Below are 53479 nucleotides of genomic sequence, written 5' to 3'. Positions count from 1 at the left end.
TCAACAAACTATGGTATTGTTAAGAGTTTAGACTTGGAGGTCAGGTGCAGTGGCTCATGCCTGTAATCCCAGCACTTTGGGAAGCTGAGGTGGGTGCATCACTAGAGGCCAGGAGATGAAGGCCAGCCTAGCCAACATGGCAAAACTCCATCTCTAATAAAAATATAAAAATTAAGGCTGGGAATGGTGGCTCACCCCTGTAATCCCAGCACTTTGGGAGTCTGAGGCAGGCAGATCATCTGAGGTCAGGAATTTGAGACCAGCCTGGCCAACATGCTGAAACCCTGTTTCTACTAAAAATACAAAAAATTATCTGGGTGTGGTGGCAAGTGCCTGTCATCCCAGCTATTTGGGAGGCTAAGGCACAAGAATCATTTGAACCTGCGAGCTGGAGGCTGCAGTGAGTTGAGATTGCGTCACTGCACTCCAGACTGGCCAACAGAATGAGACAAAAAATTAGCTAGGTGTGGTGGCACATGCCTGTAATCCTAGCTACTTGGGAGACCAAGGCACAAGAATTGCTTGAACTTGGGAAGTAAAAGTTCCTCCCAAGTTCAGTGAGCAGAGATAGCGGCACTGCACTCCAGCCTGGGTGACGAAGCAAGACTCTGGCCCGAAAAATAAATTAACAAAGAGTTTAGACTGGAGCTAGACTTCCTGAGTTCAACTTCTAGTTCCATCACTTACTAGCTGTGTGACTTTGAGCAACTTATTCAACCTCTCTGAACCTCAATTTTCACAACTGTAATATAGGCATAATTACAGTACATAGCTCATAGAGTTGTCATAAAATTGTTAATTACTTAAAACATGGCTGGGCCTTTACAGCAGCCCCTGACATAAAGTGATCTTTTTTTTTTTGAGACCTTCTCTCTGTCGTCCAGGCTGGAGTGCAGTGGCGCAATCTCGGTTCACTGCAACCCCCACCTCTTGGGCTCAAGAGATACTCTCAACTCACCCTTCTAAGTAGCTGGAACTACAGGTATATGCCACCACGTCTGGCTAATTTTTGTGTATTTTTTTTTGGTAGAGATGGGGTTTTGCCATGTTGCCCAGGCTAGTATCGAACTCCTTGGCTCAAGCGATCTGCCTGCCTCAGTCTCCCAAAGTGGTGGGATAACTAACAGGAATGAGCCACTGTGCCTGGCCTAGTGAACGGTGTATAAATTTTAGTTGTTATTAGCCAGGCACGGTGGCTCATGCCTGTAATCCCAGCACTTAGGGAGGCCAAGGCAGGTGGATCACAAGGTCAGGGGTTCAAGACCAGCCTGGGCAAGATAGTTAACCCTGTCTCTACTAAAAACTATAAAAATTAGCTGGGTGCAGAGACAGGCACCTGTCTACTCGGGAGGCTGAGGCAGGAGAATTGGTTGAACCTAGGCGGCAGAGGTTGCAGTGAGCTGAGATTGTGCCGCTGCACTCAAGTCTGGGCAACAGAATGAGATTTCGTCTGAAAAAAAAATAGCTGTTATTAATCACTTCCTCTTCTATGTTTCCACAGACAGCACTGTGTATGGCCTGCTCACAGCATTTACCACACTGCTTTAGAGAAAGACACTCTAGGCTGGGCGTGATGGCTCACGCCTATAATCCTAGCACTTTGGGAGGCTGAGTTGGGGGGATCACCTGAGATGTGGAGTTCGAGACCAGCCTGGCCAACACAGTGAAACCCTGTCTCTAGTAACAGTACAAAAAATGAGCCCAGTGTGGTGGCGATGCCTATAATCCCAGCTACTTGAGAGGCTGAGGCAGAACAATCGCTTGAATCTGGGAAGCGGAGTTTTCAGTGAGCTGAGATCGCACCACTACACTCCAGCATGGGTGACAGAGTGAGACTCCGTCTCGGGAAAAAAAAAAAAAAGGAGAGAGAGAGAGAAAGATGCCCCAGTGAAGTGAAAAGAGCAAAGGCTTTAGATTCCCATCTGCTTAAAATCTCAGCTCTTCCACTTATCAGCTGAGATCTGAACCCCAGACGGGAATCCAAATTACACAACCTCTCTAAATATCTTAGTTCTATCATTCATAAAGTAGAGACAATACTTATTTATGTGGTTGGAATGGAAGAGTGAAAAAAGAAACTGTGTGAAAGTATCTAGCAGTGTGTATGTATGTAGTAAGTCTTACAAGATGACGTGGCCCATCTCTGTAAAGGGACTGGAATACAGAGTGGTGTGGTGAGATTTTTGTCAACTTGAGGGAGGGAGCTTTACCTTTCTGTCCGGGGATTCTCTTGCTCGCTTTGGACCTTGGTGGTTTCTTCCATTGACCACATCTCCTCTGACTTCAAAATCATGCTGAAGGAAACCAAACACAAACCATCAGGACCAGAGAAAGAGAAGCTTCCTTCAATACAAGTGGAGCAGACACGTCATGTTTAAGGCATTCAGGCCGGGCGCAGTGGCTCACGCCTGTAATACCAGCACTTTGGGAGGCCGAGGTGGTTGGATCATTTGAGGTCAGGTATTTGAGAGCAGCCTAGCCAACATGGTGAAACCCCGCTTTACTAAAAAACAAAAAACAAAAAAAAAACAAAAAAACCACAAGGTTGGGCGCAGCCGCTCACGCCTGTAATCCTAGCACTTTGGGAGGCTGAGGTGGGTGGATTACTTGAGGTCAGGAGTTCGAAACCAGTCTGACCAACATGGTGAAACCTCATATCTACTAAAAATACAAAAAAGTAGTTGGGTGTGGTGGCAGGCGCCTGTAATCCCAGCTACTTGGGAGGCTGAGGCAGGAGAATCTTTTGAACCCAGGAGGTGGAGGTTGCAGTGAGTTGAGATGGTGCCACTGCACTCCAGCCTGGGTGACAGAGCAAGACTCCATCTCAAAAAATTAAAAATATAAAATATAAAATAAAAATAAAAAAAAAAATTAAAAATAAAGTTAAAAAAATACAAAAATTAGCTGGGCGTGGTGGCGTGCGCCTGTAGTCCCAGTTACTTCCTAGCTACTTGGGAGGCTGAGGTGTGAGAATTGCTTGAAACCAGGAGGCGGAGGTTGCAGTGAGCCAAGATCATGCCAGTGCACTCCAGCTGGGGCGACAGAGTGAAACTCTGTCTCAAAAAAAAACAAAAAACAAAAAAAAAAAATTAAGGCATTCAGAATGGCCAGGCAGGCAGTACCTGGGCACCAATGGCTCACACCTATAACGCTAGCACTTTGGGAGGCTGAGGCAGGAGGACGGCTTGAGACCAGGAGCTTGAGACCCACCTGGGCAACACAGTGAGATCCCTTCTCTACAAAAAAGATATACAGAATTTCAGTCAGGCATAGTTGCATGTGCCTGTAGTCCCAATTTCTTGAAAAGCTGAAGCTGGAGGGTCACCTGAACCCGGGAGTTGGAGGCTGCAGTGAACTATGATCATACCACGACACTCCTACCTGGGTGACAAAGTGAGACCTGGCTAAAAACAAACAAACAAAAGAAAGAAAAAGAATTGCTGGGTAGAGATTTGACAAAAAAGAAAGTAAAATCATTCTTTTTGGTAGACCAGGTGAAATGATCAGTATCTCAGCTGTTGAAATCAATTCACTGAAGCAAATCTTTGTGTGCAGAAATTAACAGTCAGCTTTTCACCTCACTTGGGACTTAATGTATTTTGATTTTCAACATCTATCTCCTCCCAAAACATTCACTTAGCATTTAGATTAAACTGCTAATATTGTGCTGTTATAAAGGTAAATGAAAAATTCCCTATCTCCTAAATCAATTGCATAATATCATCTAAGGAAATAAAGGCTTTTCAGATTTCCACTGATTTACACAGTTAACACAACCAAAATGATAAAATATACATTCAATACACTAAAGAAAGCTAGAGGTTTTTCATAATCACTATTATGACTAGTCATGGACATGAGAATAAAGAATAATGAGACTGGGGAGAAATTTGAGGAAGAATGCTCAGAAACAAGTCTGACTGAAACTCACATTGTAGGGAAGGCCTTATGTGTTGCCAAGAGTATTGTGAAGAAAAATAAAGGCAAGAGTATAACCACCGGCTATTACTAGGGGAAGAATATCTGACATTTCCTAGTTACTTGAATGAGGAGTCTAGTGATAAATTTGTTAGAAGACTCCCATGTTTATAGTCCTCCTTGTACTCCTGAGCTTCATACAATGTGTCCAACTGCCTACTTAACTTCTCTATCCAGATGTCTAGTACACATCTCAAAATTCAGGCATCTGGCCAGGCACAGTGGCTCATACCTGTAATCCCAGCACTTTGGGAGGCCGAGGTGGGTGGATCACCTGAGGTCAGGAGTTCAAGACCAGCCTCAGCCTGGCCAACATGGTGAAACCCCATCTCTACTAAAAATACAAATATTAGCCAGGCGTTGTGGCAGGTGCCTGCAATCCCAACTACTCGGGAGGCTGAGGAAGGAAAATCACTTGAACCGGGAGGTGGAGGCTGCAGTGAGCTGAGATCGTGCCACTGCACTCCGTGTACTCTAGCCTGGGCAACAGAACGAGACTCTGTCTCAAAAACAACAACAACAACAACAACAACAAATTCTCGTATCTAAAACAGAGTTCCTGATTCCACTCCTGCTTCCTGCTCTTCCCACTCCCCCATATTCCCTACCATGCCTTCTTTATCTAATTTAATATTACTAACAAGATCTATTGTTCAAGCCAAAACCCAAGTGTCACTCCTTCAATTTCTCTTTACCTTATCCTCCAATTTTAATCCATTAGCAAGTCCTCTCTTCAAACACATCCCAAACCAACCTTGGTTTTAACCATCTCCACACCACCATTACCACAAGGATAAAATCTGAATTCCTTACCACCAAATATTATGTGATCTGGCCATTATCTATGATCTTCTCCCATTCCTTGTCTAATCTCTGCCTCCACACATAATTTGCCAATTACTCCAGCTACACTGGCCTATCTTTTATTATTATTATTATTTATTTTTTTTGAGATGGAGACTTGCTCTGTGGCCCAGGCTGGAGTGCAGTGGCGCAATCTTGGCTCACTGTAATCTCCGCCTCCTGGGTTCAAGCGATTCTCCTGCTTCAGCCTCCCAAGTAGCTGGGATTACAGGCACATGCCACCATGCCCAGCTAATTTTTTTCTTTTTTGAGACGGAGTTTCACTCTTGTTGCCCAGGCTGGAGTGCAATGGTGCGATCTCAGCTCACCACAACTTCCACCTCCCAGGTTCATATGATTCTCTTGTCTCAGCCTCCTGCGCTGGGATTACAGGCATGCGCCACGATGCCAGTCTAATTTTTGTATTTTTAGTAGAGACAGGGTTTCTCTATGTTGGTCAGGGTAGTCTTGAACTCCCGACCTCAGGTGATCTGTCCACCTTGGCCTCCCAAAGTGCTGGGATTACAGGCATGAGCCACCGCACCCAGCCATGCCCAGCTAATTTTTGCATTTTTTAGTAGAGATAGGGTTTTGCCATGTTGGCCAGGCTGGTCTCGAACTCCTGACCTCAGGCGATCCGCCTGCCTTAGCCTCCCAGAGTGCTGGGATTATAGGTGTGAGCTACTGCGTCCGACCCTTTTTATTATTATTTCTTGAGATGGGAGTCTCGCTGTCGTTCAGGCTGGAGTGCAGTGGTGCAATCTCGGCTCACTGTAACCCCCACCTTTCGGTTCAAGTGATTCTCTTGCCTCAGCCTCTGGAGTAGCTGGGCTTACAGGCGCTGGGATTACAGGCACATGCCACCACGCTGGGCTAGTTTTTCTTATTTTTAGTAGAGATGGGGTTTCACCATGTTGGCCAGGCTGGTCTCGAACTCCTGACCTCAAGTGATTTGCCTGTCTTGGCCTCCCAAAGTGCCAGGATTACAGGCGTGAGCCACCACACACAGTCAACATTGGTCTATTTAAAAAAAAATAAACCAAGCTCTGGCTGAGCATGGTGGTTCACACCTGTAATCCCAGCACTTTGGGAGGCTGAGGTGGGTGGATCACTTAAGTTCAGGTGTTTGAGACCAGCCTGGTCAACATGGTAAAACCCCATCTGTACTAAAAATAAAAACTAGTCAGGTGTGGTAGCACTTGCACCTGTAATCCCAGCTACTTGGGAGGCCAAGGCAAGAGAATCGCTTGAACCCAGGAGGCAGAGTTTGCAGTGAGCCAAGAATGTGCCACTGCACTCCAGCCTGGGGGACAGAGCAAGACACCATCTCAAAAAAAAACCAAAATACAGAAATCAAAAAGCCACGCTCATTATTACCTCAAGACCTTTATGTTTGCTATTCCTCTGCCTATAAGATGCATTCCCTCCATTTTTGAAGGACAATTCTTTTCTTGTTATTTAGGTCTCAGCTCAATTTTTTCAGAAAGGCTTTCCCTGGCCTCTTTAAACGAAAGTAATCAACAACCTTTATTGCCAGCTAATACTATTCCACTGTTCTGTATATTTCTCCATAGTATTTATTGTTATCTTAAATTCATTTTTATTGTGTATCTCCCCTCAACAGAACCTGAATCCTACCAGGGACTTGGTTAGTCTTGTTTACTGCTGTATTTCTAGTGCCCAACACACAGTAGGCTCCCAATAAATAGCCACTGAATAAAAGTTAAAACCAACACAAATATCATTTAATTAATTATGAATATATTGAATTGTGCACAATAGTTCATAAAATTACTTTTTTTTTTTTTTTTAAGACAGGGTCTCATTCTGTCACACAGGCTGGAGTGCAGTGGTGAGATCTCGGCTCATTGCAACCTCCGCCTCCCGGGTTCAAGTGATTCTCCTGCCTCAGCCTCCCCAGCAGCTAGGATTACAGGCACATGCCACTGTGCTTGGTTAATTTTTTGTATTTTCAGTAGAGACAAGGTTTTACCATGTTGACCAGGCTGGTCTCAAACTCCTGACCTCAAGTGATCCAACCACCTCAGCCACCCAAACTGCTGGGATTACAGGCATGAGCCACTGCGCCCGGCCTATAAAATTACTTTCACATTTTATTTTGCCTGATCTGTTGTCACAGAAGTTCTCAGATGGCTGCTTTAAAATTATTCCTCCTCCTACACTCTATCTTATTTACTTCTCACTGTTCTCAGTATCATAAAGTGCAACATCTTTTTGAAGCAATTTGAATTATAAAGATACATTTGCATATATATATGCATATGCACACACACTTTTTTTTAAGAGATAGGGTCTTGCTCTGTGCAAGTGTTAAGAGTGCAGTGGTATGATCATAGCTCACTGCAGCCTTGAACTCCTGGGCTCAAGTGATTCTTCTGGCTTAGCTTCCTCAGTAGCTAAGACTACAGGTGCACATCGCCATGCCTGGCTAATTAAAAAAAAAATTTTGTGGAGACAGAGTCTCACTATGTTCCCCGGCTGGTTTGAAACTCCTGGCCTCAAGTAATCTTCCTATCTCAGCCTCCCAAAGTGCTGAGATTGTAAGCGTGAGCCACTGGACTGCATATTAATATGAAGAGCTTATCTTCAACACTGAACGGTTTTCTACAAAGGTATATGCAAGTGGGCACACTTCTTGTCTTATGAATGTTTTCTTTCCCTTTATAAACTCCTTTTCCTTTCTCTTTTCCCCAAAGAAAGGACTTTCTTTTGAAATCTAGAACAAATGAGAACAGAGGATATCCTGGTTTGCTCTGCAAATTTTTTTTTTAAGATGGAGTCTTGCTCTGTCTCCAGGCTGGAGTGCAGTGGCATGATTTTGGCTTATTGCAACCTCCGCCTCCTGGGTTCAAGCGATTCTCCTGCCTCAGCCTCCTGAGTAGCTGGGACTACAGGCACGTGCTACCACGCCCAGGTAATTTTTTGTATTTTAGTAGAGACAGGGTTTCACCATGTTACCCAGGCTGATCTTGAACTCCTGAGCTCAGGCAATCTACCTGCCTTGGCCTCCCAAAGTGTTAGGATTACAGGCATGAGCCACCACACCTGGCTTTTTTTTTTTTTTTTTGATGGAGTTTTGCTCTTGTTGCCCGGGTTGGAGTGCAATGGCGCTATCTCAGCTCACTGCAACCCCCACCTCCCCGGTTCAAGTGATTCTCCTGCCTCAGCCTCCTGAGTAGCTGGGATTACAGGCATGCGCCACCATGCCCGGCTAATTTTGTATTTTAGTAGAAACGGGGTTTCTCCATGTTGGTCAGGCTGGTCTTGAACTCCCGACCTCAGGTGATCCGAACACCTCAGCCTCCCAAAGTGCTGGGATTATAGGTGTGAGTCATCGTGCCTGGCCTGCATAACTCTTGATTATCCCCATTATCATGGAATATTTGTGCATTGTCAAGGAAAGTGGTGCATTGATGGAAGGAAGCAAACACATTTTTAACTATATGACTGAATGACACCATGTCTCTGATTAGTTTGTAACATCAAGTACTTACCTCATTCAGCATTTTTCTTTCTTTAATAGACTGGGTCACCCCTAAGGAGATCATAGAAAAGACAGGTTACACACAGCAGAAGAACGTGCTATTTTCTTTTTTTTTTTTTTTTTGAGACAGAGTCTCGCTCTGTCGCCCAGGCTGGAGTGCAGTGGCCGGATCTCAGCTCACTGCAAGCTCTGCCTCCCGGGTTCACGCCATTCTCCTGTCTCAGCCTCCCGAGTAGCTGGGACTACAGGCGCCCGCCACCTCGCCCGGCTAGTTTTTGTATTTTTTTAGTAGAGACGGGGTTTCACCGTGTTAGCCAGGATGGTCTCGATCTCCTGACCTCGTGATCCGCCCGTCTCGGCCTCCCAAAGTGCTGGGATTACAGGCTTGAGCCACCGCGCCCAGCCTTAGAACGTGCTATTTTCATGGAGATGGAGAGGTCAGCGATTCACCAAAGAGCACAGGAAGAATGACAGAGGAGAGGTCCCTTCCCTCTAAAGCCACAGCCCTTTAATAAGGCTTGTTGCAGCAGTTTCTTTCTGGAGACACAGTTGATGTTTAATTTAAACATTATAAGTTTGCCTGATGCACATGGATTCCTGCCAACCATTAAATAAATCCCTAGTTCATATGCTAACATTGCTAGGAGCAGATTAGGTCCTATTAGTTAGAAAAGAGACCCATTTTCCCAGCATCACCAGTTTATCTGAACAAAGTGATATGCATTAAAGATAAAGGTAGTTTACTGTTACAATTAAAGACCTTTCGGTAACTCAGACTGAGCACCAGCAAAAACCTTAGGTGTTAAATGTTAGGTGTAAAAACGCAATTCTGAGGTGTTAAAGGGAGGAGGGGAGAAATCATATTATACTTACAGAAATAGCTAACTACCCATTTTCCTCCCGCAATTCCCAGAAAATATTTCAGCGTCCGTTCACACACAAACTCAGCATCTGCAGAATGAAAAACATTCAAAGGATTAGAAGTTGAAAACTAAATCAGGAATTGCTGTCTTAAGAAGCTAAAGAGCCTCAGTTTCTTACACTCCCAAGATCAATCTAGATTTATGATTCCAAAACCCCTGGTGACAGAATCAGAGGCTGAAAACACCATTAATTATAACCAGCAGGTGTGGATCTTTGGAAGTCTAGGAGAGGCTGATATAAAGTTAAGACCAGAGGAATGTCTCTCCACTCCCTCTCCCCAACACCCATCTTCTAGATGCCAAGGCTAGCTATAGATCTCCATTATAGTGTTCAAGGAATTAGGAATTATCCATGTCAATAGTTTTGATTAATGTGGATGGAGAACATCTATATTACTAGATGGCAATATGTGAAAGGATAAGAAAACAGTATTGTTGAAAACCTAAATCTGAAATGTCAATGTAATGACAAATTTTCACCCCTAGAATGTCTACCTGGGGGCTGGGCGCAGTGGCTCACGCCTGTAATCCCAGCACTTTGGGAGGCTGAGACCGGCGGATCACGAGGTCAGGAGATCGAGACCATCCTGGCTAACATGGTGAAACCCCGTCTCTACTAAAAAACTAGTCGGGCAAGGTGGCGGGTGCCTGTAGTCCCAGCTACATGGGAGGCTGAGGCAGGAGAATGGCGTGAACCCGGGAGGCGGAGCCTGCAGTGAGTGGAGATCGCTCCACTGCACTCCAGCCTGGGCGACAGAGAGAGACTCAGTCTCAAAAAAAAAAAAAAAAAAAAAAAAAAGAATGTCTACCTGGGGAGTTCTAACCCTCTAATATTCCCCTGAGAGGGATAGGAGAATATAGTGCAGAGCTTCTATATAAGTATTTCAGAAAGCAGTAGCTAAAGAATCACTTGTTTATTTCCCAGTGTTTTAAAGGCCCTTCTGAAGAACTAAGCAAACTAAAGAAAGATCATTTAGTTTTAAACAGGAGAAATGTATTTAACTAAATCCTAAACACAACAGGCTATCTGCAAGCAGTAGCAGCAGCCATGCTCCTTCACAGAATTCCTTATAATTTTTGAAGTTTTTTGTTTAACTGCTACAAAAGCTGATTTAATAATATGTATTAAACTTAAACATTTTAGTTCAGTTTTAGCTCAAAAGTAGCACATGTATTAGGTTTGAGTTTAAAGACTGAATTACTTTAGATTTGATTTGCACTTTTTTTTTTTGAGACAGAGTCGCCGGGCGCGGTGGCTCAAGCCTGTAATCCCAGCACTTTGGGAGGCCGAGACGGGCGGATCACGAGGTCAGGAGATCGAGACCATCCTGGCTAACACAGTGAAACCCCGTCTCTACTAAAAATACAAAAACTAGCCGGGCGAGGTGGCGGGCGCCTGTAGTCCCAGCTATTCGGGAGGCTGAGGCAGGAGAATGGCGTAAACCCGGGAGGCGGAGCTTGCAGTGAGCTGAGATCCGGCCACTGCACTCCAGTCCGGGCGACAGAGCGAGACTCCGCCTCAAAAAAAAAAAAAAAAAGAGACAGAGTCTTGCTCTGTTGCCCAGGCTGGAGTGCAGTGGTGTCATCTCGCCTTACTGCAAGCTACGCCTCCCAGGTTCACGCCATTCTCCTGCCTCAACCTCCCAAGTAGCTGGGACTACAGGCACCTGCCACCACGCCTGGCTAATTTTTTGTATTTTTAGTAGAGATGGGGTTACAATGTGTTAGCCAGGATGGTCTCAATCTCCTGACCTCGTGATCTGCCGGCCTCGGCCTCCCAAAGTTCTGGGATTACAGGCGTGAGCCACTGTGCCTGGCCTTAATTTGCATTGTCAAATTTTCTTTTTACCTTTCATTAGCTTTGATGCAAACCTATAGCTTAAGGTATATTAAACTTTAATGACATTTTTCTCTAAAATAGTAGTTTGTAATAACTTGTTCTGGCACCTGGCTCCAATGAGCACTATCCTCTGACCCTGTGGTATAATTTTCATGAGTAAGTAGAAACCTAAGATCACAGAAGTTCTATGGTAATGTATCCAAGGGGTTTACATCCTCTCCTCAAGTGCCTGTATCTCTGTGAAAAGAACCATCATGGGCTGGGCACGATGGCTCACACCTGTAACTCCAGCACTTTGGGAGGTCGAGGCAAGTGGATCACCTGAGGTTGGGAGTTCAAGACCAGCCTGACCAACATGGAAAAACCCTGTCTCTACTAAAAATACAAAATTAGGTGTGGTGGTACATGCCTGTAATCCCAGCTACTCAGGAGGCTGAGACAGGAGATGCGCTTGAACCCAGGAGGGGGAGGTTGCAGCGAGCCAAGAAGGTGCCACTGCACTCTGGCAGACTTGGAAACAAGAGTGAAACTCCACTTCAAAAAAAAAAGAGAATCATCATCGAGTGGACTGGAACACATCCAGAGAACCAATTTTGTTAGAAACATTTTAGACTTAAGCCACACAGTCTACATCTTCTGCGTCCTCCATGCACTCGTCTGCTTTCTGGAGCCCCAAGAGTGAGTCTTACTCCTGTTCCAGATAACAGTTCTCTTCCGGATAACGGTTCTTCAGATACTTGAAGACAGTGTCTTATTTCCTTAAATCTTCTCATTTCTTCTTCAAAAGACATTATTTCAAGTTACTTTTCGGCATCTTTACGATTTAACTCTGAATAAACACTCCCGAGTTTGTCAGTGACCATGTTAAAAACCAAGCACGGTGCTTAAAACAGACATCAGCTTTCAGGCAGTCACTCCAATGGAGAATACGGTGGGGCTCTGGATCTGTACTTCACTTGCTCCAGACCCTATGCTTGTGTTAATATGGCCCAGTTTCAAATAAGCGTTTTTAGCAGCCCTGAAATGTTTACTCAGATTTAGTTTATAGTCAACTAAAAACCCCCAGAGGTCTCCTGTATCACACAAGTTATAATTAAAACCTTAAAAGAGACAGGTATAGAACAAATGATCTTTCCCCTTCCTTTTTTGCTTTTTCATATGTTAAAATTATCTCGGAGCTGTTATCAGACTTTTTTCCTGAAAAACTCTCAACATACTCAAACTAGGTGTTACATGAAACTGGGGTCTCCAGCTTTTGCTCCAGGTTTTGTTGTTGAGACGGAGTCTCACTCTGTCGCCAGGCTGGAGGGCAATGGCACGATCTCAGCTCACTGCAACCTCAGTCTCCAGGGTTAAAGCAATTCTTCTGCGTCAGCCTCCCAAGTAGCTAGGATTACAGGTGCATAACACCATGCCAGGCTAATTTTTGTATTTTTAGTAGAGACAGGGTTTCACCATGTTGGCCAGGCTGATCTCGAACTCCTGACCTCAGGTGATCCACCTGCCTTGGCCTCCCAAAGTGCTGGGATTACAGGTGTGAGCCACCATGGCCGGCCCACACTCCAAATCTTAAGCCAAAACAAAAGGGGGTAAGGAAGCAGCAAAACTATTATTCGTCTTTCATAAAGTAATTGATTGACTATTAGAAGACTATCATCCATGCTATGCTCAACAAATATTCTTACTTTTTCATGTTTTTTTTTTGTTGTTTGAGATGGAGTCTTGCTCTGTCGCCAGGCTGGAGCGCAGTGGCATGATCTTGGCTCACTGCAACCTCCGTCTCCCGGGTTCAAGCGTTACTCAGCCTCACGAGTAGCTGGGACTCCATGTGCATGCCACCATGCCCAGCTAATTTTTTTATTTTTTAGTAGAGACATTGTTTCACCATGCTGGCCAGGATGGTCTCGATCTCCTGACCTCGTGATCTGCCCACCTTGGCCTCCCAAAGTGTTGCGATTACAGGCGTGAGCCACCATGCCTGGCCTCATGTGATTTTATGCAGCAAATGCAAAGTATTCTGTAAAGGTTCTTGGTATACCTGTTTTCATAACAACATGAGTAGTCTCTTCAGTAATTAGATTAGTTAAAGCGATGTGGTATCTTCTGGCAAACTTGTACACGAGCATCTGAAATTAGATCAAATATTCCATTATCATGAGTTACCTCTAGTACACAGCTCAGAATACTAGTTATCCCACCATGGCATACGTTTACCTACGTAACAATCCTGCACATGTGTCCTGGAACTATTTAAGGTGAATTTTTTTTTTTTTGAAACACAGTCTTGCTCTGTTACCCAGGCTGGAGGTAAAATTAAAAAAAAAAAAAAAGAAAAAACAAATAATACCAGTTATCCTAGCTTTAAGTCTCTGTTTTTCTCAGAAAGGGTACATTTAAAAAAATTCTAAGATACCTGAAGTCTCAGCCGGGCGTGGTGGCTCACGCCTGTAATCCCAGCACTTTGGGAGGCTGAGGCGGGCAGATCATGAGGTCAGGAGATGGAGATCATCCTGGCTAACACGGTGAAACCCCGTCTCTATTGAAAATACAAAAAATTAGCCGGGCGTGGTAGTCCCAGCTACTTGGGAGGCTGAGGCAGGAGAATGGAGTGAACCTGGGAGGCGGAGCTTGCAGTGAGCCGAGAAGGCACCACTGCACTCCAGCCTGGGCAAGAGTGCAAGACTCTATCCCCCCCCAAAAAAAAACAAAAACAAAAACTTGAAGTCTCAAATAGTTTAATAAAAATTATGTACACATGAGCAGACATAGAATTACAACTAAGGATTCAAAATAATATTATACACCTACTATGTACCACAAACTTAAAACTTAAAAAAATATACATTGGGCCAGACATGGTGGCTCATGCCTATAACCCAGCACTTTGCAAAGCTAAGGTGGGACTCTTGAACCCAAGAGTCTGAGACCAAGACCAGCCTGGGCAATACTGTGAGATCTCATGTCTTTAAAAAAAAAAAAAAAAGTAAAAAGAAAAAATATATATTTTGCTTTAATAGCCGATATCATTTGATTCCCTAAGACAGTTTCTTTGCATAGTGACACTCTACTGTACTATAAATTTATCAGCCTACACTTTATAAGCTGAGAGATAACTACCCTACACAGAAAGTTATGCTACAGACATATATGGCTTAAAACCAAGACTCAACCCTCTGATAGTTACAAAACACTGAAATCAAGATGTTACTAAAAGTCAGTGCAAAAGCGATCAATTCTCTCGTAAGGAGAAGGCTTAGAAGGGGTTCATATTCTTCCCCAAAGAAATTTAGAGTCCTCTAGCTATTATCTATCAACCAAATAAAAATCAATTGGCAGCAAAAGAAATTAACCAGATCCATTATGGGCACAGTTGACCTAGTTGGTAGGTATTGTCTGATAAATAACTTTGTTTACCAAGGGCCATCATTTACTAGCCATAGCCACAGCCACCCACACCAGTATTTATGTGCTGTACAATACTGCCATGAAGGTCAGGCCATCTTTCTTTCATGTTGCCTTACTCCACACTGCCACAGGGCGCTGAAAAAATGCAGGCTAGAGAAGCTAATGACATCCTCCCCCTTTTGCCACCACTCTCTGCCAGGATCATTAGCAATTCTGAACTGATTAATTGCTGAAATCCCAGCCTTGAAACTGTTCTGTTAGAAGAGCAATGCTGAACTGATGAAAAGATCATCTTAATATGGGCTTCAGAATTAATCATGTGTAATACAGTCAGTAGCTTTCATCATAAATTTACCACACTTCACCAAGTCTTAATAGAGCTCAAAGTTTTCCTCTTTGCTTATTTAAACACAACACCTACCCAAGCCAGTTGTAGTCTAAACTGCAGCTCAGAATTGCCTTTGCCAAGAAAGATTAGACCATTTTAGCCATCTTTAAAAAGCTGAACTTGCAAAACAAAGGGATAAAGAATGCTAATTTTCAATGAATAAGTAAGGAATTCTGGATGTGCAGGCAAATGATCAAGAGCCATTGAAACAGACACAGGTAAGACCTTTCAGAGCAAACTGCTGGTCTGGGCATGGGATTATGAGATGAAAACATTTACAGCCAGCACTGTGCACTTACTCAGTGTATCTACCAGGGCAGCCACAGCTTACCTTGCCCTTTCAGTAGTGGGATACATCTGGCCAGAGATGTTATGCTAAGTCACTACCTATGGAGAAGTTAGGATGAAAAATCCTAGCAAGGATATATTAAGAAAGATATCTCAGAATGATTTGGTCATCTCTCAGTGTGCAATAAATGGCACACCCACTACTGAATCCATTTGATAATCTGGTATGTTATCTCATCATAGTTTTAAAGAAATATTCACGCAATTATTATTATTATTATTATATTATTATTATTATTATTTTGAGACAGAGTTTCGCTCTTGTTGCCCAGGCTGGAGTGCAATGGCGCAATCTCGGCTCAACGCAACCTCTACCTCCTGGGTTCAAGCGATTCTCCTGCCTCAGCCTCCCGAGTAGCTGGGATTACAGGCATGGGCCACCACGCCCAGCTAATTTTGTACTTTGAGTAAAGATGGGGTTTCTCTAAGGTTGGTCAGGCTGGTCTTGAACTCCCGACCTCAGGCGATCTGACGGCCTCAGCCTCCCAAAATGCTTGGATTACAGGCTTGAGCCACCGTGCCCGGCCACAAATTATTTTTATTATGAAGTGATGACAATGACAATTAATTACAGGGGTGGTAAACTTCTCAGGATGTCTGAAATCCACAAATAGCCCAAAAAGAAACAAGGTTTTACTGGTCTTAATATTTTAATGAGTATTTTTCCACAGTGTGAAGCAATTCCCATTCCTGGCATTAAGGACCCAAGGTGATGCCAAAATCCTAATAGCAAGGGATGTTGCAGGGCAGACGTGGCAGGGCAGACTATTGAGTAACTGTCTTACAAGCCAGGATAAAAACAAACAGTAGAGAAATGCTACTGTCTGGCAGTACGTTTGGAACCAGTCTGAATTTAGTTAAATATGCTGGTAAATTCACCCATGTGAGCCAAGGAGGAAAAAAGACACCTTCTGGGGAATAAAGCTATACCTACTTGCCTTTACAGATATAAAGGAAAATTCAAATTCAAAAGTCCTATATCATCCCAAAGTATAGCTTTTCTGCTAATATTTAATAATTATTTTCTCAAATAAATATATATAAAATAATCCACACTATAGCTTTATCTAGATCTAAATTTTCAGAAATTAGTAATGGAAATTAAATTACACAGAACTATGATTGTTTCCTAGATTTCTTCCTCTAGGTTATCAATTGACAGTACCTACATAAAACTGTTTCCAGAATGTTGTTAAGTCTTAGTCATTACGGAGATACCTATGGATACACTCACAAATTCTTCTGGGGTCAGGCCAGACACCACCAAGGACATTCTTTTGTTGACCCTTTCTGTTGAAGCTGTCAATTTTGGCTTCTCCCTGCTCACACTTTCTTCCATTGCATTATACTCAGCAGTATTAGTATTATGAGCAGCAGCTGGACTCTGGGCAGATTCTGCAACTTGCCACTGGGGTACTTTCAATGCAGAGGTTGAAGATGGTATGCTGCCAACATGAGCTGACTCTAGGGCTCTGTCTTCAGAAGGATCAGATTCAGGGTCATCAGAGAAGAGACTGATTCCAGATTCCAGGTAAGGTGTTCCCTCTGAAAGGAATGGGAGAAGTTTAATTTACACAACAATGAATGTTGAATTACAGAGTTTTGGTCTCTGTTAAGAATTAAAACGACCAATGAAGTTAGGTTAAGAGAAAAATGGGTACATGAATACAGTGTTAGTGGAAATCCAAAGTAGCCTAATTTCCTAAAAAGGAAATATGGCATTAGGTAGCAAACACCTTAACATGTGTTTACACTTTCAGTCAACAATGCTAGTTTTAGAAATATATCCACAGCCAGGCGCGGTGGCTCAAGCCTGTAATCCCAGCACTTTGGGAGATCCGCCGAGACGGGCGGATCACGAGGTCAGGAGATCGAGACCATCCTGGCTAATACGGTGAAACCCCGTCTCTACTAGAAAAAAAAAATACAAAAAACTAGCCGGGCGAGGTGGCGGGAGCCTGTAGTCCCAGGTACTCGGGAGGCTGAGGCAGGAGAATGGCGTGAACCTGGGAGGCGGAGCTTGCAGTGAGCTGAGATCCGGCCACTGCACTCCAGCCTGGGCAAGAGCAAGACTCTGTCTCAAAAAAAAAAAAAAAAAATATATATATGTGTGTGTGTATATATATATATATATATATGTGTGTATATATATATATATATGTGTGTATATATATATATATATATATGTGTGTATATATATATATATATATATCTCCTAGGCAGATAAAAGATGTATGCAAAGGTTTAGTCATAGGAATGTTCACTGTAACACTGCTTATAATAGTGTAATTTTGGCCGGGCACGGTGGCTCAAGCCTGTAATCCCAGCACTTTGGGAGGCCGAGACAGGCGGATCACGAGGTCAGGAGATCGAGACCATCCTGTAGTCCCAGCTACTCGGGAGGCTGAGGCAGGAGAATGGCGTAAACCCGGGAGGCGGAGCTCTCAGTGAGCTGAGATCCGGCCACCAGCCCGGGCGACAGAGCAAGACTCCGTCTCAAAAAAAAAAAAAAGGCAGGTGCGGTGGCTCAAGCCTGTAATCCCAGCACTTTGGGAGGCCGAGACGGGCGGATCACAAGGTCAGGAGATCGAGACCATCCTGGCTAATACGGTGAAACCCCGTCTCTAGTAAAGAATACAAAAAACTAGCCGGGCGACGAGGAGGGCGCCTGTAGTCCCAGCTACTTGGGAGGCGGAGGCAGGAGAATGGCATAAACCTGGGAGGCGGAGCTTGCAGTGAGCTGAGATCCAGCCACCGCACTCCAGCCTGGGCGACAGAGCCAGACTCCGTCTCAAAAAAAAAAAAAAAAAAAGACACTGGAAGACAACAGATATTAAGAAATAATAAACTAGGCCGGGCACCATGGCTCCCGAGTAGCTGGGATTACAGACATGTGCCACCACACCTGGCTAATTTTTTGTATTTTTAGTAGACATGCAGTTTCTCTGTGTTGATCAGGTTGGTCTGGAACTCCTGACCTCAGGTGATCCACCCGCCTCGGCCTCCCAAAGTGCTAGGATTACAGGCGTGAGCCACCGTGTCCGGCATAGAAGTTCTGGCCAGGTGCCATGGCTCACACCAGTAACCCCAGCACTTTAGGAGGCTGAGATGAGAAGATTGCCTGAGTTCAGGAGTTTGAGACCTACTTGGGCAACATAGGGAGACCTTGTCTCTACATAAAATTTTTTAAAAAATTACCTGGGTATGGTGGCGGATGCCTATAGTCCCAGCTACTTGGGAGGCTAAGGCAGGAGGATCTCTTGAGGAGTTCGAGAGGCTGCAGTGAGCTGTGACTATACCACTGCCCTCCAGCTTGGGCAACAGAGCAAGACCCTCTCTAAAAAGGTGAGGCTGAGGTGTGGGAGGACTGCTCAAAATCAGGAGTTCAAGACCAGCCTAGTTAACAGTGTGTCCCTGTCTCTACTTAAAAAAAAATTATTGGCCGGGCGCGGTGGCTCAAGCCTGTAATCCCAGCACTTTGGGAGGCCGAGACGGGCGGATCACGAGGTCAGGAGATCGAGACCATCCTGGCTAACACGGTGAAACTCCGTCTCTACTAAAAATACAAAAACTAGCCGGGTGAGGTGGCGGGCGCCTGTAGTCCCAGCTACTCGGGAGGCTGAGGCAGGAGAATGGCGTAAACCCAGGAGGTGGAGCTTGCAGTGAGCTGAGATCCGGCCACTACACTCCAGTCCGGGCGACAGAGCGAGACTCCGCCTCAAAAAAAAAAAAAAAAAAAAAATATTATTTATTTATTTATTTATTTATTTTTGAGACGGAGTCTCGCTCTCTCGCCTGGGCTGGAGTGCAGTGGCTGGATCTCAGCTCACTGCAAGCTCCGCCTCCCAGGTTTATGCCATTCTCCTGCCTCAGCCTCCCAAGTAGTTGGGACTACAGGCGCCTGCCACCTTGCCCGGCTAGTTTTTTGTATTTTTTTTTTTTTTTTTTGAGACAGAGTCTCGCTCTGTCACCCAGACTGGAGTGCAGTGGCCAGATCTCAGCTCACTGCAAGCTCCGCCTCTCGGGTTCACGCCATTCTCCTGCCTCAGCCTCCCAAGTAGCTGGGACTACAGGCACCCACCACCTCGCCCAACTAGTTTTTTGTATTTTTTAGTAGAGACGGGGTTTCACCGTGTTAGCCAGGATGGTCTTGATCTCCTGACCTCGTGATCCGCCTGTCTTGGCCTCCCAAAGTGCTGGGATTACAGGCTTGAGCCACCGCGCCCAGCCTTAGTTTTTTGTATTTTTTAGTAGAGACGGGGTTTCACCGTGTTAGCCAGGATGGTCTCGATCTCCTGACCTCGTGATCCGCCCGTCTCGGCCTCCCAAAGTGCTGGGATTAAGGCTTGAGCCACCGCGCCCGGCCGAAAAAAATTATTTTTAAAAAGTTCATTTGAGTTTCAGTTAGACTCAACCAGATTTAGGGAGGAAAAGGCTCAAAACTTATGCTGGTATTAAGCTGTGATATCCAAAATGATTCAGAAATGAAGCATTTCAGTTACAGATCTGCAGAAAAAAATAAACACACATATACACCAAAGAGGAGAGAGTAGATTTACACAGATATTCAAAGTCACACAATAATAACATTTTGTATCTTACACATTAGAATTGAAAGTCTAGTCTGTGTTTAGACTGAAGATGGTGAAAGCACCCCAAAGAAGAGTAGTATACTAGGGAAGGGACTCTGAACTCTCATTATCCGAGAGATGAACTAAATGAAGATAATTACAATGAAAGCATTTAAGGAAATACATTTTGAAGCACTGCCATAGCAACAGAGTTTCTAGCTAGCTTCTTTATCCAAGAGCTACTGTTTGTTCCTGAACACAAAAATACTGCAAGGCACAACTGGGGACCAAGGCCACTGTTCTGTATAAGTAACAGACTTGAGTTCCTAGAAAGACTCAAAGAAAGGCCTTAAAGTCCCCAGTTGGACTGTGGAACAGGGTGCTGAAGAAGGAACTTTAACACTCAGATAAGAATCACTGCCGGGCGCGGTGGCTCAAGCCTGTAATCCCAGCACTTTGGGAGGCCGAGACGGGCGGATCATGAGGTCAGGAGATCGAGACCATCCTGGCTAACACGGTGAAACCCCGTCTCTACTAAAAATACAAAAACTAGATGGGCGACGTGGCAGGTGCCTGTAGTCCCAGCTACTCGGGAGGCTGAGGCAGGAGAATGGCGTAAACCCGGGAGGCGGAGCTTGCAGTGAGCTGAGATCCGGCCAGTCCGGACGACAGAGCGAGACTCCGCCTCAAAAAAAAAAAAAAAAAAAAAAGAATCACTGAGATAGGAATGAAGTGTACTTTGAGAGCACTCACCACCCCTGCATGTTTCTAAGCAGCATCCTGGTGGGGACCCCATGCCCAGCCTCTCCTAAGTGTCTATGTGTTTGCCCCTGTTTAAAAACCTGCCTGATGTGTTGTCTTTCCAATTAAAAACTCAAATTTCCATCTCACTTTCCTTCATTTATGCCATTATTCCTCAGCTCAGTGCTCACTTCTTCTAGGAAGTTAGCTCTGATCAACTGCACTTGCCTGGTTACTCCAATGGCATCCTCTCAGAGGTCCATCTAGATTTTTTTTGGTAACTGTAACACTGCTATAAAGCACTTGACTCTGCTGCATAATTAGGCTTTCTGTGTTCTTTCCTTTTCCTTTTGAACTAACAGGAGCTCTACATCACTAGGCTTTCTGTGGATCAAAGTGCAGTTCCTGAAGTATAGGATGTCTCTTCCTATAAATCAGAAGCACATTAAATAGGTCTTTGTGATGTGACACCAGTGTAATAAGGAATATGTCTGAGAATTTTTTCATAGCTTTCTGAAATTATGGGGTTGCCTGTCACCAATTTCTCCTACTCCACTTAGCTTCCAATAGAGCAAGAGCTATATTGTATACCATCTATATTCCATGGGCTCCCCACAGCATCTACTTGTTATAGGTACTCAGATGACAACATGAATGACTGCCCTGGGTCCCTCTGATTGGTATATTAGTTGTGAGCAGGGACAAGAACCAAGGTTCCAAAATTACCCATGTGCTGAGCAAGGATCATAAAATGTTGGAGCTAGGTCCTTACTTTTCAGAAGGAGATAAAGGGGAAGGAAAGAATTTTGCTTAAGATATCAGTGTTTGGCCAACATCACACACCTTTTTCTGATGTGCTTTGTTCTGGATTTCGAAGGTCCTCAAGGGCAGAAGAGTCAGTTACGATGGAACGGTAGCTGTTAGAAGGCTGGCTTCCATGCTGTTCTAACACAGCTTCTAGTTCAGCCATTTCCTGCTGGAGCTTTATTAGGTTATCTTGCATGGTATCCCTCTGCTGCAAAAATGATAAATGGTACCAAGAAAATGAAATACTTTGAGAAGCTTTCCATTAAATGAAAATATGTCATACAAATTAGTTTTAGCACAGGAATTGAAATCACCTAGTATGGAACTATAAGTTCTGGCTGAACACCTTTTAATCTAACCACATTCATGCAATTAATGCCCATGAAATTATTTCCAAATGATGCTAGTGAGGGAAAAAATCCTCCAACTCCCCTTGATTTATTGTGATGTCCTTTTGAGGTTGGTTGTTTTCTTTTAAAGCTAGGGAATGAAAAAATAATTAAAGTATTTAAACATTATCGATATTTAAAATTAGCATGAATCTATTAATATTTTATTTATACAGGTACATTTCAAAGACTTGGTGTTGTGAGATTCATCAGACATTTAGGTTAGTTCATATAAAAATATGTGATTTTTAGACTAATGTAATGTCGAAAAAAGCCCCCTATCTATGGCATTTTATAAAAATGCAACAAATAGAAAAATACTATCAGTAATCCTGCCTAGATTACTGGCTTGTGAGGACTCTTCCTTTTCTGGGATGCTCTGAACCTTTAGTTTCTTTTCTTTTTTTCTTTTTTAAGTCTCCCTCTGTCACCCAGGCTGGCACCATCTCAGCTCACTGCAACCTCTTCCTCCAGGTTCAGGTGATTCTCCCACCTCAGTCTCTCCAGTAGCTGGGATTACAGTTGCTTGCCATGATGCCCGGCTAATTTTGGTAATTTTAGGAGAGACAGGGTTTTACCATGTTGGCCAGGCCGGTCTTGAACCCCTGACCTCAAGTGATGCGTCCACCTTGGCCTCCCAAAGTGCTGGGATTACAGACATGAGCCATTGTGCTCGACCTGAACCTTTAGTTTCTAACAGAAAAAGCAAAAAGATAATCTATGAGTCTATCTGTTTGCTCAGTTAATTAGACAACTATTTACTATCTATTAAGCACCAGGCACTGTCCTAGTATTGAGGATACAGTCCTCATGGTGCTGCCATTCTAGACAGGGACATCTTATCTAGAATGTGTCCACCTAGATATCATTAGCAAGGACCTGTGAGAGGGAAGGATCCAACAGAAAGAGCCCTAAGAAAGCCTGTAAGGATAGCTACTGTTAAAATAATGGGTTCTTCTTGCTTATGGGCTCCTGTTGTTTATTGGTCCATTTCAAAGAAGAATGTGCTAAGTCCAAGTATTTGATAAACAAAGCATTTAGGTATGTAAGGAGTCTTCCAAAATATCCTTTTTAAAAATTTATTTTATTTTATTTATTTATTTTTGAGATGGAGTCTCATTCTGTCGCCCAGGCTAGAGTGCAATGGCACAACCTCAGCTCACTGCAACCTCTGCCTACCTGGTTCAAGCAATTCTGCCTGCTTCAGCCTCCCAAGTAACTGGCATTACAGGCACCTGTTACCAATTTTTTTTACATTACAGGCACCTCAACCAATTTTTTTTTTCTGAGACAGAGTCTCACTTTGTTGCCCAGGCTGAAGTGCAATGGCACAATCTAGGCTCACTGCAAGCTCCACCTCCCAGGTTCAAGCCATTCTTCTGCTTCAGCCTCCCGAGTAGCTGGGACTACAGGCGTCTGCCACCACGCCCAGCTAATTTTTTGTATTTTTAGTAAAGACGGGGTTTCACTGTGTTAGCCAGGATGGTCTCGATCTCCTGACCTCGTGATCCGCCCGCCTCAGCCTCCCAAAGTGCTGGGATTACAGGCCTGAGCCACCGTGCCCGGCCTAATTTTTGTATTTTTAGTAGAGACAGGGTTTCACCATGTTGGCCAGGCTGGTCTTGAACTCCTGACCTCAGGTGATCTGCCCGCCTCAGCCTCCCAAAGTGCTGGGATTACAGGCATGAGTCACCATGCCTGGCTTCAAAATATACATGTTTAAAAATCACTTTGAGAAGGAACATCAATGGTTGCCAAAAAGTCCAGTGTGGGAGTGTGGGCAGGAACATACTGTTTCACTCTCCATTTCTTCTTCTTCTGATCCTTAAAAATGACTTTGCCCTTTACTAAAACCAAGCCATCTTCCTTCTGCTGCTATACTGAGTTCATAATTTTCAGGAGGTTTTGATGACCAGAAAATGTATTCCTAGCTTCACAAAGGTTTCCATTGCTACTCTAACACTGCTTTGCTGCCAAGGTCTGCAGCAACGCCATTGCCACCACGTGGTACTCATGAGTAGTTACATCACTGATCAAATCCTAGCCAAGGTCTGCCTCAGTAAACCCGGAATGAAAGCACATAAGATATCTGACCAAAATGCTTCATAGGCTATATTAGTCACTGCTGTCACAACCATCACATCTAACCTCTATGTGGCCATCACATAAATCAGAAAAAATAGTAGTGGGGTAATTATTAATAGATAACTTTCCTTTGGGTTTCCCAAAGGAATTATTTTTTATAACTTAGACAAATTCCCCGGCAGGCAAGTGGTCAAATACATTAGGGAGAATAAAACCAATAGGTTTCTAAGACTTCTTGATTCTAATTCTGAAGTGCTCCTTCAATTAGCTCTAGTCTTCTATTTCTACTATGCTGCTCTGATCTATATTTTTAACACTGCTACATTACTGTAGAAGTTCCCCAAAAGCCTTGTTTATCATGTCTTTTTCTTCCATAAAGACCCTTAGTGCTCCAGCCTGGCCATCACAGTGAAACCCCAGCTGAGGCAGGAGAATCGCTTGAACCCGGGTGGTGGAGGTTGCAGTGAGCCAAGATCGTGCCACGGCACTCCAGCCTGGACAACAGAGCAAGACTCTGTCACAAAAAAAAAAAACAAAAACCAAAACAAACAAACAAAAAAAACAAAAAAACCTTAGGGATATACCACGGCTGAGTTATACTTTTTGAACACTATATAATTGTTAGTCATTATTGCCATTAGGATAAAGTCCAAATTCCTAAACATAGCATTCAAAAGGCCCTTTACACCCTGGTAATTATCTCTCATTTCTCCCAACATGCGTCACACAAGTTGTTTTCCCATAACACAGGACTTTATGTTTCCTGGGAATTCCATGACTCTGTACCTTTACCTTACTTGCTGCCACTCCTCTTTTTCCACTTGAAAAAATTCTTCTCATCTTTCAAGGCCTAGCTTGAATGTCTCCTTAAGTCCCCACCAGGAGGAGTTGTGAAATATAAGAAGTAAGGGCAAGTGGGCAGAATGTGGCTAATTCTAATAAGACTCCTGAAATGTGCAGCACAGCAGCCGGAACTGGTCTGGAGGGAAGTAGACCCTTGTTTGTTCACATTCATTACATATAAATAGATATATAACCTTCCCATAAAACATGTGTATTTAATGAGTTAAAATTATTTCTAATGTTCCTACTACTACATAATAAGCCTAATCCAAATACAAGCTGAAGTCTTAGCACAAATAGTGGCTTTATCATGCTAGTTTTGTTGACATGTTGTGAATATTTTCAAATACACAGAAAACTTGAAGCAACTTCGCAATGAATGTTTACATATCTACTACGTAGAATCTATAATTAACATTTCCTATATTTACTTTATCACATACACACACATGAACACACACACAGAAGTCCCCACCAATAATCCACCTCCTATCAGGAACAGATGATCTCTCACTACTTGATTTACATTGCTAATGCATTAGTATACCCAAATGGAACACATGACCTTGATAGAAGGAATCTTGCCTTAATCATTTTTGTCTCCCTAATGCCTAGCAGACAGTAAGCACTCAGCAAGTATTTATTTATTTATTTATTTAATTTTATTTATTTATTTATTTATTTAATTTTATTTATTTATTTATTTTTTGAGACGGAGGCTCGCTCTGTCTCCTGGGCTGGAGTGCAGTGGCTGCATCTCAGCTCACTGCAAGCTCCGCCTCCCAGGTCCATGCCATTCTCCTGCCTCAGCCTCCCGAGTAGCTGGGACTACAGGCGCCCGCCACCTCGCCCGGCTAGTTTTTTGTATTTTTTTAGTAGAGACGGGGTTTCACCGTGTTAGCCAGGATGGTCTCGATCTCCTGACCTTGTGATCCACCCGTCTCGGCCTCCCAAAGTGCTGGGATTACAGGCTTGAGCCACTGCGCCCGGCCTCAGCAAGTATTTATTAATGAGAAGATAAATTAATGAATAAGTATACTTAATCAGTCTTCTGTAAAAACAAACAAAAACCCAGATACCAATGACACCAAATTAGGAATTCTCTATCATCTATATGCTTTTTCTCGGTTCAGTACAAACAGGGAAAAAAATTCCACTTTAACAGTTTTTCCTGCCTCTGCTACTTTAGATGTAAGATAGCCTGAAATCTGACTTCAGCTGTTTTGGGTAGATGCTTAGTAAAAACACTTTGCAAAATGAATCCTGAACAAATAGACACATCTCTGGGAATAAGATCAGAAATAGAGAAAAACAAGGACATTGTATATTGAATGTCAAACATAATACAGTATGGCTAAGGCAGATGTAATCAGAAATTGCAATCTTAAACTTTAAAACACAATGGACAGAATTAGACGATGGGTATATTGACAGAGTCCCAAACCCACATCCAAAAAGGATCATAGTAATTGCAAACAGAGAAAAGGCCTCCTAAATCTTTTCATCAATTTAGTTGCCATGGCAATCCTGAAGAAGTGGAGAATACTAGTGACAGCTCATATACGGAGTGGGGAGTTATCTCAAAGGTTTCTTGACAACTCCAAGGGGCTTCAGGTCTAGAGGGATTTGCTCTGTACAGAGAATGGGCAGTAGATGATAAGCCCTCTCTAATTGTAGTTCTCATAGCAATGCAAGATTTAGAAGATTTTAAAACTGGATATCACCCAATGTTGGCAAGGTACAGGAAAATGGGAACTATCATTTACCACAGGGGCTGGAAGATCACAAACTAGTTTAATCTTTCTAAAGAACAATTTAGCAACATGTATCAAACACGAAAATCCTAGTCCTAGGAATTTATACTAAGGAAATAATCAGAGATGTAGGCAAATATTTAGCTACCAGGATGCTACTACAGTAAAGTACATAATAGCAAACTGGCCTCTTACCCTGAAACCTTCAACATTCAGCAATAGGTCAAATAAATCATGATACACTGGAAAGATAGAATCTCATATAGTAATTAAAAATGAAGTCACTTAAGAATTTTAACAACTCAGGCCAGGTACAGTGGCTCATGCCTGTAATCCCAGCACTTTGGGAGGCTAAGGTGGGTGGATCACTTGAGGTCAGGAGTTTGAGACCAGCTTGACCAAAACGGAGAAACCCTGTCTCTACTAAAAATACAAAATTAGCTGGTCATGGTGGCACATGCCTGTAATCCCAGCTACTCAGGAGGCTGAGGCAGGAAAATCGGTTGAACCTGGGAGGCAGAGGTTGCGGTGAGCCGAGGTCGTGCCACTGCACTCCAGCCTGGGCAACAAGAGCGAAACTACATCTCAGAAAAAAAACAAATAAATAAAAAATAAAAATAAAGAATTTTAATCATCCAGAAAAAGCTAGATTATGTACAGAATTATCTGGATTTCTTTTTTTTTGAGACAGGGTCTCTCACCATATTACCCAGGCTGGAGTGCAATGGCACCATCATGGCTCATCCCAGCCTCAACTTGCTGGGATCAAGCAATCCTACCTGAGCCCCTCACGTAGCTGAGACTACAGGTGTGCACCACTTAGCCTCATTAATTTTTTTTTTTTTTTCCCAGACAGGGGTTGCCCAGAAAGGAGTGCAGTGGCCTGATCACAACTCACTGTGGCCTTGACCTCTGGGGCTCAGGCAATCTTCCTGCCTCAGCCTTGTAAAGTGCTGGGATTACAGGTGTGAGTCACTGTGCCAGGCCTCCTGGATATATTTTAAAGATAAAGTATATACAAAGCACCCCTGTGCACACACAGGAATACTAAAAGAATATACACCAATAAATTGGTAACCATTTCTGGATAACACAAATTGCAACTAGCTTACCATTTTAATCACTGTAAGTGTACAGTTCAGTGGCATTAAGTATTTTCACACTGTTGTATTACCATTGTCACTATTCATCTCCAGAACTTTTTCATCATCCCAAACTGAAATCTGTACTCATCAAACAGTAACTCCCCATTTCCCCCTCCCCAAGTCTCTAGTAACCACTATTGTACCTTCTGTCCTATGAATGTATCTTTTTTTTTTTTTTTTTTTTTTTGAGAGGGAGTCTCCCTCTGTCACCCAGGCTGGAGTGCCGTGGCTGGATCTTGGCTCACTGCAAGCTCTGCCTCCTGGGTTTACGCCATTCTCCAGCCTCAGCCTCCCGAGTAGCTGGGACTACAGGCGCCCGCCACCTTGCCTGGCTAGTTTTTTTTTTTTTTTTTTTGTATTTTTTAGTAGAGACGGGGTTTCACCATGTTAGCCAGGATGGTCTCGATCTCCTGACCTCGTGATCCACCCGTCTCGGCCTCCCAAAGTGCTGGGATTACAGGCTTAAGCCACCGCGCCCGGCCTCTTTTTTTTTCTTTTTTAACTCCTCCTTGTGGAGCAAGGCTTATCTATAGACCATGTGCCCAGAGTAACCAAATTTAACTATACTAGATATATCATATAAGTGGAAGCATATAACATGTGTCTTTTGGTGTCCAGTTTATTTCAGTTAACACAATGTCTTCAAGGTTCATCCATGGATTTTTGTTTATTTGTATTTTCTAAGTTTTCCATGATACACATATATAACTTTATAAGAATATCAGGCTTTTCTCAACTTCATTTAATCTAACTTCAGAAAGTTCACAAAAAAACATCATTCACTTACTAGCAGCTAAAAGGGTATTTAATTTAGGTGGGAAAAAGAAGCCACAGCAGGATGATTCGAGGGGGTCTGAACAGCTTCATTTTAAGAACGTGCCTACGGCAGGTCAGAGAACATAAGCAAACTGTCTAAGATCACACAGCCCAGTACAGAACTCTCACCAATATTACCGCCAGCAACTGCTGTATGTATCCTTCATAGAACCCTGTGCTAGGAATACAAAGAACCAATCTAACTACTAGAAGTTGTCAATTTAGTGGGAGATAAATGAAAAAAATCAACTGAGATGAGCCTGAATTTTTGCATGAGAACTTGGAAAATTTTGGTGCCACTTCTACAAATGAAAATTAGAAGGCTAGGCCTGGTGGCTCATGCCTATAATCTCAGCACTCTGGGAGGCTTAGGCTGGCCGATCATTTGAGGTCAGGAGTTCAAGATGAGCCTGGCCAACATGGTGAAACCCTCTCTCTACTAAAAAAACACAAAAGGCCGGGCTCGGTGGCTCAAGCCTGTAATCCCAGCACTTTGGGAGGCCGAGACAGGCGGATCACGAGGTCAGGAGATCGAGACCATCCTGGCGAACACGGTGAAACCCCGTCTCTACTAAAAAATACAAAAACTAGCCGGGCAAGGTGGCGGGCGCCTGTACTCCCAGCTACTCGGGAGGCTGAGGCAGGAGAATGGCGTGAACCCGAGAGGCGGAGCTTGCAGTGAGCTGAGATCCGGCCACTGCACTCCAGCCTGGGCAACAGAGCGAGACTGTGTCTCAAAAAAAAAAAAAAAAAAAAAAAAAAACCACAAAAAAAATGAGCTGGGAATGGTGGCAGGCACCTGTAATTCCAGCTACTTAGGAGGCTGAGGCACGAGAATCACTTGAACCTGAACCTGGGAGGCGAAGGTTGCAGTGAGCCAAGATTGTGCCACTGCACTCCAGCCTGGGTGACAGAGCAAAACTCCATCTCAAGAAAAAAAATTAGGAGACAGAGCCTGGTTCTATGATGAAGATGATGTTAATTTTTAGATGCTGTGATACTGAATGTTTTTTCTAGACTATTCTGCCTTAGTACATAAACATTTCACATTACCAAATGGTCACATATGGTAAAGCTTTTAATTACTTCATAAGTGACCAAATTATTGGCCTTGACCATTAGGTCCAGAAAGTAAAATTATGTACTTTCTTTTTTTTGAGATGGAGTTTCACTCTTATTGCCCAGGCTGGAGAGCAGCAGCATGATCTCAGCTCACTGCAACCTCCACCTTCTGGGTTCAAGTGATTCTCTTGCTTTAGCCTCCCATCTCTTTTTCAAAGAAAATATGACTTATGAGCAATTAAAAAAAAAAATAGGCCAGGCGTGGTTGCACATGCCTGTAATCCCAGCATTTTGGGAGGCTGAGGTGGGAGGATCACTTGAGCCCAGGAATTTGAGACCAGCTTGGGCAACATAGTGACACTATCTCTAGTAAAAATTAAAAAATTAGGCCGGGCGCGGTGGCTCAAGCCTGTAATCCCAGCACTTTGGGAGGCCGAGAGGGTGGATCACGAGGTCAGGAGATCGAGACCATCCTGGCTAACATGGTGAAACCCGTCTCTACTAAAAATACAAAAACTAGCCGGGCGAGGTGGCAGGCGCCTGTAGTCCCAGCTACTAGGAGGCTGAGGCAGGAGAATGGCGTAAACCCAGGAGGCGGAGCTTGCAGTGAGCTGAGATCCGGCCACTGCACTCCAGTCCGGGCGACAGAGCGAGACTCCGCCTCAAAAAAAAAAAAAAAAAAAAAAAAAAAAAAAAAAAAAAAACAAAAAAAAAAAAAAAAAAAAAAAAAAATTAAAAAATTAGCTGGATGTGTTGGTGGGCACCTATGGTACCAGGTACTTGGGAAGCTGAGGTAGGAGGATCGCTTGAGCCCAGAAGTCAAAGCTACAGAGAACCATGATTTCCCCACTGCCAACGTGTCAGTGGTGGACCTGACCTGCCGTCTGGAAAAACCTGCCAAATATGATGACATCAAGAAGGTGGTGAAGCAGGCGTCGGAGGGCCCCCTCAAGGGCATCCTGGGCTACACTGAGCACCAGGTGGTCTCCTCCGACTTCAACAGCGACACCCACTCTTCCACCTTCGATGCTGGGGCTGGCATTGCCCTCAACGACCACTTTGTCAAGCTCATTCCTGGTATGACAACGAATTTGGCTACAGCAACAGGGTGGTGGACCTCATGGCCCACATGGCCTCCAAGGAGTAAGACCCCTGGAACCACCAGCCCCAGCGAGAGCACAAGAGGAAGAGAGAGGCCCTCACTGCTGGGGAGTCCTGCCACACTCAGTCCCCTGCCACACTGAATCTCCCCTCACAGTTTCCATGTAGACCCCTTGAAGAGGGGAGGGGCCTAGGGAGCCCCACCTTGTCGTGTACCATCAATAAAATCCCCTGAGCAACAGAGTAAGAGACCCTGTATCAAAGAAACCAAAAGAAAAAATAACTAGATTTTAAAAGGGAAAAGAAAAAAAGAACAGAAGTATCCACAAAACAGTGAAAGGCTAGATGGTCTCTATTAGGAAGAGAACCCTATAGTCTCCAACTTGGTACCAAGAATAAACACCAAAATTGCAATTGCTGGCAATAATATTGGTGAGAGTTCTGTACCTGGCTGTGTGGCCTTAGGCAGTTTGCTTATCTTCTCTGACCTGCAATAGGCATACTCTTAAAAAGGAGCTATGCAGACCCCCTTGAATCATCCTGCTGTGCCTTCTTTTTCTCACCTCTCTTGATACAATAAGAATGTCACATTTTTGTTATAGGGGAGATGATGTGTTTTTGTTTGTTTTTGAGGTAGAGTCTCACTCTGTCACCCAGGCTGGAATGCAGTGGTACAATCCCAGTTCACTGCAACCTCTGCCTCCCAGGTTCAGGTGATTCTCCTGTCTCAGCCTCCAGAGTAGCTGAGATTACAGGCATTGGCCACCATGCCCAGCTAATTTTTGTATTTTTAGTAGATGTGGGATTTCACCATGTTGGCCAGGCTGGTCTCAAACTTCTGACCTGAGATGATCCACCCACCTTGGCCTCCCAAAGTGCTGGGATTAGCAAATGGGTTTCAAAGGTTTAGCTTATTCATTAAAATCAGTATTTAGTATACTACAATGAGCTAGGCAGTGTGTGTGTGTGTGTGTGTCTGCGTGTGCACGTGTGAAATAAAAGGTAGTATGAGTTCCATCAAGGTGCTTACAGTCTAATTTAAGGAGACAATGAACCACAAACAATTGTTGTGCCATTAATTCAAAGAGATGATGTCAGCAAACCTAAGAATGTGGGATACAGACTACTGAATGCAAAGGACACCACACACACACACGCACGAACACACACACACGCTTTTTACCTGAGTGGTTAAAATTTCGCTCTGAGAGGAGAGCCTTGAGCAGTCTTCAGAGACGCTTGTTTCACTCTCATACCCGGATGCTGCTTCACCTTAAGTAACAATCAAAACAGAGGTTCAGATGTAAAAGCTGACTATAAACACTGCAACTTGCTGTATCTTTTTCTTCTCATTGGTAGGACTGGATTTACTTTCATGTCACACAAAATGATTAAACTACTTGTTTTGGGACACTGGGATTTCCTTTTACAAAATGAAACCAGAAGTCAGTCCACCAATAATTAGGATGTTAAAGCTTAGTCAGTCAGAGATGACGTCCTAGCTGGGTGAAGGACTTTTTTCTATGAAAAGCACCTTAGGAGGAACGCGTTTCAAGTTTAAGAAGCAGTTCCTTTAACTACTCTTGGAAATTCGTAAAATGTGCTCCCCAAAAGGCATAAACATTTAGCTCATTTCTATAGACTGGGGCAAACACAAAACCTGGTTCCAATACCTAAGTTTGAATCCACACTTTGCTCTTCTGGATTATCTTCTTCCAAGCCCGTTCCCCTTTCTTCATCATCTGAAACCAATTCCTTGTCACTCAGACCAACTCCCTGGCTTTCAGACTGATGCCTCATTCGTTTGGAAGAACCAATCAAGAAAGGATCCTGGGTGTTTGTATTTGCAGTCAAGTCTTCCAGTTCACTGCACTGTGAAGAAAACAAGCTACCAGAACCTTTTGTTTCCTCACTAAGGTGATGTTCCTGGGATGCCTTTGCCAATATTACCTGGTTACTACAGTCAGTTAAGCTATTCTTCAATGATAATAAATTCTCCTCTGTGTTCTTAGACAGACACTCGGTAGCAACAGTGCTATGCCTAGTAGTCTGAGAAGGTATATTGCTTACTTTACCAAATAACAAGTGTTGGAAGCAGGGAAGCTCTTCATCCTCACTAGATAAGTTCTCTTCCGAGGACTCTAATTTCTTGGCCCCTCTTTGGTAACCCTGAGCCAAATGTGTATGGGTGAAAGGACTAGGGCTCCTGCTGAGCTCTCCTCTCTGGACGCTTTTGCTAAAAACAGCAGAACTCTCCTTAATGTCATTTTCAGCAAAACTAGTATCTTCCTTTATTTCACCATCATCTAACAGGTCATCAGGAGTCTCAGAACAAACCTCAGACACATGACTACTTCCCATAGGCTGTTCTAGGTTATCTGAAATCAGACATGGAGAGAAGTCTGTATTAACAGTCTGAACTACTTCTTCATGTTCTTGCTTTTTTATTTCAGGATGCTTACAATTACTTATAGGAAGACTTTGTTTACAGATCTCAGGTTGCAAAAGCCCTAATCTAAGCACAGCATTCAATTGTGGCCCTCTGTTTCTACCTAGTTCTGCCTGAATGTTTTCATCACTGGAACCTACTTCATTAATACTGGAGCCCACTTCATTAGTACTGGAACCTACTTCATTAATATTGCTCGAGCTGCCTTCTTTAAAAGCATTTTCTCTAATGTTATTATGGCTAATTGTGCTCACTGTACTTGGAATGATGTTCTCATTTCCCACTGTTCTTTCAGGTGACACTGAATGTTCCTCAGAGTTTTCCTCTAGCAGGTTTTTCTTACATTTAGTTTTAACAAATGACCTGACAGGAAAAAGTGGTGGTATATGGTATGGGTTTTGTAAAAGTCCATGTTTATTTGGAGTAATGAGTACAGTTTCGTTGCCTCTGAACTGAGATGATAGACAAAACATAGAGCCTCCTTTGATACTACATTTGGCATTATCAACTGGCTTATCTTTCTGACAAACCACAGGAAAGCCTGCAGTGATATTAACTGTCTGTACAGGCTTGATATTAGACTCTTTCTTTCCTTGATTTTCTTCCTTTTGTTCACATTCAGAAGTAACTTTTGGACTTTGTTTCTTTAAGGACTTAGAGTGGGCAGAGAATGTTGCACATTCCTCTTCTGGATTTCCTGCATTTGAAAACAGAGCAAAGGACTGGCGCTTTGAAACCTTGAATGTATTCTGCAAATACTGAGTATCAAGTTCACTTTCTTCTATTTCTATGCTTGTTTCCTGACTGTGGTTAACTTCACGTCCCAATGGATACTTAAAGCCTTCTGTGTCATTTCTAGTATCTTCAGAACAACCATGAATTAGTTCCTTGGGGTTTTCAAATGCTGCACACTGACTCACACATTTATTTTGTTCTGTTTTTGCTTTCCCTAGAGTGCTAACTTCCAGTAATGAGATACTTTCCTGAGTGCCATAATCAGTACCAGGTACCAATGAAATACTGCTACTCTCTACAGATTTTTCAGTTTGTAAAACCCTTTCTCCACTTAACATGAGATCTTTGGGGTCTTTGGCATTATTAGATACTTTAACTGTTTCTAGTTTCTCTTCTTTTTCTTCTCTTGAAAGGCTAGGATTGACAAATTCTTTAAGTTCACTAGTATTTGAACAGTTAGTAAAAGAACGAGGTACCTTTGTTAACTTCAGTTCTGGGAAAGTATCACTGGCATGTCTTTTACTTGTCTGTTCATTTGGCTTGTTACTCTTCTTGGCTCCAGTTGCAGATTCTTTATCTTCCATGAGTTGTAGGTTTCTGCTGTGCCTGACTGGCATTTGGTTGTAATTTTTTTTCTTTATCTCTTCACTGCTAGAACAACTATCAATTTGTAGTTCAGTACAATTAGGTGGCCTTAGATTTCTACTGACTACTAGTTCAAGCGCATGAATATGCCTGGTAGAAGACTTCCTCCTCAGCCTATTCTTTTTAGGTGCTTTTGAACTGTGGATATTTAATTCTAGTTCCATATTGTTTATACTGCTGCTTATAGGTTCAGATTTAGTTTTGAAAGCAGATTCTTCTTCCAGTGATTCTATTGGGTCAGGATTTTTCTCATTCTGAATAGAATCACCTTTTGTTTTATTCTCATGAACACTATTAGTAATATTCATCACTTGACCATTCTGCTCCATTTGGTTAGTTCCCTGATTTATCATTTCAGGAGTCTTTTGAACTGCCAAATCTGCTTTCTTTATAAAATCCTCAGGATGAAGACCTGATGTAGTTCTCCTTTTACGCTTTAATTTATTTGTGAGGGGACGCTCTTGCATTATCTGTGACTCAGTAACAAGTGCTCCTATAATTAGATTTTCAGTTACATGGCTTAAATCGGGAAGCTTTGCCTTCCTCCGATAGGTTTTCCCAAATATTTTATCTTCAATGTTACTCTCTACTGAACTGGAGTGAACTCTTTCACTTTTACATATTAAAGCCTCATGAGGATCACTGGCCAGTAAGTCTATTTTCTCTGAAGAACCAGAATATTCATCTACCTCATTAAGAACATCCAATACATCAGCTACTTTGGCATTTGATTCAGAACCCCCATCATGTGAGTCATCAGAACTTAACAGTTCATCACTTCTGGAAAACCACTCATTAACTTTCTGAATGCTGCTATTTAGTGTTATCCAAGGAACATCTTCAGTGTCTCTAGGATTCTCAGAGCATGGCAGTTTCTGCTTATTCCTTTCTTTTCTCTCATACAGGGTATCAGCATTCAGATCTACCTTTTTCTCTGTGCTGGGAGTCTGCCTATCATTACATGTTTCCTTACTTCCAGTCCATCTATTATGTTGGCTCCTTGCTAAGCCAGGCTGTTTGCTTTTATTACAGAATTCAGCCTTTTCTACATTCATTCTGTCTTTAGTGAGTAATAAACTGCTGTTCTCATGCTGTAATGAGCTGGCATGAGTATTTGTGCCACATGGCTCCACATGCAAGTTTGAAACAGAACTACCCTGATACTTTTCTGGATGCCTCTCAGTTGCATGCTTCTCAGTGGTATTCAAATCATTATTACTGGACTGATGATGTTCAGTATTTGTTATATCCTTCTCAGAAAATTCACAAGCAGCTGAAAATACACAAAATAACAAGGTACTCAAAAACTGAATTGTCATTAAAAAAATACATACTTCATACACCTTGGAGGTGGAAATCAACCAACTGGCTATATTTAGAGAAACTAACCTCATAAACTACCAAGTATACTGAAGATGTAGCTCATACTCTTTCATTTAATTCCTATTTACTTAGATTATATCCACTTAGGATCCATTAAATTTTTAATTTCAGAATTTTCCCTATGCAGAAACCACACCTCCTATTTCTCTAATGTCTAAGAGTGAATTAAAAGCAGATTGGCCATCAGAAAACCAGTTCTGACGTACTCTAAAGATCACTGGCCATTAAGTCTACTTAATACTCTGTTCTCTACAGACTTACCATTCCCTATATTTAAAAACCAGTAGACCTTTAAAGATGAAACACAAATACATCAATTAAAAGTAAAGGGCAGGCCGGGCACGGTGGCTCAAGCCTGTAATCCCAACACTTTGGGAGGCCGAGACGGGCGGATCATGAGGTCAGGAGATCGAGACCATCTTGGCTAACACGGTGAAACCCCGTCTCTACCAAAAAATACAAAAAACTAGCCGGGCGAGTTGGCGGGCACCTGTAGTCCCAGCTACTTGGGAGGCTGAGGCAGGAGAATCACGTAAACCCAGGAGGTGGAGCTTGCAGTGAGCTGAGATCCGGCCACTGCACTCCAGCCTGGGTGACAGAGCGAGACTCCGTCTCAAAATAAAAAAAAAAAAAAAAAAAAAAAAAGTAAAGGGCAGGCCAGGCACAGTGGCTCAAGCCTGTAATTGCAGCACTTTGGGAGGCTGAAGTGGGCAGACTGCTTGAATCCAGGAGTTTGAGACCAGCCTTGGAAACATGGCGAAACTCTGTCTCTATAAAACCACAAAATATTAGCCGGGTGTGGTGACGTGTGCCTGTAGTCCCAGCTACTCAGGAGGCTGAGGTGGGAGGATAGCTTGAACCCAAGTGGTGGAGGTTGCAGTGAGCCACGATTGCATCACTGCACTCCAGCCTGGGCAACAGAGTGAGACCCCATCTCAAAAAAAAAAAAAAAAAAAACAACAACAACAAAAAATGAAAGGGCAACAATCAATTACAGAAGGTCTTATTATTATAGCTACATTAGTCTAGTACCATTTAAATCTATCAGATCATACCATGACATTTGACAAAGAATGATACTCTAACTCTGCCAAGAGATTCTGTGGATTGTAAAGGTCCCAAATGGTCTTCAGAATAATCTAATTACAGTACTGTATCTACCCACTCTGTTAAATTGGGAAACTTTGCCATTACCCTTTTTTGCAGAATCCAAACTGGTTTCATCCCTGGTTCCTTGAGGGGTGATTTGTAACAATTCTTGATCTCCCACACTATAGGGAAAAGACAAGAGTCCTAATGAGAAACACTAGTTATATGTATGCAGAACTGTCAAATGACCAAGATCAAACATTTTAGCTCTTTCATTTACAGAAAGTTGACCAATCTTATTGAGTTAGCGAAAGCTGCTCTCTCCTTTAGAAACTTCTAGTTGAAATGGAATGGTTGCTGGGCACGGTGGCTCATGCCTGTAATTCCAGCACTTTGGGAGGCCGAGGTGGGTGGATCACTTGAGATCATGAGTTCAAGCCAGCCTGGCCAACAAGGTGAACCCCTGTCTCTACTAAAAATACAAAAATTAGCCAGGTGTGGTGGTGTGAACCTGTAGTCCCAGCTACTTGAGAGACTGAGGCAGGAGTATGGCTTGAACCTGGGAGGCAGAGGTTGCAGAAAGGTGAGATCACACCACTGTACTCCAGCCTGGCAACAGAACAAGACTCTGTCTCAAAAAAAAAAAAAAGAAAGAAATGGAATGGTCAATTAGCTGGGTGGTGGTGTACACCTGTAGTCCCAGCTACTCATGAGGCTGAGACAGGAGAATTGCTTGAACCTGGGAGGCGGAGGTTGCAGTGAGCCGAGATCACACCACTGCACTCCAGCCTGGGGCAGCAGAGTAAGACTCTGTCTCAAAAAAAAAAAAAAAAAGAGAGAAATGGAATGATCAAAGACCGAGGACACACAGCCACAAAAATCAGACCAGGAACATTACTTTATGGATATGCAAATTAAAGCCAACATTTAAGTGACAGCCAAAAGATAGTTTTTAAAAACACTTAAAAGTGTATCTTAATGAGAAGGCAGGAGCAAGGATATCTAAACAAAGGGAACAGTAGGATTGCAGATAACCCAACAGAACACCACTTTGCTACACTACTTTCTGTGCTGCTTTTCAGTCCAAAAGTCACTTCCTTCCAATCGTGAGATTAGGGAAGTCATTTACAAACAAAAACCAACAATATCGCCATTATAGTTCAGACTAGATCTTAGACAGGGTCAGCCAGGCATGGTAGCTCATGCCTGTAATCCCAGCACTTTGGGAGGCTGAGGTGGGTGGATCACTTGAGCTCATGAGTTTGAGAAAAGGCCGGCCAACATGGCGAAACCCTATCTCTACTAAAAATACAAAAATGAGCTGGGTGTGGTGGCGTGTGTCTGTAATCCTAGCTATTTGGGAGGCTGAGACAGGAGAATCACTTGAACCAGGGAGTTGGAGATTGCAGTAAGCCAAGATGGCGCCACTGCACTCCAGCCTGGCAACAGGGCAAGACCCTGTCTCAAAAAATAAAAAACAACTTAGGGTCAAGCAATAATTCCTAAGGAAGGTAGGTTACATAGTTGGGGCTGCTTGTAGATTATTATATAACATACAGACAAAGCTTGAGAGATATGTGGAAATAAGGAACAGAGGAAAGAAAAAGTTGAAAATGAAGTCCTTGAGCATTTTCATCAGTCACAATTACCGCTGTGTCAATATTACTGTATATGAGGAACTTAGAGAACAACAATCTGCTAGAAGCAAGCATGTGCAGAGTTCTACTGTTATCCTAAATTCCTTTGGACAGTATTAATAACTAAATCCAACAAACAAAAAGGGTATCTCCTCCACTATAAAATGAGAGGACTAAACTAGATGATCTCTAAGGTTTCTTCCAATACCGTGATTCTAGTCTAGAGAAACACCAGCCTGCTTGAGAGAGGAAGGTGAGAGAAGGGAGAAATTCAGAAAGGAAGGAAACAAAAAACTGTGGGGTATGCTTAATAATAACTGGATAATGAAAAAAAACTGTATGCCAAATCCCAAGTCGTGTGTAACAAACTGCACATACATCTCTGAACCTAAAATAAAAGTTAAAATATTTTAAAAAGAGAGAAACATCAATCCTTAATATTAACTAAATAGGAAAATACCAGCTTCATAGGCAAAGGTTCTCTTTGACTCACCTGCAATAAGTTGCTTTATTAACCGTATCTTCAGAAGAATCAGATCCTAAAAAATTTCCCCCCAAAAAAATAAATAAAAGATTTCTTAATTAAAAGGGTTAAACAAAAAATGTACTTGTTGAAAAACAGATATTCAACTAGAAATATTTATTGAGCATCTAGTATATGGCAGGTACAATGCTAGTTAAGCCAGTGTGTAATACAGAGAAGTGGTTAAAAACACGGGCTTGGCCAGGCACAGTGGCTCTCACCTATAATCCCAGCACTTCAGGAGGCCGAGATGGGTGGATTATTTGAGGTTAGGAGTTCGAGACCAGCCTGGCCAGCAAGGTGAGACCCTGTTCCTACTGAAAACAAAAACAAAAACAAAAACAAAAAGCACAGGCTCTGATGTCTAACTTCCTAGGTTTGAATCATGGCTCAGCCACTTACTAGGTTTACTACCTTGGAAAAATTTCATAACCTCTCTGTGCCTTAATTCCCTCATCTGTAAAATAAGTATAATAGAAACAGTCTCAGAGGTCTGACATGCATCTAAATGAGTTATACAAGAAAAACACAATAGTGCCTGGAATATAGTTAAGTGCTCCTAAATATTAACTACTATAACTATTTTTACAATGCCAGTTGTCTAGGAATTTATGATCGTAAGGGGGAAAACAGTAAGTGTTATGATAAACAGATGGTGGTGCCTGGGAGCTCAAAAGACAGCTACCATTTTTAATTATAAATATATTCTAAAACAAAAACCGAATTAGAGAGCCCAGTTTGAATTCTGAGCTCAGCAGCTCTTCTTTTTTTTTTTTTTTTGAGATGGGGTCTTGCTCTGTCACCCAGGTTGGAGTGCAGTGGCATGATCATAGCTCACTACAGCCGCAAACCCCTGGATTCAATCTACCCACTCAACTATGCCTCCTGAGTAGCTGGGACTACAGATATACACCACCACACCCAGCTAATTAAAAAAAAAAAATTTTTTTTTTAGCAATGAGGTCTTGCTATGTTGCCCAGGCTGGTCTCAAACTCCAGGCTTCAAGCAATCCTCTGCCACTGCTGAGATGACAGGTGTTAGATACTATGCTGGCCTCAACTCTTCTTTTTATAAGCTTAAAAAAATTTATTATTAAAAAACAAAAAAAATTTTTTTTTTGAGATGGAGTCTCACTCTATTGCCCAGGCTGGAGTGCAGAGACATGGTGTTGGCTCATTGCAACCTCCGCCATCCTGGTTCAAGCAATTCTCCTGCCTCAGCCTCCTGAGTAGCTGGGATTACATGCGTGCACCACCACACCCAGCTAATTTTTTTTTTTTTTTTTTGTATTTTTAGTAAAGAAGGGTTTTACCATGTTACCCAGGCTGGTCTTGAACTCTGACCTCAGGTGGTCTACCTGCCTCAGCCTCCCAAAGTGTTGGGATTACAGGCATGAGCCACTGCACTGGCCAAAATGTATTATTCTTGGCCGGGCGTGGTGGCTCAAGCCTGTAATCCCAGCACTTTGGGAGGCCGAGACGGGCGGATCACAAGGTCAGGAGATCGAGACCATCCTGGCTAACATGGTGAAACCCCGTCTCTACTAAAAAATACAAAAAACTAGCCGGGCGAGGTGGCGGGCGCCTGTAGTCCCAGCTACTCGGGAGGCTGAGGCAGGAGAATGGCGTAAACCCGGGAGGCGGAGCTTGCAGTGAGCTGAGATTCGGCCACTGCGCTCCAGCCTGGGCTACAGAGCGAGACTCCGTCTCAAAAAAAAAAAAAAAAAAAAAAGAAAATGTATTATTATTTTAAAAATAGAGACAGGGTTTCCCTGTGTTGGCCAGGCTGGTCTTAAACTCCCGGACTCAACCAGTTCTTCTGCCTCGGCCTTCCAAAGTGTTAGGATTAATAGGCATGAGCCATCCTGCCCAGCCAAGATACAGCTCTTTTATTTTTATTTATTTATTTATTTTTGAGACCGAGTTTCACTCTTGTCGCCCAGGCTGGAGTGCAATGGTGCGATCTTGGCTCACCGCAACCTCTGCCTCCTGAGTTTAAGTGATTCTCCTGCCTCAGCCTCCCGAGTAGCTGGGATTACAGGCATGTGCCACCACCCCGGCTAATTTTGTATTTTTTTTTTTTTTAGTAGAGACAGGGTTTCTCCACGTTGGTCAGGCTGGTCTTGAACTCCTGACCTCAGGTGATCCACCTGCCTCGGCCTCCCAAAGTGCTGGGATTACAGGCATGAGCCACCATGCCCGACAATTCAGCTCTTCTTAAAAGGCTTCCTCATCTAGTACAGTTTATCTTGGAACTAAATACTGTAGTAATCCATCATGTTTTTTCTTATTGCTACTCTCCATCTTTCCAAAACATATTTACACATATTTAAAACCAGATATTCTTTCTTTTGCTCCCTTTTTTTTTTCAGATGGAGTTTCGCTCTTCTTGCCCAGGTTGGAGTGCAATGTTGCAATCTCAGCTCACCTCAACCTCCGCCTCCCGGGTTCAAGTGATTCTCCTGCCTCAGCCTCCCGAGTAGCTGAGATTATAGGCATGTGCCACCACACCTGGCTAATTTTGTATTTTTTCGTAGAGACAGGATTTCTCCACGTTGGCTGGTCTGGTCTCGAATTCCCAGCTTCAGGTGATCCACCTGCCTCGGCCTCCCAAAGTGGTGGGATTACAGGCATCAGCCATCGTGCCCAGCCTCTTTTGCTCCCTTTTTAAAGTAAGATGCTTCAAGGTGGGAACTGCATCTTTTACATTATTTGTAACTCACCATAGGGCTCATAAAATTCACTTCCCAAAGTTGCCTATCACAAATATAAAGTATGACCAAGATTTCTGGCAAAACGATAACATAAGCAATCCAGCAATTATTATTAAATACTTAAGAAATCTGAGACCCTTACCCAGTTCAATGCAGACAGACTTCTTTTGAGGTTGTATCCGCTGCTTTGTCCTCAGAGTTCTCACAATTCCAAAGTTAGAGAGTGGGACACTGAGACTGGTTTCCTGCTAAACAGTATGGTAAAGAACGGTCAAGCAATTGTTGGCCGGTTCTGTGCTTTTCCTCCTGAAGAGAAACTTGACACCATGGACAAAATAAATTGACCATCACCAGTCAGCTAACATGTATCATGCCTGGAAAAAATGCCCAGAAATTTACACACTAAAATCTCTGAGGTTGGGAGTGGTAGCTCATGCCCATAATCACAGCACTTTGGGAGGCTGGGGCAGGAGGATTGATTAAGGGCACGAGTTCAAGACCAGAGTAAGCAACAGAGTGAGACCCAGTCTCTACAAATAATAGTAGTAGTAATAAAAAAATGTCTGGGATACGTGTGATTTGAATATTTTTTCTTTCTGTTGTCTTAAATTTTTCAAAACTGATTATGTATTGTTTGTGTGATTTTTTGAAGTATTAATATAGCATATTTTGAAGCTGATACTTGATATACATTCCAATCACATCTGATAATGTTTTTTTGGGGGGAGGGGACAGAGTCCTGCTCTGTCACCCAGGCTGGAGTGCAGTGGTGCAAACTCACCTCACTGCAACCTCTGCCTCCCGAGTTCAAGAGATTCTCCTGCCTTAGCCTCTTGAGTAACTGGGACTACAAGCACGTGCCACTATGCCTGGCTAATTTTTGTGTATATATATATATATTTTTGCTGTTGTTGTTTTGAGACAGAGTCTTGCTCTGTTGCCAGGCTGGAGTGCAGTGGCATGATCTTGGCAGACTGCAACCTCCGCCTCCCGGGTTCAACTGATTCTCCTGCCTCAGCCTCCCGAGTAGCTGGGACTACAGGCGTGCACCACCATGCCTAGTTAATTTTTGTATTTTTAGTAGAGATGGGGTTTCGGCCAGGCTGGTCTCAAACTCCTGACCTCAGGTGATCTGCCCACCTTGGCCTCCCAAAGCACTGGGATTACAGCCATGAGCCAACCGTGCCCAGCCAATAACATTTTTAAAAAGGATAAATCATGACAATAAAACCCCAGCACTCCTAAGAACACTTAGTATAGGAACTAAAAGCCCAACATTACTTTTTTTTCTTCCTTTTAGGCCTTTCTGTATCTTTTGAAAAATGAAGGCTGGTACTATAAGAACTACTTTTATTTTATTTGTATTTTTTTAGACAGTCTTGCTCTGTAGCCTAGGCTGGAGCATGGTGGCGTGATCTCGGTTCACTGCAACCTCTGTCTCCTGAGTTCAAGAGATCCTCCCACCTCAGCCTCCCAAGGAGCTGGGACTACACACGTACGCCACCATGCCTGGCTAATTTTTGTATTTTTTGTAGAGATGGGGTTTTGCCACATTGCCCAGGCTGGTCTTGAACTCCTGAACTCAAGAGATCCACCCGTCTTGGCCTCCCAAAGTGCTGGGATTACAGGCATGAGCCACGGTGCCCAGCCAGAACACTTACTTTTTTTTCTTTTTTGAGACAGAGTCTCACTGTCGCCCAGGCTGGATTGCAGTAGCGTGATCTCGGCTCGCTGCAACCTCCGGGTCCTAGGTTCAAGCAATTCTCGTGTATTTTTAGTAGAGACGGGGTTTCACCGTGTTCGCTAGGCTGGTCTCAAACTCCTGACCTCAAATGATCTGCCCGCCTCAGCCTCCCAAAGTGCTGGGATTAAAGGTGCAAGCTACTACGCCCAGCCCCAGAATGAATACTTTTTTTTTTTTTTTTTTTTTTAGACGGAGTCTTGCTTTGTTGCCCAGGTGGGAGTATAGTGGCGCGATCTTGGCTCACTGCAAGCTCCGCCTCCCGGGTTCATGCCATTCTCCTGACTCAGCCTCCCGAGTAGCTGGGACTACAGGCACCTGCCACCACGCCCGGCTAATTTTTTGCATTTTTTTTTTTTTTTTTTGAGACGGAGTCTCGCTCTGTAGCCCAGGCTGGAGTGCAGTGGCCGGATCTCAGCTCACTGCAAGCTCCACCTCCCGGGTTTACGCCATTCTCCTGCCTCAGCCTCCCGAGTAGCTGGGACTACAGGCGCCCGCCACCTCGCCTGGCTAGTTTTTTGTATTTTTTTTAGTAGAGACGGGGTTTCACCGTTTTAGCCAGGACAGTCTTGATCTCCTGACCTCGTGATCCGCCCGTCTCGGCCTCCCAAAGTGCTGGGATTACAGGCTTGAGCCACTGCGCCCGGCCAATTTTTTGTATTTTTAGTAGAGACGGGGTTTCACCGTTAGTCAGGATGGTCTGGATCCCCTGACCTCTTGATCTGCCCGCCTCGGCCTCCCAAAGTGCTGGGATTACAGGCGTGAGCCACCGCTCCCGGCCATGAATACTTTTTAAGATCTCCATCATTCATGCACATGTAAGTAACAACAGAGCAAATCACTACACTGTCTTTAACAATTACACCTTTTAAGTGGAAGGAATTTTCTCTTTTTTTTTTTTGAGACGGAGTCTCGATCTGTAACCCAGGCTGGAGTGCTGTGATGCAATCTTGGCTCACTGCAAGCTCCGCCTCCCAGGTTCACACCATTCTCTTGCCTCAGCCTCCAGAGTAGCTGGGACTACAGGCGCCCGCCACCACGCCCGGCTAATTTTTTTGTATTTTTAGTAGAGACGGGGTTTCACCGTGTTAGCCTGGATGGTCTTCATCTCCTGACCTCGTGATCCGTCGGCGTCAGCCTCCCAAAGTGCTGGGATTACAGGCGTGAAGGTTTTTTTTTTTTTTTTTTTTTTTTGAGACGGAGTCTCGCTCTGTTGCCAGGCTGCAGTGAGTGGCGGGATCTCCACTCGCTGCAACCTCTGACTCTCGAGTTCAAGTGATTCTCCTGCCTGAGCCTTTGGAGTAGCTGGGATTACAGGCATGTGCCACCACGCCCAGCTAATTGTTGTATTCTTAGTAGAGACGGGGTTTCACCATGTTGGCCAGGATGGTCTCGATCTCCTGACTTCGTGATCAGCCGCCTAGGCCGCCCAAATTGCAGGTATGAGCCACTACGCCTGGCCAGGTTTTTTTTTTTTTTTTTTTTTTTTTTGCAACTAGGTCTTGCTTTGTCGCCGCGCAGTGGAGTGATCATAGCTCACAATAGTCTACATCTCCTGGACACAAGTGATCCTCCTGTCTCAGCTTCCCAAGTAGCTGCGACTACAGGCACACACCACCATGCCCGGATAATTTAAATACACTTTTAAAATAGACAAGGACGGCCGGGCGCGGTGGCTCAAGCCTGTAATCCCAGCACTTTGGGAGGTGGAGACGGGCGGATCACGAGGTCAGGAGATCGAGACCATCCTGGCTAATACGGTGAAACCCCGTCTCTACTAAAAATACAAAAAAAAAAACTAGCCGGGCGAGGTGGCGGGCGCCTGTAGTCCCAGCTACTCGGGAGGCTGAGGCAGGAGAATGGCGGAAACCCGGGAGGCGGAGCTTGCAGTGAGCTGAGATCTGGCCACTGCACTCCAGTCCAGGCGACAGAGCGAGACTTCGCCTCAAAAAAAAAAAAATAAAAAAATAAAAAAATAAAATAAAATAGACAAGGACTTGCTATATTGGCCAAACTGGTCTTGAACTCCTGAGCTCAGGCAATCCTCAAGCCTCCCAGTGCTGGGATTATAGGCGTGAGCCACGGCACCTCGCTTTTTTTTTTTTTTAAATTGTAGAGGGCCGGGCGCGGGGGCTCAAGCCTGTAATCCCAGCACTTTGGGAGGCCGAGACGGGCGGATCACGAGGTCAGGAGATCGAGACCATCCTGGCTAACATGATGAAACCCCGTCTCTACTAAAAATACAAAAATTAGCCAGGTGAGGTGGCGGGCGCCTGTCGTCCTAGCTACTGGGGAGGCTGAGGCAGGAGAATGGCGTGAACCCGGGAGGCGGAGCTTGCAGTGAGCTGAGATCCGGCCATTGCACTTCAGCCTGGGCGACAGAGCGAGACTCCGTCTCAAAAAAAAAAAAAAAAAAAAAAATTGTAGAGACAGTGTCTCACTGTGTTGCCCACACTGGGCTCAAAGGACCTCCTACCTCAGCCTCCCAAAGTGTTGGGATTACAGTCATGAGCCATAGCACCCAGCTGAAGTAATTTCCAAATGCTTAAAAATATCAGTGAACTTATAGCTATTTTAGATAAGCATCACAGAGCAGATAAAGCTCCAAAGCAAGGAAGGGCCTATAAGAGCTCTCTTTTTTGGCTGGATGTGGTGGCTCATGCCTGTAATCCCAGCACTTTGAGAGGCCAAGGTGGGTGGATCACCTGAGGTCAGGAGTTCAAGACCAGCCTGACCAATATGGTGAAACCCCATCTCTACTAAAATTAGGAAAATTAGCCAGGTCTGGTGGCATGCCTCTGTGGTCCCAGCTACTCAGGAGGCTGAGGCAGGAGAATCGCTTGAACCTGGGAGGCAGAGGTTGCAGTGAGCTGACATCGTGTCACTGCACTCCAGCCTGGGCACCTGGGCGACAGAGTGAGACTCTGTCTCAAAAAAAAAAAAAAAATCTGTCTTTTTGGTGTATCTGATGGGGATTTTGCTATGTTGCCTCGGGTGGTCTCAAACCTGGGCTCAAGTGATCCTCCCATTTCAGCCTCCCAAGTAGCTAGGATTATAGGTGCATCCACCTCACCTGGCTGTAAGGTCTCTCTCTTGATCATACCAGGTACCCTGACCTTCTCTGAACTCTAACTGATTAGAACACTTGTCTAACCACTGAATATACCATCTTTCCTTCTTCATTAACTTTTTATATAAATCTATGAGCATCTAGCACATATACTAACATATTCACAATGCTCAATAAAGAGATGGTGCCAGAATAAATGAAAACGGGTTTACCGGCCAGGCACAGTGGCTCACACCTGTAATCCCAGCATTTTGGGTGGCCGAGGTGGGTGGATCACCTGAGGTTAGGAGTTCGAGACCAGCCTGGCCAACATGATGAAACCCCGTCTCTACTAAAAATACAAAAATTAGCTGGGCATAGTGGCGCATGCCTGTAATCCCAGCTACTAGGGGGGCTGAGGCAGGAGGACTGCTTCCAGCCTGGGCCACAGGGCAAGACTCCGTCTCAAAAAAAAGAAGAAGAAAACAAATGGTTTTACCAAGGAAGGATTTTCGGGTTCACTCTGTAGAAGTCTTTTGGCACGGTTTCTGTAGCCCATACTTTGGATGAGAGAAACTTCATCCTTTAGATGTTCAGGAGAGTTATTTTCCTTTTTTGCAAAATTATAACTGTTTGCAACTGTAAATTACAAGGGAAAACATTATGTTTGCAGTTAGAGAAAAATGTATGAATTATAATCAAAGAAACCAAGAGAAATCCTATGTATGCTCTTTGTTGTGTTAAGACAATGCATTAAGGTTATCTGTGCTTTTTTTAAAAATCAAATTTTAAAAAATCAACTGGAAATTTTACTCCTAGGAAACAAAAACAAATACAAGATCATCAAAGTTACTAAGAGTCCTTGTTTTCCACCTTAACACTAAGAAATCTGCCTATCAATACTGTATTTCACTAAAGCTAAGACACCAACAATGTAAGCTGCACTATTATTTTCTGTATCACTAAGAAAGCAAGCACTCAAATTAAACAAATGACACACCATCAATAGTAAAATGCTCCCAATTTCAGAGATGTTAAGATGTGAAAAACGTGCACCTTACAATTGATAAAATAAGGTGTGAGACCAGTTGAGAGTAATTTTTTTAAAACAGATTACAGTGAAGGGTGGCCTGCCCCTCCACACCTGTGGGTGTTTCTCGTTAGGTGGAACGAGAGACTTGAGAAAAGAAATAAGACATAGAGACAAAGTATAGAGAAAGAAAAGTGGGGCCCAGGGGACCAGCGCTCAGCATACAGAGGACCCAGGCCGGCACCGGTCTCTGAGTTCCCTTAGTATTTATTGATAATTATCTTTACCATAAAAAAGATAAGGGAGTGGCTGGACAATAGGATCATTGTAAGCAGGAAATCAGCAATAAGACATATGAACAAAAATCCCTGTGACGTGAATAAGTTTAAAGGAAAATGCTGTGCCTTGAGATGCATATGCAAACTCTCCATAAACCTTTTAGCAGCATTGTTCCAGCAAGTCCCACCTTATTCCTAAAGGTGGTTTTCTCCTTGCTCAGTAAACAAAGCATACAACCGGTTTTACATGGAGATGTTCCATTGCCCAGGGACGGGCAGGAGACAAATGCTTTTCTCTTACTTGAGATTAAGAGAATGGTGATGACCTTTAACCAGCAAGCAGCCTTTAGGCACTTGTTTAACAAAGCACATCCTGCACAGCCCAAAATCCATTAAACCTTGAGTCACCACAGCACACGTCTCTTGCAAGGACAAGGTTGGGGGTAGGGTCACAGATTAACAGCATCTCAAATACAGAACAAAATGGAGTCTCTTATGTCTACTTCCTTCTATATAGACACAGTAACAGGCTGATCTCTCTTTCTTTTCCCCACATTACAGATACAGAACTAAAATTAACCTAGACTAAAAGGTCTTATCACGTCACAGAAAGTAACTGTGCAAACTTCCTGAGTTTTCATGGACAGTACTTGAGTGTCATTCGTGGGATATTCAACACTTACACTGCAAACCTGTGTCAAGCTGAAAAGCATGAATGATTTTCAATAGCTCTTCAACAAGTTGACTAAATCTTGTACTTTCTTGTAGGCTTCTGAAATTAAATTGTTTGAGAAACACACTCAGCAAGTGATTATCAACCTTTTAAAGACACTAAAATAAGAAAAGACATGTAAACAAATAAAAATAAGATGCAGCAACAGTAGAAAACCTCTATAATCAATACATCACTGACATCTGTAAAAACTGTGTGACAGTGATATAGTAACTTTTTGTCATTCATTTAAGCCTACCAAATGCCTAAAATTATGTGACATAATACTGTTCTAAATCCACAGGAGATATAATCCATTGCATAGAAAACTAGAGTACTTTTTTTTTTCTTTAAATTTAGAGACAGGGTCTTGCTCTATTGCCCAGGCTAGCATGCAATGCCACAGTCATAGCTCACTGCAGCCTCAAACTTCTGTACTCAAGCTATCCTCCCACTACAGCCTCCCAAGTAGCTAGGACTATGGGCATATGCCACCATGTATGTTTATTTACTTATTTTTGTTGGTAGTGATGGGGTCTCACTATGTTGCCCAGGCTGATCTCAAACTCCTGGCCTCAAGCAATCATCCCACCTCAGCCTCCTAGAGTGCTAGGGTTATAGGCATAAGCAATTACATCCTGCTGAGCTTATTGTTCTTAACATCTGAACCCTGCCCAATCCCTCACTGTTAGTTCTGCTTCTCAAGGATTTCTGTCAAATTATGATTACATTTCTTTGAAAACACATAGATAACAATGTCCAAAGGGAGATCTGGGTTTAGTAAAGTGGAATTAAAACATAATTCATTCATTCCTTTAAGCATCTGAGTGCCTACTATGCACCAAATTACGAAAAACAGTGTTGAGACAAAGTTACTACTCTCACAGAATTTACATTGTAGCAGAAGAGATACACAATATAAAAATACATTGTGTTTGTGTAAATAATTAGATAGAAATAAACACACACCTGTAACCCCATCACTTTGGGAGGCCAAGGTGGGCAGATAATCTGAGCTCTGAAGTTACCAGCCTGGGCAACATGGTAATACCTCATGTCTACAAAAAATACAAAAATTGGCCTGACATGGTAGCATGCGCCTGTAGTCCCAGCTACTTGGGAGGCTAAGGCAGGAGGAGGCTTGAGGCAGAGGCTGCAGTGAGCCAAGATCATGCCCCTACACTCCAGCCTCAGTGACAGAGCAAGACCCTGTCTTGAAAAAAAAAAAAAAAAAAAGGCTGGGTGTGGTGGCTCACATCTGTAATCTCAACACTCTGGGAGGCCGAGGTGGGCGGATCATGAGGTCAGCAGATCGAGAACATCCTGGCTAACACGGTGAAACTTCGTCTCTACTAAAAATACAAAAAATTAGCCGGGCGTGATGGTGGGTGCCTGTAATCCTAGCTTCTCAGGAGGCTGAGGCAGAATGGCGTGAACCCAGGAGGCACAGCTTGCAGTGAGCCGAGATCGTGCCACTGCACTCTAGCCTGGGAAATAGAGTGAGACTCCGACTCAAAAAAAAAAAAAAAAAAAAAAAAAAAAAAAGAAAAGAAAAGAAAAGGAAGCACAATGAAAAAATAAAAACAAGATTAGCAGACATGGGGGCACAGCCATACAGCCCTACTTTACGTAAGTCTGCAAGTTTTTACAGTATTTAGAAGCATTAGAGAAAGGTAGTAAGTTTCTAATTCTTGTATAAGACAGATGTCCCATAAAACTTTCAGGAAAGTAACTTTGGAAATAATTTACTATCTGCTAAAAACTCTTTTATAAATTTTTCTACTGATGAATGGTTTTATAGGAACACTAGCTATGTTATTAATAATTTCTACTTTTTCCTACTGTTGTTGCTTCCAACCTAGCATCATTACCAAATTATATACCTTTTGGTTATATCATTCTTACACAAAGGACACTGTGAAGGCCCTTTCTTCTGGTTGAGAAGTTTCAGCATGCAAAATCTATAATTATAAAGAAAGAAAGAACAATTTAAGTTACTTCCTTTTGTAGAGAGATTACTCAAAAGGCAAATAGCCACGAAAAGATAATCTCACAAGTGCCCTTAAGAGCCATTTAAAAAGTAATGGCAGGCCGGGCGCGGTGGCTCAAGCCTGTAATCCCAGCACTTTGGGAGGCCGAGACGGGCGGATCACGAGGTCAGGAGATCGAGACCATCCTGGCTAACACGGTGAAACCCCGTCTCTACTAAAAAAAAAAAATACAAAAACTAGCCGGGCGAGGTGGCGGTGCCTGTAGTCCCAGCTACTCGGGAGGCTGAGGCAGGAGAATGGCGTAAACCCGGGAGGCGGAGCTTGCAGTGAGCTGAGATCCGGCCACTGCACTCAAGCCCGGGCGACAGAGCGAGACTCCGCCTCAAAAAAAAAAAAAAATAAAATAAAATAAAATAAAATAAAATAAAAAGTAATGGCAGGTGAATTACAAGCTATAGTTTCCTAATTGTTTTTAGATGCCGCATAAGCAAAAACCTAAACTACATAAGCAATGATCTATGAAAACTGAACTTATATGCATATGGCTTACCGTTATGATCACATAAAACTTAATATGGCATATTTAATGATATATTCATTATTTCATGTTGCATAATCAAATATAAATGGTAAGTAGTTCATGTAAGATGCTTATAATTAGTTTAAAATCTCAACACCTCACCACAAAGCTACAGTAATCAAGACAGTGTGGTAATAGCATAATAGACACATACATCAATAAAATAGAATTGACAGTACAGAAATAAACTCATACATACATCTGTGATCAAGTAATTTTCAACAATAATAAATATCAGACGATTTTTATATTCTTAGTTTTTTTTTTGAGACAGGGTCTCGCTCTATCACCCAGGCTGAAGGGTAGTGACACAATCTCGGCTCACTGCAGGCCCAAGGAATTCTCGAACCTCAGCCTCCTGAGTAGCTGAGATTACAGACATGTACCACCACACCAAGCTAATTTTTTGTATTTTTAGTTATACCATGTTGGCCAGGCTAGTCTTGAACTCCTGGCCTCAAATTGATCCACCTGCCTTGGCCTCCCAGAGTGCTGGGATTACAGGCATGAACCACCGTGCCCAGGCCATAGATGATTAAATGGGAAAATAATCATCTACATGTAAAAGAATGAAGTTATACTCCTGGCCGGGCACAGTGGCTCACACCTGTAATCCCAGCACTTTGGAAGACTGAAGCGGGCAGATCACCTGAGGTCAGGAGTTCGAGATCAGCCTGGGCAACACAGTGAAACACCCTCTCTACTAAAAATACAAAATTAGCTGGGCGTGGTGGCACATACCTGTAATCCCAGCTACTCGGGAGGCTGAGGCAGGAGAATCGCTTGAACCTGGGAGGCGGAGGATGCAGTGAGCCAAAATCGTGCCATTGCACTCCAGCCTGGGCAACGAGAGTAAATCTCTGTCACACACACACACACACACACACAAAAGAATGAAGTTATACTCCTATCTCACACCAAATAACAAAAGTTAACTCAAAGTGGATCATAGACCAGAAGTAGAGAGAGTAATGGTGATGATAATTAAAAGCAGCGATTCACTCATACAACCAATATTTACTATGTCTAGTACTATTATAGATGGAGGGGATTCAATAGAAAAGCAAAATAAGATCCTGCAAAATAAAACATAAAGGACATAATATACTGGTGAAGGGGGTGACTAGGTAGGGAGTAAATAGCAGACACTGACAATGAAGAGACCCAGGAAAGAAAAGATTAAGGGGCTAAAAAAAAAGTCACTGGGGCCGCGCACAGTGGTCCACACCTGTAATCCCAGCACTTTAGGAGGTGGGTGAATCACTTGAGGCCAGGAGTTTAAGGCCAGCCTGGCCAATGTGGTGAAACCCTGTCTCTATTAAATATACAAAAATTAGCTGGCTGTGGTGGTGGTACACCTACAGGTGTAGGACTCCTTGGGAGGAGGCTACACCTCCTTGGGAGGCTGAGGCATGAGAATCATTTGAACCTGGGAGGTGGGAGTTACAGTGAGCCAATATTGCACCACTGCACCCCAGCCTGGGCGACAGAGTGAGACTCTGCCTCAAAAAAAAAAAAAAAAAAAAAAAGGCATTGGGAATTGTGAGAGAAGACACATAGAGAATATTTTTTACTAGCCAGGTAATTTAACATTTATTACCCTCTCTTGGCCGGGTGCAGTGGCTCAGGTCTGCAATCCCAGGAGGCCGAGGAAGGCAGATCACTTGAGGCCAAGAGTTTGAGACCACCCTGGCCAATGTGGTAAAACCCCATCTCTACTAAAAGTACAAAAAAATTAGCCAGGCATGGTGAGCACACGCCTGAATCCCAGCTACTTGGGAGGCTGAGGCATGAGAATCACTGAAACCCAGGAAGGCGGAGGTTGCAGTGAGCTGGGAGAGTGCCACTGTACTCCACCCTGGGCAACAGAGGAAGACTCTATCTCAAAAAAAAAAAAAAGGCCAGGCATGGTGGCTCACCCCTGTAATCCCAACACTTGGGAGAGACCAGCTTGACCAACACGGAGAAACCCCGTCTCTACTAAAAATACAAAATTAGCCGGGCATGGTGGCATGTGCCTATAATCCTGGCTACTCTGGAGGTTGAGGCAAGAGAATCTCAGATCACACCACTGCACTCCAGCCTGCACTCCAGCCTGGGCAAAAAGAGCGAAACTCCATCTCAAAAACAAACAAACAAACAAACAAAAAAACCAACTCTCTTTCTTTCTTTCTATAGTCTTGAACTCCTGACCTCAAGTGATCCGCCTGCTTTAGCCTCCCAAAGTGCTGGGATTACAGGTGTGAGCCATTGCGCCGGGCTACATTTTATTTTTATACAGATGTGGTTTCGCTATATTGCCCAGTCTGGTCTCAAATTCCTAGCCTCAAGTGATCCTCCCGCCTTGGCATCCCAAAGTGCTGGGATTACAGGCATGAG

At 43.4% G+C, this 53479-nt stretch overlaps 1 protein-coding gene across 3 annotated transcripts; it reads right to left on the bottom strand.

Moving 5' to 3' along the window:
• Positions 1 to 1867: 1867 nt before the first annotated feature.
• Positions 1868 to 50489, bottom strand: LOC117089756 (breast cancer type 1 susceptibility protein homolog). Of its 3 annotated transcripts, none has more exons than XM_033221305.1 (14): positions 50413 to 50489; positions 48501 to 48589; positions 47009 to 47148; positions 41862 to 41964; positions 38976 to 39021; positions 36951 to 37027; positions 32218 to 35646; positions 31728 to 31816; positions 21386 to 21557; positions 16465 to 16775; positions 13128 to 13215; positions 9200 to 9277; positions 8337 to 8377; positions 1868 to 2294 (listed from the first exon to the last, which is right to left on the bottom strand). In XM_033221305.1, the coding sequence occupies exons 1-14, from the start codon at positions 50481 to 50483 to the stop codon at positions 2187 to 2189; spliced, it is 4842 nt and encodes a 1613-aa protein (XP_033077196.1). In that variant the 5' UTR covers positions 50484 to 50489; the 3' UTR covers positions 1868 to 2186. The 3 variants fall into 3 exon arrangements, with proteins under 3 accessions (XP_033077196.1, XP_033077188.1, XP_033077205.1); XM_033221297.1 differs by having other exon boundaries at positions 1869 to 2294; positions 41862 to 41967; XM_033221314.1 differs by lacking the exons at positions 1868 to 2294; positions 8337 to 8377; positions 9200 to 9277; positions 13128 to 13215; positions 16465 to 16775 and adding exons at positions 7390 to 7519; positions 15171 to 15180 and having other exon boundaries at positions 21382 to 21557; positions 41862 to 41967.
• Positions 50490 to 53479: the final 2990 nt, after the last annotated feature.

The sequence above is a fragment of the Trachypithecus francoisi genome, unplaced genomic scaffold (genome assembly GCF_009764315.1).
Source record: "Trachypithecus francoisi isolate TF-2019V2 unplaced genomic scaffold, Tfra_2.0 Contig00885, whole genome shotgun sequence".
Classification (NCBI taxonomy): Eukaryota; Metazoa; Chordata; class Mammalia; order Primates; family Cercopithecidae; genus Trachypithecus; species Trachypithecus francoisi.
This window is presented reverse-complemented; position numbering and strand designations above follow the sequence as displayed.

What these genes read in the sequence shown, in the direction of transcription:
- LOC117089756 (XM_033221297.1), bottom strand. Translation starts at nt 50,483, where the DNA reads ATGCTGAAACTTCTCAACCAGAAGAAAGGGCCTTCACAGTGTCCTTTG. An exon ending in AACCCGAAAATCCTTCCTTG is followed by an intron (nt 41,968 to 47,008) that starts GTAAAACCATTT and finishes CATACTGTTTAG; the next exon opens with CAGGAAACCAGTCTCAGTGT. An exon ending in AAGTGTGGATTCAAACTTAG is followed by an intron (nt 31,817 to 32,217) that starts GTATTGGAACCA and finishes TTGTTACTTAAG; the next exon opens with GTGAAGCAGCATCCGGGTAT.